The sequence below is a fragment of the Pyrus communis genome, chromosome 17 (genome assembly GCF_041283825.1).
Source record: "Pyrus communis isolate YQ-2024b chromosome 17, ASM4128382v1, whole genome shotgun sequence".
Classification (NCBI taxonomy): domain Eukaryota; kingdom Viridiplantae; phylum Streptophyta; class Magnoliopsida; order Rosales; family Rosaceae; genus Pyrus; species Pyrus communis.
The window spans coordinates 17,766,811-17,838,899 of record NC_142581.1 but is presented as its reverse complement, the minus strand read 5'-3'; the positions used below and the strand labels follow the sequence as shown (position 1 = coordinate 17,838,899).

The window sequence follows — 72,089 nt, the reverse complement described above, 5'->3', positions numbered from 1 at the left end:
GGTTGCTTATAAACAATCGCGTTAAACGAATTCTTGGCATAAGTTTCATGCAATCATAGTAACGAATGCCCCGTCAACACTTATAATTTTCATAGAGCGTAATGATTCTTGCTTGTATCTCTATTATGCAATCATGTAGGGGACTTGTGGGGAATGTTTTGGGTTGTCGTATGCAATCATCCAATTCAATAACGTTAGGAAGATTTGAAGGTTAATTAGTGCATCACGGTTAACTTGGGGTGTTGAGAATTAATGATTTATTGAAATGCAATTGGAAATCATTTTATTATGCAAGTATAACATATGTGGAGATGAACCCCTTAGCTATTCTATCATCCATTCCTTCCATTTCATCAATTTCATAGTTACATTCTGTTTTAAGTTTAATTTGTTCATTTAATTTAATTTCGTATAAACCTCAATCCCCCTTTACTTTAATGTCCAATTTAGTTAGAAAGTGTCTTAGTTTGTGTTTATAAGAGTTTTGAGTCATTTTGTTACACAAATTCGTCCAAATTTGTGTTTGTGCTCAAATCTGCCCAGAAAGTGGTTTTTAGGCAGATTTGAGTGTGTTTGTGTTGTTTTGAGTCTTTTGGTTTGTTTTAGTGTTTTAAAGTTTAGTTTTGCATTCTTTGAGTCTAGTATAGTGTTTTATATTGTTATTTTACGTTTGAATCAAGCCATAATCTTAAATTCGTCCAACATTGGGTTTAAGGTCAGAAACTGCCTAGTTAGTGTTTTTAGGCAGTTTTGAGTCTTTTGAACTTGTTTTGAGTCCTTTGAGTCTTTGTGAACGTTTTTAACTTTGTTTTTATGTTTTTGAGTCAAATCCAAGTGATTAACAATCCCTCCTAATCCCCGGTCCAGAACGATCCCTACTTATACTTATACTACAATTGTCAAAAAGAGGGTTTAATTTGTGCGCGTATAAATCTCGCATCAAACACCCCTCTCCTTATGGCTTTGGGGCAGCGAAGTCGACATCAGCTTAGTCAAAACACGCGACAACCACTTGACAATGCATTTTGATGGCTTAAGCACCTCAACCTTGGCTGGGGTAGATATCGCCATTCAATCCCCCGACCACTACCGCTGGTACTTCTCTCTCAAGTTAGATTTCGACTGTACGAATAATCAGGTCGAGTATGAAGCTCTCATCATCGGCCTTCACGAACTGCATGATTTAAGAGCAACCAGTGTCCTCATCCCGGTGATTCTGAACTGGTGATTAACCAACTCAATGGCGTTTTTCGTTGCATGAGTTGTACTTTGGCACCCTATCACATGGTCGCCACCTATTTGGCCGAGTCGTTTGAAAGAATTACATTTGAGCACATTTCGCTTGTTTGAAACATTGACACTGATGAACTTGCCCAAATTGCCTCCAGAACACAACTCACCGGGGGGGGGGGGGGTAAGCTAGGCCAGGTAACACCCACAGTCCTGTGATCTTACCCAGCCTTGGTCAATCAGCATGTTCTCCAGCGCAATTAAATGATACGTACGAGAGTGATGTCTTTACCATCGTTACCAGAGCGAGGAGACCTCGTAGAAGTATGTGCTGTCGAGACACTACCAGACGATTGAAGAAGGGCGATTTTACGATATCTCGATAACCTCAACAATAAACATGACCGGAGAACGAGGGTCTATGCCACGAATTACGTGTCATACCAGAACAAATTATATCGAAAGGGTGAGGATGGGTTATTGTTACTGTGCCTCGGCCCACATGAGGCTGTCCAAGCAATGGCCGAAGTACATGAAGGAATTTGTGGAGCTCACCAATCAGGATGTAAACTGCGTTGATTGCTTCGATGACACGGTTACTTCTGGCCGAGTATATTAAAGGATTGCATCGAATACGCACAGGGATGCATACAGTGTCAGATTCACGGACCTATACAGAAAGCCCCGGTCGAATTACTCTACTCAGTTACCAAACCATGGCTGTTCAAAGGATGGGCAATGGACGTAATCGGAAAAATCACGCCATCTTTTGGAACGGCAAAACATGCATGGATATTAGTGGTAATCGAGGCAAAATCAAACGTTGAATTAACAACCAAAGAAGTTTGCAATTTTGTAAAAGCAAATATTGTGACCAGATTCGGTGTGCCAGAAACGATCATAACAGACAATGACACAAGCTTCACAGCCGACAGGTTTAAGGAATACACGGTGAATCTGAATATCCAATTTGAGCAGTCAACGCTGTATTACCCACAAGCGAATGGGTAGGCTGCAGCAAGCAATAAGGTATTAATCGGCATTCTTGAAAAAAAGGTAAGAAAAAGGCCTGGGATGTGGCATTTAAAGCTAAATGAAGCATTAAGGGCCTACCGAACTTCACCCCGGTCCGCCACCGGAATAACTCCTTACGCGTTAACTTACGGACATGACGTTATATTACCAGTCGAGCTAAGTATAAACTTATTATGAGGGATCAAGCAAAGTAGTTTGTTCAATGTCGAATACAGTCAAGCCATGAGACAAGAGTTAGAAGACTTGGAAGAAATGCGGCTCGACGCGTGTAATTTATTAGTAGCACAAAAGAAAACTGCCGAGCGATCTTATAATCAACGCGTCAGACAAAAAACTTTCGGTGAGGGAGAGTTGGTTTGGCAAACTGTGTTGCCCGTAGGGATTAAAGACACCAGGTTCGGCAAACTGTGTCGCCGAATTGGGAAAAATTGTTCATCGTCTACAAAGTTCTCGGCAAGGAGGCATACCACCTTAAAGACCAAACTGGTTTAGTTCATAAACTACCAATCAACGGAAAATTCTTAAAAAAGTACTATCCAGTCACGTGGGAGATGTGAGAATGAATATCATTGTAATGCATTCATAAAAGGACGTACATATACATTTAAAAGGCTCCTAAAAATTCTAAGGGGTCGATGGGAGAAAGGTTTCAAGAGCGGCCTTCAACTCCAGCCACCTCACTTCGCTCAGTATGATCTCGGCCTGCCTCATCTTTTTATTGAGTTGAAGTTGCTAGATCTGCTTTATGCCAGCTGCGAAATTCGTCAATTGAGCCTTGTTCGCCTCAAAATCCCTCTCGAGCTATTAAGCAACAACTGACCTTTGTTGTTGAAGCTCGGCAATTTGACACTGAAGCTTAGAATTTTGGCGATCAAAACCGGTCAGCTGTGCCTTCTTTGTTTTTATTGCCTCGACCTCTAACCGGTTGGCTTCATACACAGTCTTCACCGTCTTCAGGTCGGCCTCGGTCCGGAGCCCTCATTCAAAAATGGTGAAGTGTTGCTGAGTCCGCTCCAGAAGATCAGACAAATAAACGATATTCTCTGTGCTCAAGAAACCGTCGTTTGCAAGGTCGTTCAGGCACTCCCCTATGGAGTCAAGACCCTTGCATTGGAGGACCTGTGAGGCAGAGAGGGACAGAAGCTCCTGCAGCCTGACAAAAGCTTGGGACTCGGCCAGGGTCTCCGCTGGTTTGGCGGAGGTAGCAGAAGAACCAGCCACACCAGTGGCGCTCTGAAGAAGAGCGTCGAGCTCGACCTCCCATGAAGATTGCACAAAAAGAGAAAATTTGTAAGCAAAAGGAAAATTATATGGGATGCATAACAAAGGGAATTTGCTTCTAAACCTACTAAGATGACACTTCGGCCATGTCCTCTGGTTCATTGCTTGAACCTAGAGAGTTTAATGGCCAAGCCTAATGTCCAAGACTGCTTCTCAATTCACGCGGCCGATGGAGTTTATCCACGTTTGATGGCCACTGAGGTAGCCAGGAAATGTAGATAACACCCTTCGGCACATAGAATTGTCAGTGAAATGAACGATCGGGCACCTGACATTTAATATTTTCCCGGGTTCAGATGCATATAATAAAATTAATAAAGAAAGGGGAGTGAACTTTACAAAAGTTGAGGTAACTTCTTGTGGAGGAATGTTGACGTTTTCATCTTATGGATGGAGCGGCGTTTCTGCCGTTGCCTCAGGCTCAACTAGGGGTCGTTTCCTATGATCGGCCGTTGGAAGATCCGGTCGAGCAGCTACCTTGACCACGGGGGGAAGATTGGCGAAAGTATGTTTTGTTGGTCGAGGGCGACTCGCCAGCAGAATCTCGTCACCCTCGTCGTTCTCATCGTCCTAAAATAGAAAGCTGTTAAGATTTGTAAATTTGATGAAATGAAGAAGGGTCACCAGTGACATAATCATACCTCGTCCAAGATTATTGTCGACTGTTTCTTCAGGAAATTTATCCCGACAGATGGGGTTATTTTCTCCAGGGCAGGCGTAGCCGTTGGCCCTAAGACTACAGGTCCCTAGACCAGTGGAGCAGTCTCTAGATCAGCAACGACCCCAAGGACAGCCCGGGTTGCTTGGTAAGATGCCGTTGTCTAATCTTAAATTGGGGCCGGGACGACCGGGGTGGAAGAGAGTTGCTTGTTACGGTTGTCCCAGTAGTGTGGCTGCAAATCACGTGGATCTCCCGTTCCCTCTTCTTTGCCAAATTCTTGACGTTTTTTAAGGGTATGAAGCTTCGCCTACCAGTTCAGTTTCTGAACGATGCCGTTTGCCTTGTGAAGGTTGCACGGCGATTTTGCTCATCTTAGAGAGAGCAGATTTCTTCTTGGCCACAGCCGCAGCAATCACGTCTGTTTTCTTCGACGACCGACCATCTGAGAAAACGAGATCACATTAGCAAGGATCAGTGACAATAAAAAAGAGAGATAGAAGAAAGGGTAGCCGTCTACCTCAGGTCGGCTCTTTAGATTGGGGGGCAGAGATTTTCTTTGGCCGATCGTTGAAAATTTTGTCGGTGATGTTTTCGACAGCAACCCCAAAGAAGCCTCCAGTGTACTCATACCACAAGTCACCGAAGGTGTCTGTGCTGAGAGATTTAGGAAGAGTTGGTCGGAGGTGAACTGTTTTGCACCGATCCTGAAACTCTTTCTCGGAGTCTCTACACTCTCTTTCCGATGAGCCAGAAAGGCGTTCTCGGCTGAGGAGGGAACGGGAAGTGAGTAGAGGTAACAGACAACCTTGAAGGTATCCGAGTTGTCGGGCAGTGAAGTGAGGGTGGTAGATTTCCTAACTCGCTCGGCGAGAATCACAACCAAGAGGAAGGTCGCGTGCTAGCACGATCGACCCCTAATTCTGGTGAAAGGAAGCATCTTCACTTTCACTCCAGGCTGATGTTGGAAGCCTAATGGAGCAAGGGTGCTCTTGACGACGACACACTAAAAATTCGTCATCAGAGAGGACTTCTAGGCCAAAGAGGTACTTGAAGACTTCTTTGGCCTGGTGAGGAGGCGGCGGCCGAGATGCCAACTGAAGGCCGAGCGAGGTAGTAGGTTGGAAGACAGAGATGTCTGGCCGAAGTGTGGTGAAACAAACTTGTAGCTAGAGTTGAAAAACCCAGAGGGGACCATTTCTGTTTGGGTCAATTTTTCCAATTGTCGCCTCGGCTAGGCAGCGGAGAAGATGACCACTGGCCAGGGCTTCGGCCATTGGCATGTTCTCGACCAAGCACTTGTTTAACTGGGTGCAACAAATAAATTTGTTGTACTAGTAGAATATGAAGGCTTCGTGTTCTTCATTCCGAAGACTTGCCTCGCCTCGGCCAGCGAAGTGGAGGATGAGGGTGTTGTAGTTGAAGAAGTTCTTGTGTAACTTCTATACCTCTTCTTTCGAAGGTTCTTGACCATCTCGACTTAGTGTTTCGACGGCTCGATCATCGAAGAGCGCCTTAAGGTCGAGATTCGACGGGTGTCCAAAGAGAGCGGTATCTATCAAAATGCCAGAGGGAGAAGTCCCAAGAATAGCCGAGACATCAAGTATGGGAGGGCAGAGAGGGCCAAAGGGAAGGAACATGGTGTTGGTGGCAGAGCACCAGAGACTCAGCGCTGCCATAAGGAGTTCTTTATCCATGGCTAGTTCCATGGTCGAGAGTTTGATGGCATCGTAGATACCAAGAGCCTTCTACTATTGGCCGAAGAAATTTTCCATTCGGATGACCCAAGCCGCCCAGTTGGCATTGGTCGTAGGGCAGGCTCCTTGAGGCTTCGAAAGGTCATACTTTGACTAGTCGAACCTTTGTAGTAAGGGTGTCAGGCAGTGAGCCTTTAAGAGGGTGGTGATAGACGAAGGTACTGCATCCTTGGAGAGTGGCCCCAGGATTTGATGGGTAGTGCTCAGGTCACTCTCAAAGCGTAGGGTTTTGATGGCGCTCCAATCGATGAAGCTTTTGCATTTACTGCATTCGTCGTTGAGCTAGGAAATAAAGGTGTTGGAAGTCATTTTGGAAAACCTGGAAGAGTTTGGAAGATTGGCTGAAGTATGTCTGGTTGGTCGTGGGTGACTCGCCAGGGGAATCTTACCACCCTTATCGCTCTCATCGTCCTAAAATAGAAAGCTGTTAAGATTTGTAAATTTGATAAAATAAAGAAGGGTCACTAGCGCCATAGTCATACCTCTTCCAAGATTATCGTCGACTGTTTCATCGGGAAATTTGTCTCGACGGGTGGGGTTATTTTCTCCAGGGCAGGGGCAGCCGTTAGTCCCAGGACTACAGGTCCCTTAACCAGCGGAGCAATCCCTAAATCAGCCACCACCCCAGAGATGGCCCGGGTTGCTTGGTAAGATGCCGTTGGTCATTCTTTCGTTGGGGCCGGGATGACCAGGGCAGGGGAAGAGTTGCTTGTTGTGGTTGTCCTAGTAGTGTGGCTGGAAATCACGTTGATCTCCTGTTCCCTATTCTTCGCCAAGTTCTTGACGCATTTTGAGGGTCGGGGAGCTTCGCCAGCTAGTTCAGTTTCCGAACAAGGCCATTTGCCTTGTGAAGGTTGCATGGCAGTTTTGCTCCTCTTAGAGAGAGCATATTTCTTCTTGGCCACAGCAGCGGCGATCACGTCCACTTTCTTCGACGACCGACCATCTGAGAAAACGAGATCACATTAGCAAGGATCAGTGACAATCGAAAAGAGAAATAGAAGAAATAGTAGCCGTCTACCTCGAGTCAGTTCTTTGGATTGGGGGGCAGAGATTTTCTTTGGCCGATCGCCAAAAATTTTACTGGTGATTTTTCGACCGCAACCCCAAAGAAGGCTCCAGTGTACTCTTTCCACCAGTCGCCGAAGGTGTCTGTGCCGAGAGATTCAGGAAGAGTTGGTCGGAGGTGAAATGTTTTCCACCGATCCTGAAACTCTTTCTCGGAGTCTCTGCACTCCCTCTCCGATGAGCCAGAAAGACGTTCTCAACTGAAGAGGGAACGGGAAGTGAGTAGAGGTATCAGACAACCTTGAAGGTATCTGAGTTGTCGGGCCGTGAAGTGGGGGTGGTAGACTTCCCAACTCGCTCGGCGAGAATCACAACCAAGGGGAAGGCCGCGTGCTAGCACAATCGACCCCCAATTCTGGCGAAGGGCAACATATTCACTTTCACTCCAGGCTGATGTTGGAAGCCTAATGGAGCAAGGGTGCTCTTGACGACGACACACTAAAAATTCGTCGTGAGATGACTTCTAGGCCAAAGAGGTACTTGAAGACTTCTTCGGCCTAGTGAGGAGGCGACAGCCGAGATACCAACTGAAGGCTGAGCGAGGTAGTAGGTTGGAAGGCAAAGATGTCTGGCCAAAGTGTGGCGAAATAAACTTGTAGCTAGAGTTGGAAAACCCAGAGAGGACCGTTCTGGTTTGGGTCAATTTTTCCAATTGTCGCCTGGGCCAAGCAGTAGAGAAGATTTGGGAGAATAGCCAAGCTAAGCGCTAGAGTATGACCATTGGCCAGGGCTTCGGCCATGGGCATGTTCTCGACCAAATATTTGTTTGACCGGGTGCAAAAAATAAATTTGTTGTACCAGTAGAATAGGAAGGCTTCGTGTTTTCCCTTCCGAATACTTGCCTCGCCTCGGCCAGCGAAGTGGAGTATGAAGGTGTTGTAGTTGAAGAAGTTCTTGTGTAGCTTCTGAACCTCTTCTTTAGAAGGTTCTTGACTATCTTGACTCAATGTTTCTACGGCTCGATCATCGAAGAACGCCTTAAGGTTGAGATTCGACGGGCGTCCAAAGAGAGCGGCATCTATCGGAATGCCAGAGGGAGGAGTCCCAAGAATAGTCGAGACATCGACGATAGTAGGGTCGTGATAGGAGCATATTTAGGTGACTTAGCTAGCTTATTCTTGTGCATTTGTGCTAGTATTTCCTAGTTAATGTCGTATTTCAACTCATTTTCGTGTGTTTGTAGGTCCAAAGGGTTAAAATACCAAGGAAGTGCATTTTGATGCATTTTGGAGCAGTTTTGGACACTATGTGGATAGCTTGCATATGGGCCAACATGGATGGACGAATTTGGACTTCAAGAGGCTAGAAATGTGATGAGAAGAGGAAGGAACTAAGCTCAAGACAAAGTGGATAAGGAAGTAGCTCAAAAGAGGAAACCCTATTCAAAACCTTATCCAACATTATCCAAAACATTATCCAAACCTTATCTCATCTTATCCTATCCTAACCTTATCATGTCTTAATCCTAGTTGCAAGGGGACCTAAATAGATATTTCTAGAAGCATCATCTTCTAGAAGGCCCAAATCAGCCACCAAACTCATTCTTTCTAAAATCCCTACAAAGGTGGCGCCAAATCCCTTCTAGAAGGCTTTGCCTTGCCTTGCAAGCCATTCCACCATTTCCTCCATGTGTGCCGCACCTTTCTAGGCCCTATCCCTTTTGCATTCTGATTTCTAGGGCCTAATTCCTTTTGGATTTGGGTTAAACAAGCCTTGTATGAAACTATGTGGGCCAAACCCCCTCCTAAGTGGAATTGATCACCTATAGCCGAACCCTAGGGCCTTAATCCACTAAATCTGTTAAGTGTAACCCTAATCTAGTTAACCCTAGGACTATATAAACATAAAATCAGCCACAAATTCGCACCCCCTTATGCCATTCAGAAAATCCTTGTCGCAAGCCCTAGCCTCCATTCTCCATCATTCATTCACTCCATACACTTCCATATACAACCTGCCGCACTCTACCACCCTAATCAGCCATCCTTCATCCCTTTAAACAAGAACACACCATTCAAAACCCCCAATTCCACCACCCTAATCAGCCATCCTTCATCCCTCGAAACAAGCACTCTACCACTAGTAAAGCTTAGCATGGCGTATTCATCTGGCTGGAAGACGTTAAAGCAAGCGCTTCTTGGGAGGCAACCCATGTATTCGACAAGGAGAAGATGGAACTTCCACTCCAAACCCAGATTTGCGTTTCTAAACCCTTCTCCTTGCTGTTTATTTTATCATGCTTAGTTGTTTATTATTTGTTTGCTTTTATGTGAGTCTTTGTGTGAAACATTGAGGACAATGTTTGATTTAAGTGTGGGGGGGGGGGGGGGTAAACAAGTGTTTTTATGCAAAATTCGTGGGATTCTATCACCTATCACTTCTAATGTTGTTTCTCACTGTTTTTAAGTGTTTTTAATGCATTTTGAGCTGTTTTGGTGTGTGTTGAAGTAAAAATCCGAAAATTTGAAAAAAATTGAAAAAAGTGTTTTGAAAAAGCCAAAAAGAGTTGTTTTTGTGTGTTTGTTTGTGTCTTAGGGTACCTTCCAACACAATGATGAGGATTTGGTTTTTAATGCATGACTGTTAAAGAGAGTTACAAACAATGATGGAAGTTTGATTTGCTCTTTGGTTTATACTTGGTTGTAGTTATAGTTTACGAATTCATATGTAATCACAAAGGATAAAATCAGTTTTTGTAACATGCTTGAAGGAAGGAACTCAAACAAACGCTACATCCCTGAGAGACTTGAGCCTAAATGTTTATTTGGAGAGTTATTAATCTGTGCATTCTTGTTTTCTAAAGTCGTTGCATGATCTCATTATTCTTTGCTTGGTTGCTACTTAGAATGCGTTTGATCATTATAGTTCCAAATACTAGAACTCATACCTGTTTCATTCAAAGCATGAAATTGATTAGCATAACAAATAACAAGATGAAGTTCTGTAGTAGTCACCACCATAGCCAAATAGCCGAACCCACCCTTGTCATATGCATTGTAGGATTAGCCCATTTGAGCCTTGTTTAGCCTATTTTCTCTGTTAACCACATCACCCTTACCTAGCCTAGAATAGGACTTTCCATACCCTTGTTCTTGAAATATAGTGGAGCATGACTTAGAAGGAATTCCTTTTGAGTGACATTCTTGCAGAAAACAAGTGTGGGGGAAGGGATTTTTGTGTGTATGTGTGTGCCAAGGTCTTAAAGGAGGCACAAGAAAAAGAAGAAAAAAAAAAACAGAAAGAAAAAAAAAATGTGAAAAAGAAGAAAAAGAAGAAGAAAAGAAAGAAAAGGAGTTGAAAATAAGTGAGAATGAACTCACGTGTATTGATTGTTGAAGAAAGGGTCCAAAAAGTTGAATTTGACCCTAAGCATTGCATGAATCTCCCCTTGTGTTTAAAAGGTAGTTTTTTGCATTCTAAAGGGAATTCTTAGTGCCTAATTCAATACTTTGCTCACTATTGCTTTAAGAATGTTTGTTTCCTCTTACCTTTCGTTGTTAGCCAATACCCTAGCCCCGTTACAACCCTTTGACTTCTATCTTGATTGTTATGTGTTTCAATATGTGGAGTTTAAAATGGGTTTGAGCATATGGTATCCCTGGTTCTCGCGTCTAAGTAGTGGCATTCCATTCATGATATCATATATATACATGTTAATAATTCTAGAAAATGCTTCCCTTGTTATAACATATGTGAGTGTTCGTCTACATGTTTACATCAATATCCTCACATATACCTAGTGTAGGGAGTGTAGTCAGAAAATCTGTGTGAAAATTGAGAGTACATCTAGTAAGGAATTGAGGGAATTCTCTAAGGCATGTTACTACATTCAAAATGTTGTTTTAATTGATTAAATGCGAGCTAGTGAATGGTGGCTATGATTAAGTATGCTCGAGGGTAAGGATTGCTTAAATCTATGTGAGTGGTGATCTTTGACATGTTATGTTTCATTGGAAATCCCTGAGGCGAATGTTGGAAGGTTTAGATTGTTAGTTTTGTTACTTTTTGTTGTTTGTTTTGCTCGAGGACTAGCAAAAGATAAGTGTGGGTGAATTTGATAGGAGCATATTTAGGCGACTTATCTAGCTCATTCTTGTGCATTTGTTCTAGTATTTCCTAGTTAATGTCGTATTTCAACTCATTTTCGTGTGTTTGTAGGTCCAAAGGGTTAAAATACCAAGGAAGTGCATTTTGATGCATTTTGGAGCAGTTTTGGACACCATGTGGATAGTTTGCATATGGGCCAACATGGATGGACGAATTTGGATTTCAAGAGGCTAGAAATGTGATGAGAAGAGGAAGGAACTAAGCTCAAGACAAAGTGGATAGGGAAGTAGCTCAAAAGAGGAAACCTTATCCAAAACCTTATCCAACATTATCCAAACCTTATCTCATCTTATCTTATCCTAACCTTATCATGTCTTAATCCTAGTTGCAAGGGGACCTAAATAGATATTTCTAGAACCTATTTCTAGAAGCATCCTCTTCTAGAAGGCCCAAATCAGCCACAAAACTCATTCTTTCTAGAAACCCTACAAAGGTGGCGCCAAATCCCTTCTAGAAGGCTTTGCCTTGCCTTGCAAGCCATTCCACCCTTTCCTCCATGTGTGCTGCACCTTTCTAGGCCCTATCCCTTTTGGATTCTGATTTGTAAGGCCTAATTCCTTTTGGATTTGGGTTACACAAGCCTTGTATGAAACTATATGGGCCAAACCCCCTCCTAAGTGGAATTGATCACCTATAACCGAACCCTAGGGCCCTAATCCACTAAATCTGTTAAGTGTAACCTTAATCTAGTTAACCCTAGGACTATATAAACATAAAATCAGCCACAAATTCGCACCCCCCTTATGCCATTCAGAAAATCCTTGCCGCAAGCCCTAGCCTCCATTCTCCATCATTCATTCACTCCATACACTTCCATATACAACCTGCCGCACTCTACCACCCTAATCAGCCATCCTTCATCCCTCTAAACAAGAACACACCATTCAAAACCCCCAATTCCACCACCAACACCTTGTGCCGTAGCAAGGAGGAGGAAGAGGAGCCTTAACCGTGCATCAAATTCATCCTGGAATTGCTGAAACGTTTAGGTGTAATCTTTCTTATGATTTCAATGTTTAAATTCAATAATCTTTGTTTTGCGAGTATGAGGAACTAATCCTCTTTTTGGCTAGGGGGAATTTCGAAACCATGGCTACATTTGCATGACGATTTGATTACTTTCAGTTGTGATTTCATGAATGGTGAATTTAATTTACTTATCTGTTTGAATTAAAACTTGTTTATGTATATGAATTGAGAGTGCACACTTAATTTACATGCATAAATCTGATGCTAGGGTATAAGGAAACTTCACCTAATCGTTGGGAACTTATATTCATAAGTAGTTAAGATTGTTGGTCACAATTATGTTAAGTAAATTCTTGGCACAAGTATCATGCGCTTTCATAGTTACGAATGCCTCGTCAACACCTATGATTTCCATAGAACCTAATGATCTTTGATTGTTTTTCTATTATGTGCTTTCATATAGAGAACTTTTAAGGAATAATTTGATTGCAATGCGCTAATTCCATTCAATTTAGTGACCTAAGGGAAATCTGAGAGTTAATTTAAGCATACCTAATTAACTTGGGGTGTTGAGGTTCATAATTCATTGAATAAGCAACTGGAGATTGTGTTGTATGCAAGTATGCCATGTGTGGAGAAAAACCTCCTAGCTATCTCACCATCCACTTAATTCCATCAAATTCGTCCAAATCCGCCTATTTTAATTTCTTGTTTTGTTTGTTTGATTTTCGTCCAAAACCAAATCCCCATGTGTTTTAGAGTGTCTAATTAGTTCAAATATGTTTTAGATTGTGTTTTTAAGAGTTTTGAGTCAAGTTAGAACCAAATTTCGTCCAAGTTTGTGTTTAGAGTCAAAACTGCCCAGTTTGTGTTTTTAGGCAGTTTTGAGTGTTTTTAGCTTATTTTGAGTCTTGTGAACTTGTTTTGAGTCTTTTTAAGTTGAGTTAAGTGTTTTAAAGGTTAGTTTTATTTATTTGAGTTAGTTTAAAGTGTTTAGTAATCCCTCCTAATCCCCGGTGTAAGAACGATCCCTACTTATTTATATGCTACAATTGCCAAAAGAGGGTTAATTTGTGTGTTAAGTTAATTTTCACATCAGGCCGAGAGGGCCAAAAGGAAGGACCATGGTGTTGGTGGCCGAGCACCAGAGACTCAGCGCTGCCATAAGGAGTTATTTATCCAAGGCTAGTTCCATGGTCGAGAGTTTGATGGCATCGTAGATACCAAGAGCCTTCCACTCTTGGCCAAAGAAATTTTCCATTCGGACGACCCAAGCTGCCCAGGTGGCATTGGTCGTAGGCCAGGCTCCTTGCGGCTTCGAAAGGTCCCACTTTGATCAGTCGAACCCTTGTAGTAAGGGTGTTAGGTAGTGAGCCTTGAAGAGGGTGGTGATAGACGAAGGTACTGAATCCTTGAAGAGTGGCCCTAGGATTTGATGGGTAGTGCCCAGGTCACTCTTGAAGCGTAGGGTTTTGATGGCGCTCCGATCGATGAAGCTTTTGCATTTGCTGCATTCGTCATTGAGCTTGGAAATAAAGGTGTTAGAAGTTATTTTGGAAAACCTGGAAGAGTTTGGAAGATTGGCAGAAGTATGTCTGGTTGGTCGAGGGCGACTCGCCAACAGAATCTCGTCACCCTTGTCGCTCTCATCGTCCTAAAATAGAAAGCTGTTAAGATTTGTAAATTTGATAAAATGAAGAAGGGTCTCTAGCGACATAGACATACCTTTTCCAAGATTATCGTCTACTGTTTCTTCGAGAAATTTGTTCCGACGGGTTGGGTTATTTTCTCCAGGGCAGGCGCAGCCGTTGGCCCTAGGACTACAAGTCCTTCGACCAACGGAGTAGTCCCTAGATCAGCCACAACCCTAGGGATGGCCCGGGTTGCTTGGCAAGATGCCGTTGGCCGTTCTTCCATTGGGGCTGGGACGACCGGGGCAGGAGGAGAGTTTCTTGTTGCGGTTGTCCCAGTAGTGTGGCTGGAAATCATGTGGATCTTCCATTCCCCCTTCTTCGTCAAGTTCTTGATGCGTTTTGAGGGTCGAGGAGCTTCGCCGGCCAGTTCAGTTTCCAGACGAAGTCGTTTGCCTTTTGAAGGTTGCACGGCGGTTTTGCTCCTCTTAGAAGGAACAAATTTTTTCTTGGCCACAGCCGCGGCGATCACATCCGCTTTCTTCGACGACCGACCATCTGAGAAAACAAGATCACATTAGCAAGGATCAGTGACAATAGAAAAGAGAAATAGAAGAAAGGGTAGCCGTCTACCTCAGGTCGGCTCTTTGGATTGGGGGCAGAGATTTTCTTTGGTCGATCGTTGAAAATTTTGTCGGTGATGTTTTCGACCGCAACCCCAAAGAAGGCTCCAGTGTACTCATCCCACTAGTCGTCGAAAGTGTCTGTGCCGAGAGATTCAAGACGAGTTGGTCGGAGGCGAACTGCTTTGCATTGATCCTGAAACTCTTTCTCGAAGTCTTTGCACTCCCTTTCCGATGAGCCAGAAAGGCGTTCTTGGCAGAGGAGGGAACGGGTAGTGAGTAGTGGTACCGGACAACCTTGAAGGTATCCGAGTTGTTGGGCTATGAAGTGGGGGTGGTAGATTTCCCAACTCGCTCGGCGAGAATCACAACTAAGGGGAAGGTCACGTGCTAGCACGATCGACCCCTAATTTTGGCGAAAGGCAACATCTTCACTTTCACTCCAGGCTGATGTTGGAAGCCTAATAGAGCAAGGGTGCTCTTGACGATGACACACTAAAAATTCTTCGTCAGAGAGGACTTCTAGGCCAAAGAGGTACTTGAAGACTTCTTCGGCCTGGTGAAGAGGCGACGGCCGAGATGCCAACTGAAGGCCGAGCGAGGTAGTAGGTTGGAAGGCAGAGATGTCTGGCCGAAGTGTGGCGAAATAGACTTGTAGCTAGAGTTGGAAAACCCAGAGGGGACCGTTCCGGTTTGGGTCAATTTTTCCAATTGTCGCCTCCGCCAAGTAGCCGAGAAGATTGGCAAGAACGGCCGAGCTAAGCGCCAGAGTATGACCACTGGCCAGGGCTTCGGCCTTTGGTATGTTCTCGACCAAACATTTGTTTGACCGGGTATGACAAATAAATTTGTTGTACCAGTAGAATAGGAAGGCTTTGTGCTCTCCCTTCCGAAGACTTGCCTAGCCTCGACCAGCGAAGTGAAGGATGAAGGTGTTGTAGTTGAAGAAGTTCTTGTGTAGCTTCTGAACCTCTTCTTTCGAAGGCTCTTGACTATCTTGACTTAGTGTTTCGATAGCTCGATCATCGAAGAGTGCCTTAAGGTCGAGATTCGACGGGCGTCGAAAGAAAGCGGCATCTATCGGAATGCCAGAGGGAGGAGTCCCAAGAATAGCCGAGACGTCGAGGATGGTAGGGCCGAGAAGGCCAAAGGTAAGGACCATGGTGTTGGTGGCCGAGCACCAAAGACTTAGCGCTGCCATAAGGAGTTCTTTATCTATGGCTAGTTCCATGGTCGAGAGTTTGATGGCATCATAGATACCAAGACCCTTCCACTTTTGGCCGAAGAAATTTTCCATTCGGACTATCTAAGCCGCCCAGTTGGCATTGGTCGTAGGCCAGGCTCCTTGGGGCTTCGATAGGTCCCTCTTATAGTAAGGGTATCAGGCAGTGAGCCTTGAAGAGGGTGGTGATAAACGAAGGTACTGCATCCTTGAAGAGTGGCCCTAAGATATGATGGGTAGTGCTCAGGTCACTCTCGAAGCGCAGGGTTTTGATGGCGCTCCGATTGATGAAGCTTTTGCATTTGCTACATTTGTCGTTAAGCTTAGAAATAAAGGTGTTGGAAGTTAGTTTGGAAAACCTGTAAGGGTTTGGAAGAATGCTTGAGAGGATTTCTGGGATAAGAGGTTGTTTTTCTAGGATTTTGAAAGGAAAATGGCGCAAAATGGCGGGGATTTCTGGGAAGGTTAAACGTTTGATAATTTGAGGCGTTTTGATTTTCAAATTTGATGGAAAAATCGACCAGGAAATGGCCAATCATTTCGGATATCTCGGGAATCTCTAAGGATAGGATCAAGGTTCTCGAAGACACACGATTGCGTGCTGTGGCGAAATCAATGTATTAATGTGGAAGAAATGTTTCGGTTGTCGTATGTTTTCGTAGATCATGATTGAAGGCTGCTAGGTTAATCAAGGGAGTGACACGTGGCAGGACGTGCAGGAGAATTCCGGTCGTGTGATCGCACTTCATAAATGCGCTCGATGGATAAGATATGTGAGGCTTTTCGTTATCCCATGGGTATCTCGTAGAGTTCCCTTCTTCAAGGTCGAAATCGGCTAAGGATTCTTGGCCAAGGACCTCAAAAGCGAGGAGGCAATGTTTGGGCCCAAAATAATATTATTGGGCCGAGTGTAGGTTTATGTTTGGCCCAAAGCTGTTTCAAACATACTATGGGCTACCTGGTGATCCCGGGCCATTCAGCAAGGATGGTCGAGTCCTATCGCAAGAATGAGTAGTTTGGATAAGCAAAGGGGTTGAAGAAGTCCTAGTGCAATTTGGATTCTCGACCAACAATGAATATGGCCTCAAAAGGGGGTGAGTTCAAAGTCCTAATAGAAGTGAGATTGGTCGAGATAAGATGGATTAGGGTAAGGAGTCCTAGTTCGAGTATGGTTAGGATTGGGTTTTGCTGCTATAAATAAAGAAAGGAAGGTGCAATTTAAGGACCTCCAATTCAACACACAACTGCCCTGCACAAAACCTCTCAAGCATCTTGAAATTTTTTATTTTCTTTTTTCTATCGACACATCTATAGTTTGGATAAACATCATTATGAAGGCAACTGGCGAAGATCTTCAGTTTGGATAAACAACACTGTTGACGTAGAATTAGCCGACCGAGGAGCACCTTCAGTTTGGATAAATAGCACTACGTCGAGGTCGATTGGTTACCTATCCAAGTCTCGGTCGAGAAGGGTTTCCGAATCCTTATTGGCAGATGTCATCTTATTAGCCTTCTCGGCGAAGTAAGGTGTTACGGGTTACGACATTCGGCGTATTGAACGCCGAGTGATTTTATGATTGGATACTCACAAGTGAGTTTCAGAGTTCGGTATTCGGACGGCCGAACCGCATTCACCATCAAGATATACATCACCTTTGAATACTTGTGTCCGTACAGTCTGGTGTCGATTCGACGTGCTTATACTCTCACGAATATAATCACTGTGACCAAATCCAGCGTCGATGATTTGTGAACTTCGCAGAACTAGCAGCCTTGTCTTCAGGCTTGAGAATCTAAAGGCCGGGATTTGTTCCTTCCTCGGCCGCAGTCGCAAGATAAAGAAGTCAGCAACGAGCTCAACGTAACATCAGCAAATTTTACTCCTCGGCCGAGCACGGTGGACAAGTTGGCACGCCCCGCATTCAACCGAATGACGTAGTTAGCTTATTAGTTACTCGGCCTGTGCGCCACGTAGGCTTTGTAATTTTTAGGGTCAACAATACCTTTGATATTTTGATGACTACTTCAACAGAGGTCAAGCGCATTTTGACATCTTTAGAACTGGCGTGGGCTAGTGCCTTGCATACATAAGGTTTGTCAATCACTATCTCAACCACGTATATACATCATATTGGGATTCATCACCCTCGGCTGATGCATAACTTACTGTTGAATTCTTATAAATCGTCCCACAGGTTGGAGTTTTCAAGATTTTTTCTTCTTTGAGCAAATAATCATATTGCTCAACGTGTTGAGTTAACTCATACATATCTCGAAAGTTTACCCTTAAGAATTTCTTCTTGTATTCCACATCTAGGTCATTCTGGGTGAGCCTAAGAAATTCGACTTTGGGGAGGGGTACTTAGCACCAATTCTTGTTTGATTTGAGCCCAGTAAGAAATTCCATTGGTGACTCATCAGATGACTGGGCCATTTTAGCCAAAGAAGATACTGACATTTCCATGCCGGGTTGATAGAATTGCTTATGAAATTTCTCAACCAGTTACTCCCAATTTTGTGTAGAATTTGGTGGAAGGTTGATGTACCATGCGAAGCCGTACTTGTCAACGAGAAATTAAATAGTTGTATTATGGAAATCATTGTTGACATCTCCACATTGGGCGGTGAATCTAGCCACGTGTTCTAATGAGGACAAAGATGATTCCCCAGTGAAGAGATTGAAATCTGGGAACTTAATCCTCGGGGATATTCAAACCTTTCGACAAACACCAAATATGGATGGATAAGCTTTGGAAATTTCAGCTATTTTTCAAGGCCGAATCGATCATTCTCAGAACTTCAACCATATCCACGGATGTCGTTTTCATTCTTCAGCCAAATTCGGCCGAACTAGTGCTTGGCTCACCATATGTTTTTTCAAGATCAATCATCCCGGGCCGAGTGAGTTCTACCTCGGCCTGTACCAGTGGCAACCTTTCCCCTCCAAATGGAGCATTCTTTAAAAAGGCATTATGACTGGGCTGATTGATGGGCCCCTTCTTGTGAGCTTTGTTAACTAGAATTTCAAGTAATATATTAGTCACCAAGCTGTTCTGACGCACTGTGTCATGTAGGTTTTTCACCTTTGTCCAAAAACTTCCTTAAATTGCCTAGATTATTTTTTCAACCGCCTTCGAAAGAAAGATTTAGATGGTGCACCAAAAATTTCATCATCACAATCCTCTACCAAGCCTTCAATAACACCATCTTTTGCCACCTTGGTAGTTTGGGTGAATACCATGGCATTATGGTTTTTATCGCCGAGATTAATTTTTGTTCCTCGACGAGTCGTGCTTGCGGCTTCAAGTGTTAGGGGAATCTTTTGTGTACGATGCATTATCTTGTACTGGACTTTGAACTATAGGTGCTAAACTGCTAGTCAATTTACCCATAGCTGTTTTCTTTTTTATTGACCATATTACAATGGTCATGAACTTTGTAGCTTTAGCACTAAGTCCAATTGGGCATGCCAAAATGTTGACCCTAAAAACTACTTGGCCTACATGGCACACATGTCAAGTAATTAATAAGCTAACTACGTCTTTCAATTGAATGAGGGCGCGCCTACTCATCGGCAGAGCTCGGTCGGGGAGTAAATGAATGTTGATGTGGCGTTGGGCACGCTGCTGACTTCTTGATCTTGCGACTGTGGCCAAGGAAGGAACACGTCTCGGCCTTTGGGTTCAAGAGCCTGAAGACAAGGCTACTAGTTCTGCAAAGTTCAATATCAAATTCGGCTTTTAGTGTGGCGAATGTAGTAACTTGGTAACACATCACTTTGCCGAGATGGCTAATGAGATAACTTTTCCAACAAGGATAATCCTTGTTGATTGAGATTTGGATAGGTAACTAGTCAGTCTTGAAGTAGTGCTATTTATCCAAACTGAAGGTGCTCCTCAGTTAACTGATTTTACGGCCCTACTGCTGTTTATCCAAACTAAAGATGTGTTGGCGGAAAAAAGGAAAATAAAAATCTCAAGGTGTTTGAGAGGTTGTTTGTGCAGGGCAGTTGTGTGTTAATTTGGAGGGGCTTTGAATGATGCACTCCCATCTTTATTTATAGTAGTACATTCTTTAATGGTTGAGGTAAAATTTCACTCGGACTAGAATTCCTCAACCTAATTTGATTAGGTTTTGACCAATCCTAACCCTATAGGATTCTGAACCAAGCTCCGTATCACTCAGATTCAATCCCTTGATTCTCGACATTTTTCTGATTTGAAGCATCCTTAACTTCTGAAGAATCCTTATTACACTAGGATTCAACCACTTCACCCGTATCCAGGCAAAACCATCTTCTGATAGGATTCGGCCAAACTCAACTAGACTTGGCCCATGGTAAACAATATTCCCGATGTTCCTTATTGGACTGAGAACAATTATAGGCTCGTCCCAAAGTGTTATTTTGGGCCCAAACACAATCGATTCCAAACCTTATCATCAACTTGATATGAAACTGTCATCAATTTGATTCTGTAAAAGTAAAAGGATGCTCATGGAAATATGAATACACCCAAGAAAGGAAAGGAGTAAAACATATGTTTCACTAATGAGTGTTATTCCAACATGAAGAATTAAAGGTATATTATTCTATTTTATAATTTATACTAACCTCAAGCTTCTCATTACACAAATAATTTTAACTGCAAAATTTCCAAGGACATAATACCTTTATGAGTTACAAATGATAATTAAATCTGTGTTTAATTTTTCTTTCCCATAGTTTAAGCATTGTGTTTCATCGACTATTTCACCATGAATAATCATTTTCTAGGATAAGGGAATTCATATTGCAAACTGGATGATTTGTGGTTGTTGACATTTTGGTGGCATCAGTTTTTCTTGCAGCTTGACCAACATTCAGCAACAAGCTGGGAGCAAATTAGTTGGGCAACACCCCATTGCCCCCCCCCCCCCCCCCAAAAAAAAAAAAAAAAACCCACTTCACCCCATCCAATCAGCTGAGCTTTGGTGGAGGCCAGCAATATGCCTAGCAAAAAATTGACTAATTCAATACCCGGCCTACTTGACGCCAAGCTGATGTCAGCATGACATTAGCCATGTGAATTACATTTTTTTTTTCCAGCTAGCGCACTAAGTGACGCGGGATGATGAGCCACGTGGTGTGGCGATGGCCGTTGGATTTCCATCGGCTAGTTTTCTGGATTGTTGGATTTCCAACGGTAAAAAAAATTTGAAACTCAAACCCATGGCTAGTGACATGGCAAAATTTGGACCATTTGATTTCCAGATCAACATTCCAAGTTTTTCTGCTTTAAAAAAAAAAAGGAAAATAGAAAATGTCAGAAATCTTACCGTTGGTCATGTGTCCAACTGTTGGATTTCAATCTTATTGAAATCCAACATTCCAGATTAATTAACTTAATAAAATTATAAAAAAAAATTTAAAAACACAAAAAAAAATAAAACGAAATTTTTTTCTATAAATATTTTCTGAAATTTAAAATAAATTTATTATTTTATAAAAGAAATTAATAATATTTTAGTACAAATTGACTAGGCTATTCAGTTTAGTCAACTTTTATTTATTTGGATGGATTGAATTGACTCTTGACTAGGGGGTTTTTAGGGGTGGAGTTGCTCTAAGGTTCTTGACTTCTCTCTAGCAAAAGGAAATTAGTTACGAACAGCCATAAAACAGAAGGAATTTTATTGAAATAGAAAAAAGATAAAAACACCTTGAAAGAAGAATACAAATCGTCAAAGCCTAGCCAGATTCTCCCAATTGATGCGTTTTTTTAATCCTAATGGCTAATAAGCTTATTTATACTACTATAAAATAAAATCCTTCCTAGAAAATGTCTTAGAATAAAACTAGGAAACATAATAAAATAATAAACTAGCAAATAAAAGGTTTCTTATTTAAATTGAAATTCAGACTACAAAGAAAATCAAAATTTTGACCAACCAAATCAACTCTGATTTTGTTCTAAAAGGTCATTTTTGGAGGTTGAAGACGTCCCCAACAAATCCTCAAAAGGAATCTTGACCTCCAAATACCCAAAATGTCTAAAAACGTCAATCTGATAAAATTGTGCGTTTGGTCTTTTTTTCTTTGCCATGGTCAAATGGCTTAGATTAAAAATCTAGAATTTTAATACAATCATCTTGAAAGACTAATGAACATTCTCCAATTGAAATCACTCCAAAATTCATCATTTTGATCACCTTTTGCTCAAGAGGAAATCGAATGTCCTACATTGAAAATATAATTCAAAGTATCAAAATTCTCACAAAATAACCAATAAATTAATATTAAGAATAGGGTAAAATATATAGTATAGTATCAAATCATCAATTGTGATATATAAATTGGGGATTTGGGGTTTTTTTTGCGGGGGGGCATCTAAATTTAGATCTATGTATTGGAGAATAGAATTTCACGTTAAAGAAATAATAAAATTATAATATCACCAAAAGTGTGATAAAATTCAACACTTAGTTGTATATGATTAAGTTGAAACAAAATCAATAATGTTAGTGGTCAACCATACTAGACATCAAACCATCTATATGATGACAACTTTTAACTTCTAAGAGAAACCCACATTTCATTTAAGTCCGAGTCTACGACAGAAAAAATGTCCATGAGTTTTAATTTATGTACAAATTATGCATGATGAAAGGTGTGGTTTGCACTTTTAATAAAACCTCCTGCACCCTTTACATGTGAGTGCATGAAAAATTGTACAAGGTTTGCATTTTGATTTGAAATTTGATTTAAAACCAATAATTGTCTTGATTCTCACCGTAGTGTATGCACTCTCTCCAATAAGTTCATGTAATTTTTCAAAAGAAGATCAATTAGAAAACAATTTTCTATTTAAACAGACAAAATTGACACGTTTTATTATTTTCTATTCAAACACACAAAATTGACACGTTTTAATATTGTGGTGTACCATCAATCTCTATTACACATTATGTTAACAAATATTGTAGTTAATTTTGTATGCGTAGATCATTAAACATTTAGATATTTTACCCAACGATATATTTACATATTAAGCGAGGTGGGAGAATAAATTGGTTACGAACATATTTTTCGCGAGATTTTAACTTAAGACATTTTACTCATAAATAGAGAATAAACACTATAATTAAGAGTAATACTAGGGTGACTAAATTTATAAGTGAATTGTTATTGGCACTCCAAATTTCTCATGTTACATTTCAAACTTTCTATATTTAGAAAGAAAAATACACTTGTGAGGAGTGTAGAATGAGATTTTTGGAGTGCCAATAACACTTTCCATTTATAAACTAAAACACTCCAAACTTTCTATATTTAGAAAGAAAACTACACTTGTGAGGAGTGTAGAATAAGATTTTTGGAGTACCAATAACACTTCCTATTTATAAACTAAATTTGCAAACTAAATGATGTTACTAATAAAAATAAGCACGTTAATCAACACTTAAGTAATAATTTAAAGGGGGTGCAGTCAAATTATGATTTGATAGAATTTCTGTGACAACCCGTTCCAAATTTTACGTTTTTATTTTATTTTAAAAGCGTGAATTTACTAAATTGCCCTAGAGGCAAGGACTTTGACTTCCGTTGACCATCGACTTGAGAGATGTGGGACTTATTCTTTAAGCATATCCTCGTAGTACTCTTTGGTACGAACGTATAGGCGAAAGCCGTTTGCGCGTCCGGATTATAACGGTATAGTTACGGACGTTCGAAATTGGTTATTCAAGGTTTAATGTGTATTTAAATTAAACCCCCCACTTTGTGGGGGAAACCCAAAATCAGAAAAAAAAAAAAAAAAAAAAAAAAAAAAAAAAGGGAAGAGAGCTTCCCGTGCACCCATACCCGCGCCACCACGAGACCATCTTCCAAGGCCGATTCCGGCCAACTCCGGTAGAGTTTTTCGATGCCACCACCACCATCTTGAAGCTCTCATTCCCCTCTACAAAACCCACCAAGAAACACCTTGATTAACCATGGTATGGAGCGGTTTGAGGCCACGAAAGTTGACGAAAATCAATGGTGCTCCGGCCACCCTTTTCGATTTTCCGGCAAATCGGCAAAGCGATGGCCAATGCCACCACTTGGGCTTTGTAGCCCATCATCCCAGGAGCAAAAGCCAACCAACCTTGACCCCGTTGGACCACCGTGGACGACGAATCGACGTCGGGAAGTTTTAGGCACCCGCCGGCTTCGTGGGCAAAATTGACCATCTTCCATCCACTTTTGGACTTCGTGGCAGGTATGAAAGTTGCTCCAATCACTGAGATCTTCATTTCTGTGAAGTTTGAGAATTTTTGGAAATAGTTGGATTTTCCGGCGAGTCGGGGCGGCCGACCGCCACCCGCGGCGGCGCGTGCGGCGGCGCGTGGCCAGTGGGCCGCCAATGCTATTTTTAGGCTATGTCAAATGTCTTGAATTCAGTTTTGTCATTTGAATGACGTAGGTTGATAGTTGGAACCTAAATTCGTTACGATACGTTACTTGATAAAAATATGAATCGATGATCCGACCGTTGGATCGTCACCAAAATGGGATGTATTATAATACGTAATATTTAAAGATTATAGGAATTTACAGATCGGGAATCCGACTTACGGATCTTCCTGAATTGGATTTGTAAGTTAGTAAAATAAATGTTCATGGCCACTTGTTTTAGGCAATTGGCGGAGATCTGACCGTTGGATCGTAATGAAATTTTAGTATGTTATTCTAAAAATATATTGTGGATCGTTGGGAGTTGCAGATTGGAAATCTGATATGTGGATCTTCCGGGTCAAGTTATACAGGGTTGTAAACCCTACCGTCGATCTTTGATCGACGGTTGACTTGTGGTCAATGGGTATCAAACTATTTTAGAATTTCGTTGAGGTTGTGTTTTATGTGAATTACGTACTCTTCGGATAAGAGCTCTGAGATGTGATTTGATAATTGGTCACAGGGACCAATCATTCAGGACGCCTCGATGTGTGCGCTAGAGAATCATATCGTGGACTCCAGGTAAGTGGATCTTTTCCTTTTTATCGTACATATTATTGAGAGTTCTATCGACACTTTTAAATTGATTAGGTATATTACTTTCATATATAATTATTGTGAATACTTGAAGTACGATATGAACTACGAATGGCTTGATCCCTATTTAGGGTACGTAGGCAGTCTAACGAGACATTAGATGCAGCCATAAAATATTTGAGACCAAAGCCTTGCTTGGGAAATTGAGTAAGTCGAAGGAAATTGGTAAAGGCAAGTTTTAGTTTTATGAATTAGTTAGCTAAATTAGTGTTAATTGGGTCGTCATGGATAATTATCCCTGAAAATAAGTAGTTTGGGAGTAATGCGTTATTGATTGTACACTTCTCACTGTATTGTTTATAATTGAACATGCTACGACATGGTTGAGTATTAGATTGCATCATAGTATATCAATATGTATATTACTTGCATATAATTATTGGGAATGCTTTCAAGTGCAAAGGTGAACTCAGGACACCCAGGTAAGTTCAGGTGAGTTTATGGTACTAGTTGAATCGATTGCGTTATAGCATGACTACAATTATGTGTTAGGCAACTTCGATACTGTCGTACTGGTTGCCATGAGTTGCACATGTTATATTGAGATGCATTGAGAGCTCATAAACCTGCACCCCGGTGTTAGTGCTCCCGCCCGTGGCCAGGGCACAGTCCTTCACGTGATGTTCACCTCCCGCACCTTATGCTCACCTTGGATTCAAGGTAGGTGCACAGTCCTGTCGTACAAACCACTTTAGGTGGTTTCGACTCGTAGGTGACCCGCGATTATTCGCCCAGTCTTCACGTGATCGTAGCACTTGAGCTTATTTATTTACACCCAGTCCTGTCGTACAGACCACTTTAGGTGGTTCCGACTCGTGTGCAGGTATACTTATTGAGCTATATGCTAGCCAGGATTGATGAGATATGGATAAGTCGTACAGGTCACTATAGGTGACTCCGACTTTTATGCTAGCCAGGATTGATAAGATATGGATAAGTCGTACAGGTCACTATAGGTGACTCCGACTTATATGCTAGCCAGGATTGATAAGATATGAATAAGTCGTACAGGTCACTAGAGGTGACTCCGACTTATATGCTAGCCATGATTGATGAGATACGGATAAGTTGTACATGTCATTTTAGATGACTCTGACTGATATATCACTTTGTATTGATTTAGTTCATTTGGCCTACTTATTAATGTATGGTGGAGTTAATGGCAAACCGTGGTTTTGGTCATTTCTGAGTATGGTTTGGATATATGTATATATGTTGTACTGTCTTATGGAAAACGATACGGGTTTTACATTAGGGCATTACTTTTAGAGAGGTAATAACTTTGGGAAGCTTGGTTTTATTGTTTACTCACACCTTCTGTTTGGTGCCCTCCAGGTTTTAGCTGCTGAGTTTGTATCGACAACAATCTGTGGTGAATCTTAGTATTAATGAATATTTTTGAGGGTATGATTCTTACCCATACTACTGTACCTTACTTATGCTCTGACATCGCGTGTGAAATGGGTTCGCTCCCACTCGTAGCGCACTCTGGTACTTAGACACTTTTAGATTCAAATTTATTCACTTTTTGTACACTATCACATTTTATGGCTTCGTCACCTTCCAGGTGTCGGCCAGCACAGCTCAATTCAGGGTCCAAGTGGACTTTCTGGGTCGGGGTGTGTCAATTTCAATAGATTTTAAAATTTGGGTGTAGTCGATTAGAGTTTAAAAAGAGGATTTTAAAAGATTCTGAAATTGGTGTAGTCAAATTAGGATTTAAGAGGATTTTGAAGACTACACCAAAATCAAGGGGTAGTCGATTAAGAGTTTAAAGAATACATTCAAATCTAGGCATAGTGAGAATGTCAAAGATTTATTAAGATTTTAATAGCTGAGGGAATTGAGAGGGGGTGGTAAGTACCATCAAGAATCAAACCCTACCCCATATGATTTCTTTTCACGTTCATCACATAAGTGAAACAGTCTTCCTCTATCCCTTCAAGGTATTGCTTTTCTCTTCCCAACTTGTATAATTCTTGTATGGCTTATTTGTTTCACAGATTACTGCTACATTTGTAATTATCAATTACTCCCTCACTTCCTTCTCATATATATATATAGATATATATACGTATAATACCACATATCCCTAGCTTCTCCGAATTCATGCTTTTTGTGTTGATTATTTTTCAGTTGTATTGTTTTTTTGTTTGATAGCTGAAAAACCATACATTTGATGCAATGAAAAGAGAAAACCTAATATACATGCAATAGATTAGCTAATATGCATGCTTTTTTAACCAACCGAGAGGAACTTTTGATATTTTACTCCAAATAATTGAAAGGAGATTGGATAAATTTGTTGAGATTTTATTATTTCTTAAATATATGTGGTCTGTGAGAGTTCAAGAATTGTTCTTGTTTATTGGAAGTATATTTGGGTTTAGTTCTTAATCTGTGTTTAGTTCTCCGTTGTCATTGTTTGGTTAATTAAGGTACTTTGTTGCTTTATTAACGCATTGCATATTATATTATTCGAATGGTTTTTGTTAAGTATGTCGTGAATTGATTTCGTTACTGTTACTTCTTCCATCGTACTAATGATTAGAAATGGGAGACGAACAACAAGAAATTGGAAAAGTGAAAGCCAAGAGTGATTATAGCCCTTGGACTTTGGAAGAGAGCAAAGTGTTGTTACAATTGCTTGTTGAAGCTACATTGCGTGGATGGTGTGATCCTAATGCTTGCTAACCAAAGATATTGTGATGACAATAATACTTCCGGCACTTAATGAAAGACTAAAGTGTAATAAAACTTATAAGCATTACACAAGTCAAATGAGATATTTTAAGAAAGAATATGGAAAGTATAGTCAGCTTATGAGAAGCAACTCTGGCTTTGGGTGGGATCCAAACACAAAGAGATTTGTTGCTGATGACGAAGTTTGGGAAGAATACTTTAGGGTGAGCTTCTTGGCTTTTATTTAAAATATTATATGTAACTTGAGTGTATACTTATAGTTTATTGAACAATTGTGATTTTCTTGTTTATTTTGTAGGCCACCTAGACCAAAGAAGCATTTGTAAAAAATCTTGTGATGATTTTGAAGATTTGAAAATCGTACCTGGGGATGCAACTGCTACTGAAAAACACTCATTGGGATTGGGTGAGGAAATTGATGCAAGAACTTTTGTAGTGAAAGATAGACAAGGTGGAATAGAGGAAGATAACAAGTTGGAATAGAGAACTTGTTTTACAATGAGGAAAATGGGGGTTTTGTATTAAATCAAAACCAAGCATCACACCAAACTTCATCATTTGATCAATCATCCCCATTCTTACCCACTCAAGCCACTAGCTCAAAGATTTCCCCACCAATCACCAACCGCAGGAAACCTGAACCGAATACCAAGGGAATATTGGATCATCTAAGACCACTAATAAAGCTAGAATTATGGAAAATATTTCACTTATTCTCGGTTCAATTGCCACCGACTTTCGAGAAGTCCATAGTCTGTTGGAGAAAAGGGATAATAATGAGAGAAACAAAATTCTATATGGGATGCCATCAAGGAAACCCCGAATTTGGATGAACCTGCTTGCTATCAAGCGGTCGCTTTGCTCGATACTAAAACAAAAAAGGAAGCATTTTTGAAGATATCATCAAAAAAGCAGTCAAATTGGATATGCTATAATTTGATACGATATGTGATTTGACTCATGATACATTAGTTTTTATTTGTTCGTTTTATTTTGGATTATGTTTAATTAGCTTATTCATACTTTTTGTTAATTGGATTATGTTGGATTATGTTTAATGAATAATGTGTTTAATTTAATTAATGATATTATGTGACTAAATTGTGGTTCTTTCTGATTTGCTTATGTGTGACTAAATTGAATTATACCTGAATGAGTCTGCTATGCTTTAAAGTGTTGGGTCTGCTAAAGTTATTTTAGATTCTTAGTGGTGTATGATGCGAACTAAATAAGCACACAAATTAAAACCCTCTTGTGACAATTGTAGTATATGAATAAGTAGGGATCGTTCTAAACCGGGGATTAGGAGGGATTACTAAATCACTTGGAAACTGACTCAAAAACTTAAAACAAAGGTTAAAACACTAAATTAGACTCAAAGAATGCAAAACTAAACACTAAAAACACTAAAACAAATCAAAAGACTCAAAACAGCACCAAAACACTCAAAACTGCCTTAAAAACACTTTCTGGGCAGTTTTGAGCACTTTGACTACTTTGGACGAATTTGGGAAATAAATTGATTCAAAACACTTAGAAACACAAACTAAGACACTTTCTAGCTAAATTGGACACTAAAGTAAAGGGGGATTGAGTTTTTGACGAAATTAAACTAAATGCACAGATTGTAATTAAGGGCAGAATGTAAATATGATTGTGATAAAATTATGGATGGAATGCTAGCTAGAAGGTTCTTCTCCACACATGTCACACTTGCATACAAGATGATTTTCGGTTGGTCTTTCGATGAATTATGAAACTCAACACTCCAGGTTAATTAGGTCCGCTTAAATTAACCTTCAGATTTCCCTAGAATCATTGAATTGGATGAATATGCATCGCAAACAAATTATTCCTAACAAGTTCTCTATATGAACAGCATGATAAAGATACAAGTTAGAATCATTACGTTCTTTGGAAATCATAAGTGTTGACGAGGCATTCGTTACTATGATAAGCATGAAACTAGTGCCAAGAATTCATTTAACGCGATTGTTTATAAGCAACCTCCACTACTTGTGAATATAAGTTCATAACTATTAGGTGAAATTCACTTATATTCTAGCGTCATATTCATGCATGAAAATTAAGCGTGCACTCTCAATAAACATACACAAATAAGTTATCAATCAAACAGTTAAACAAATTGAATCCACAATACATGAAATTCCAACCAAAGGTAATCAAATCATATTGCAAGCATAAACATGGTTTCGAATCACCCCCTAGCTAAATAGGGGTTTAGCCTCTCATGTTCACAGAAAAAGAAATAAAATTGAATTTAAACATAAAGAACAAAGGATTGATTACACCTAAAACGCCCAAGGAATCCACTTGAATTTCTGCGCGTTTCAAGCCCTCTTTCTCCTTTCTTCTTGCTGCGGCAGAGAGGTTGTTTGGATGATTTGGATGTTATTTTGGGTTGGGAATGGATTTAGGGAGGTTTGGTGGTGCGGCAATGTGATGGGCAGGTGTATGGAGGTGTGGAAGGTGGCTGGAATGGTGGAGATGGTTGCGGCAATGGTGGGAAAGGTGTGGAAGATGGCTGGAATGGAGGGGGAATGCACGGGTTGGATGGTTTTTGGGTAATGGTGGCTGCGGTTTATGGGAGAATATTAGGGTTAATGAATGAATGATAGATTGAAAAGTCAATGGAGTTGCGGCTTAGGAATTAGGTTTTTGATGATGAGTGAATGGCTGAATGAATAAGGCTCTAAGGTTAGAAAATAGGTGCGGCTGAGATGGTTTTGTGAATGAATCCAAAGTTTTAAACCTAGGGTGCAGCTAAAAAGGATTTGGTGGCTGTAACACCTAGGGTTTTCTGAAATTTAAAACCTAATTTATTTTTTGTTAATTAAAATTAAGTTAAAGGCTGCTAGAATTAGGGAATAATCATAAATTCAAAAGGCAAGGTGTGGCTAGGGTTAGGTTAGGAGAGGGAAATAGGGTTTAAGTGAGTAAAATGGGCCAAAAATGCCCTCCCTTGCACAGCAAGGGAAGGGGAGAAGGGAAAAGCCCACGACAAGGTTATGTAATTGGACTAGGGCCTTGTTTTTGTGTCCTAAAGTGCATACAAGGCCTTCAAAGTGGCTAGAAAATACGGACGTTTAGATTAGGAAAAGTTACCAAAACGGGAAACCTAGGGTTAACTTTCCTATTTCAAGTAGGAATCCTTGTTTGAGTAGGAATCCTCGTTTTGGTAGGAATTCATCGTTGGAGTAAGAATTCATCGTTTCTTCAAGTCTTCAACTCATTCATTCCTCTTTTGCTCCAAAAAGCTCCAATTTGCATCTTCTTGCACACTTTGGCCTTATAATCTGAAAATGCACAAAAGTGACTTTAAACACTAAAATAGCTAAAGAAACACAACATAAATGCACGAGAACAAGCTAATTAAGTCGCATGAATATGCTCCTATCAAATTCCCCCACACTTAACTTTTGCTAGTCCTCGAGCAAAACAAAACAACTAAAGTAAACAAGATGAAACAAAACAAACAAAACATAACCTAAACCTTCCAACGTTTGCCTCAGGGATTTCCAATGAAACATGACATGTCAAAGATCATTACTCACATAGCTTTTAGTCTTCCTTCCTCTCGAGCACATACTTAATTATAGTCACCATTCACTAGTTCGCATTTAATCAATTAAAACACATTTTGAATGTAGTAACATGCCTTAGAGAATTCCCTCAATTCCTCACTAGTTATGCACTCAATTTTCACTCAGATTTTCTGACTACACACCCTACACTAGTTATATGTGAGAAGATTGATGTAAACATGAAAAACTAGTACTCACATATGTTATAACAAAGAACGCAATTTTCTGGAGTAATTAAACATGTTTAGATATGATCTCATGAATGGGATGCTACTACTTAGATGCGAGAACCAGTGACACCATATGCTCATACCAAATTCAAACTCCACAATTGAAATGCACAACACTCAAGATAGAAGTCAAGGGTTGTAACGGGGCTTGGGGTATTGGCTAACAAGGAAAGATAGGGATAAACAAAAGTTCCTTAAGCAATAGCAAGCAAAGTAATGAAATTGAGACTTAGAATTCACTTAGAATGCAGAAATCAACATGTAGACAAATAGGGGAGATTCAAACAACTCTTAGGGCCTAATTCATTGTTTTGGGCCCTTACTTCAACAAACCATACTTTGGAACTCTTTTTCACCTCTTTTTTTTTTTTTTTTTTTTTCTTCTTCTAACCGTGCCTATGGCACATAAACTCAGATAAATACTCCTTCCCCCACACTTATTTTCTGCAACACATTAATCAAAAGGAATTCATTTTCAGTCATGCTTACTATGCTTCAAGAACAAGGGTACGGATGGTCCTAATCTAGGCTAGGTGAGGATGATATGGGTTAACAAAGAACATGGCTAACACGGCTCAATGGGGTTAAACTTAAACACAAAATGAGTGAAGGGCACACGGCTATTTGGTTTTTATGGTGGTCACTACACAACTTCATCTTGAATATGTGTTATGCAATTCAATAACATGCTTTGAATGAAATGGGCATGAGTTCTAGCATTTGGAACTAAGTGATGAAATGCCTTCTAAGTAGTAACCAAGCAAAGAATAATGAGATCATGCAACGACTTTAGAAAACAATAATGCACAGATTTTAACTCTCCAAATAACGTTTAGGCTCAAGTCTCACAGGGATGTAGCGTTTGTTTAAGTTCCTTCCTTCAAGCATGTTACAAAAACTAATTTTTTTTTTCTTTGTGATTACATGTGAATTCGTAAACTATAACTACAAACAAGCATAAACCAAAGAGTATATCAAACGTCCAACCATGTTTGTAACTTTCTTTAACCATCATGCAATTAAAAACCAAATCCTCATCATTGTGTTGGAAGGTAACCTACGACACAAACAAACACACAAAAACAACTCTTTTTGGGTTTTTCAAAACAATTTTTCAAATTTTTAGGGGATTTTCGGATTTTTAAGTCAACACACACTAAAACACTCTAAAATAGTTTTAAAACACTTAAAAACAGCAAGGAACAACATTGGAAGTTATGGGTGATAAAATCCCACGAATTTGCATCAACAACATTAGTTACCCCCCCACACTTAAATCAAACATTGTCCTCAATGTTTTAAGCTTAAAATCACACCTAACAAAAACAAACACACAAACAACAACTAAACACACTAAACATGGCAGAATGTAAATAACAAAGAGAAGAGGTTAGGGACGCAAATCTGGGTATGGAGTGTAAATGCCATTCTCTCCTTGGTGATTGCATGGGTTGCCTCCCACGAAGCGCTTTCTTTAACGTCTTGCAGCCAGACGATGGTATGCTCATTCCTCACTTAGGGCCCACGGCATAGTGGGTGATGTCCTCCACAACCTGCCCTTCAACACTTTGATGATATGGCTCAATGAATGGAAGGGGATAGTGATCCTCCCGGATGATGGTGTTGTGGTTCCGAAAGTCCATGTAACTGCTCCCACCACCTTGAAATCGGTTGGGCACCTGCACCAAAGAAGGTAACAACCTATTAATTGAAATGGGAATTGAAAGTGGGATTGAAGACTTACAAACATATTGTGGTGACGGCTCAAAAGTGGCAGTTCTATCAACAATATCACTAGGACTACTTTCGGCCATATTGGGTGGCTGTAGGGCAATCACTCCAAGTTCATCTCCAATGGTGGTTCTTGACACATCCTTCTTGATAGGTGTGGATCCTTTCGGCCCTATGTCCTTATGCACATCTATGACAAAACAAGAATGACTATCGTTAGGATTCTTAATAGAGTCATAAACATTGAATTTAATTATATCACCACCAAACTCCATTGTTAGTGCTCCCTTGGCCACATCAATCTTTGTTTGGGCTGTTTTCATGAACGGACGGCCTAGCAAGAGTGGCAATGATGGAGCATCGCTCGAATCCTCCATTTCTAAGACATAAAAATCTGCAGGAAAGATGAGATGATTGACCTGCACTAAAACATCCTCAAAGACTCCCTTGGGATATACATTAGAACGATCGGCCAATTGAATTATAACACCATCTTGTTTTAACTCACCCAGATTCATAGATGCATAAATGGAATATGGCATGACATTAATAGAAGCACCTAAATCTAACATGCATTGTTCAAATCTAGTGTTTCCAATTATGCATGGGATAGTAAAGCTCCCTGGATCCTTACATTTTGGAGGTAACTTTCGTTGCAAAACCGCAGATACATTTTCACTTACTTTCACAACTTCTTTGCTTGAAATTCTTTTCCTAGTTGTGCATAACTCTTTTAAAATTTTTGCATACCTGGGCACTTGCTTAATGGCCTCAAGTAAAGGAATGTTTACTTGGACCTTCCTAAACATCTCAAGAATGTCTTTCTCCTGCTCCTCCTTCTTTGTTTGCATGAACCTACTAGGAAAAGGCACATTCAAAGGAAAAACATTAGTAGGAACCGAATTTGACACATTCTTACCCTTTTTGGACAAATTGGACAAGTTGGGATCTTTAGAAGCTTGCGGCAAAGGTATGTCCACCTTTGCCGTGGGTTGTCTTGCTTCCTCCTCTTCAATTCTCCGTTTTTCATCCTCTTCGGGGCTTGATGGTGATGGTTTGGATGTAATGCCAACTTCTTTTCCACTTCTCAAGGTGATTGCGTTGGCCGTTTCGAACCCTCCCTTTGGGTTTGGAATGGTTGAGCTTGGGAGCTTGCCTTGGTCTCGGAATTGCCTTACAAACTCCGCAATCTGCCCAATTTGTTTCTCCAATTGATCCACCCTTTTTTCTTGATTTTGCATTGCCTTGGCTTGATTCTCTTGCCCCTGAGACAAATTAGTTAGTAACTTAAGAAGTGTATCATTGTCTAGGGTGTTACCTGAACTTGTTTGGGCAGATTGTTATGGAGCATGTGTGGGTGCGAATGGCTTAGTGAAGAAACCCGGGGGTTGTTGTCTAAAGCCTCCTTGTTGTGGTGGTTGTTGGTGCTCCCTCCATTTGAAGTTTGGGTGATCTCTCCAACCGGGATTGTAGGTGTTGGAATATGGATCATTCCTCGGGTTGTTTTGGCCTTGAAACCCAATTGCATTTGCGCTCTCCCATCCACCATTTTAAATGAGTTGTGGGCACTTCTCAGAAGCATGTCCTTGGATAGAACACACCCCGCACACAATTGGTCCTTGCATCCTCATTCCTTCGGCCATCTGAGACACAATGGAAGCAAGATTAGCTAATTGTGAATGAATGTCGGGTGTGGAACTTACCTCATGTACTTGCTGCCGTGGGGGTCCTCTTTGGCCTACTCCTTCGTATTGTTGAGCGTTCAACGCTCGGTTAGCAATCAAGACCTTGGCATCCCTGGGTGTCTTGTCCACCAATGCTCCACCCGCTAAGGCATCAAGCATTTGACGTTCGATTGGTAGGAGCCCCTCGTAGAAGTATTGTAGAAGCAACTTCTCCTTCATCTGATGATGTGGACAAGAAGCAACAAGTGATTTAAAACGTTCATAATACGTAGGAAATGACTCACCTTCTTCTTGTTGGATTCCACTTATCCTTTTTCGTAAAAGGATGATTCGAGAAGTTGGGAAAAACTTCTCCAGATATGCCCTCTTCATGCTCTCCCATGATGTGACGGTTCCGGGAGCTAAGTCGTACAACCAATCTTTGGCTTTGTCCATTAAAGGGAATGGAAAAGCCTTCATCTTCAGAATACTTCCATCGACGTTGATGGGAGTCATGCTTGAACACACCACCTCAAATTCCTTCAGGTGCTTGTTCGGATCCTCCATGGACAACCCATGGTACTTCGGAATATGGTGAAGCAAGCTTGACTTCAACTCGAACTCATCGGTCTTCCCTTGGGCAGGTAGGGGATATTGGATACACAAGGGTGCGGCATTATCCAATCCCGAGGCCGAAAGCTCCTTGAGTGTCCGGGTGTCCACGGCCATGACTTGTGGTTCTTCAAAGATCCTTGCCGTGGGTTCCTCCTCTTCCTCTAGGACTTGTTCTTCGAGGTCAGGTTCTGGGCTTTGTGGATTTGGTTCGTGTGGCTTCCTCTTCCGTCTCAAAGTCCTCTCAAAATCGCTGTCAAAGTCCAAGATATGCTCACGAATCGGTTGAGAACTCCGAGTCATACACTAGTACCTAAACAAAAAAAAAGAACACAAGGTCAGAATCTTTAACAAAATAACTAAATAAAAAGAAAGTAAACAATCCAAGGGATTAGCAAAGTTGCTAATCCCCGGCAACGGCGCCAAAAATTTGATGCGAACTAAATAAGCACACAAATTAAAACCCTCTTGTGACAATTGTAGTATATGAATAAGTAGGGATCGTTCTAAACCGGGGATTAGGAAGGATTACTAAATCACTTGGAAACTGACTCAAAAACTTAAAACAAAGGTTAAAACACTAAATTAGACTCAAAGAATGCAAAACTAAACACTAAAAACACTAAAACAAATCAAAAGACTCAAAACAGCACCAAAACACTCAAAACTGCCTTAAAAACACTTTTTGGGCAGTTTTGAGCACTTTGACTACTTTGGACGAATTTGGGAAATAATAAGTGTTGACGAGGCATTCGTTACTATGATAAGCATGAAACTAGTGCCAAGAATTCATTTAACGCGATTGTTTATAAGCAACCTCCACTACTTGTGAATATAAGTTCATAACTATTAGGTGAAATTCACTTATATTCTAGCGTCATATTCATGCATGAAAATTAAGCGTGCACTCTCAATAAACATACACAAATAAGTTATCAATCAAACAGTTAAACAAATTGAATCCACAATACATGAAATTCCAACCAAAGGTAATGAAATCATATTGTATGCATAAACATGGTTTCGAATCACCCCCTAGCTAAATAGGGGTTTAGCCTCTCATGTTCACAGAAAAAGAAATAAAATTGAATTTAAACATAAAGAACAAAGGATTGATTACACCTAAAACGCCCAAGGAATCCACTTGAATTTCTGCGCGTTTCAAGCCCTCTTTCTCCTTTCTTCTTGCTGCGGCAGAGAGGTTGTTTGGATGATTTGGATGTTATTTTGGGTTGGGAATGGATTTAGGGAGGTTTGGTGGTGCGGCAATGTGATGGGCAGGTGTATGGAGGTGTGGAAGGTGGCTGGAATGGTGGAGATGGCTGCGGCAATGGTGGGAAAGGTGTGGAAGATGGCTGGAATGGAGGGGGAATGCACGGGTTGGATGGTTTTTGGGTAATGGTGGCTGCGGCTTATGGGAGAATATTAGGGTTAATGAATGAATGATAGATTGAAAAGTCAATGGAGTTGCGGCTTAGGAATTAGGTTTTTGATGATGAGTGAATGGCTGAATGAATAAGGCTCTAAGGTTAGAAAATAGGTGCGGCTGAGATGGTTTTGTGAATGAATCCAAAATTTTAAACCTAGGGTGCGGCTAAAAAGGATTTGGTGGCTGTAACACCTGGGGTTTTCTGAAATTTAAAACCTAATTTATTTTTTGTTAATTAAAATTAAGTTAAAGGCTGCTAGAATTAGGGAATAATCAGAAATTCAAAAGGCAAGGTGCGGCTAGGGTTAGGTTAGGAGAGGGAAATAGGGTTTAAGTGAGTAAAATGGGCCAAAAATGCCCTCCCTTGCACGGCAAGGGAAGGGGAGAAGGGAAAAGCCCACGGCAAGGTTATGTAATTGGACTAGGGCCTTGTTTTTGTGTCCTAAAGTGCATACAAGGCCTTCAAAGTGGCTAGAAAATACGGACGTTTAGATTAGGAAAAGTTACCAAAACGGGAAACCTAGGGTTAACTTTCCTATTTCAAGTAGGAACCTTGTTTGAGTAGGAATCCTCGTTTTGGTAGGAATTCATCGTTGGAGTAAGAATTCATCGTTTCTTCAAGTCTTCAACTCATTCATTCCTCTTTTGCTCCAAAAAGCTCCAATTTGCATCTTCTTGCACACTTTGGCCTTATAATCTGAAAATGCACAAAAGTGACTTTAAACACTAAAATAGCTAAAGAAACACAACATAAATGCACGAGAACAAGCTAATTAAGTCGCATGAATATGCTCCTATCAGTGTATATAGGTTTCAGGAGTAAGATGGCACTGTGAAGCTTTTGGTTGGTGATTAAAGGTTGGAGAATTAGGTCTCTTTTTTGAAATGCAATTTCTAGCATATTGATATTTGGTGAGAAACCCCCAACAAAAATTCTCTTACGTTAGAAATTACAATTTCTACACTAAGGTTCTCTTTGCTAAGTTTTTATGTTTCTTTCAGATTGTGTACTAGGATAGAAATTCATTTTATATATTGTAAGAGTAAAATCCTAAAAAATCTATGAAAGAAGTCAATACAAATCTAAGGAAATCTATAATGGAAATTCATATAAATTATCAAAATAAATTCTATTAAAATCCTTTAAAATCTGCCACTTAAAAAAAGTCTATTAACATTATTTGAAATCCAAAATGACTACATCTCTAATTTTAGTTAACCAACACTTGTAATAATCTAATCATTATATTAAGTTTAATATTTTGGTTGCTGTTATTCATCATCTGCTCCAATGGCAGATGGTTTAATATATACACATTACACACACGCATGCAATAAACAAATGCATGCAATAAACAAATGTTAATCAGGTGGCGTGCAAGCTGCCCATGCTGCAACACATCTGAGCTTGGACCATGTGGTAGCTGACAAGGAATATTGTACTGCATGTGCAGTATTCCTTCTGTCCAGGTTAGTGGAATCAAGCTGCACTCTCAACACTCCCCCTCAAGTTTGGAATGAATGTTGATTATTCCTAACTTGCAAAGCAAAGTCGTAAACTGGTGTAAGCTCAGTGGCTTTGTGAAGATGTCGGCTGGTTGTTTCATGGTTGAGATGTGAGATGTCTCGATCATTCCACTTTGAACCCTTTCTCGTACAAGATGGCAGTCAATTTCTATGTGTTTGGTTCTTTCGTGAAAGACCGGATTCGAAGCGATGTGAAGTGCTGCTTGATTATCACAATATAACTTGACTGGACGTTTATGTTTGATACCCAAGTCTTGTAGAACAGATTTCAACCAAGTGACTTCACAACAAGTTGCTGCCATTGAACGATACTCCGCCTCTGCACTAGAGCGTGACACAGTATTTTGTTTCTTGCTTTTCCAGGAGATTAAGGATTCTCCAAGAAATACACAGTATCCGGTGGTAGAACGTCGTGTGTCTCGACATCTGGCCCAATCTGCATCACAAAAAGCATTCAATTGAATTGGACTTCTTGCAGAAAGAAAAATACCTTGCCCTGGTGTGTGCTTAACGTATCGTAAGACTCGCTGGGCTGCCTCCAAGTGTGGAGTTCGAGGCTTCTCCATAAATTGACTAAGAATATGGACAACATACACCAAATCAGGGCGCGTGATTGTCAGGTAGATTAGTCTCCCAACAAGTCGTCGATAAGAGGAAGGATCAGTAACCCATTGTCCTTCGTCATTTCTGAGTGATAAGTTTTGCTCCATAGGAGAGGTGGCTGGTTTTGCGCCAAGATGACCTGCATCCTCAATTATTTCAAGGGCGAGCAATTTCAATGCCCAAGAAATATCTTAATTGGCCAAGGTCTTTCAACTTGAATTGCTTCATAAGAAAAGACTTGGTATCTTCAATTGCTTGTATGTTATTTCCTGCCAAGATAATATCATCAACATAGACAAGGAGGGCAGTGAATTTACCATCATGGTTTCGGACGAATAATGAATAATCTGCCTTGGATTGTTGGTAACCGGCCTTTCTAAGAGCACAAGAGAGTTTGATAAACCATTGACGAGAGGCTTGCTTAAGCCCATACAAAGATTTATGAAGTTTACAAACTCGTGTCTCCCCCTTTTGTCCGAAACCAGGAGGCAAGGACATGTAGACATCTTCTTCAAGATCACCATGGAGGAAAGCGTTATTAACATCAAGCTGGTGGAGATGCCATTGTTGGACCGAGGCAACAGCAAGGAGTAGACGAACTGTAGTCAATTTTGCAACCGGAGCAAAGGTCTCTCGATAGTCTAAGCCTTCAATTTGGCTATAACCTTTGGCAACCAAGCGTGCTTTATATCTCTCAATGGATCCATCGGATCGAAATTTGATTTTGTAAACCCATTTACATCCAACCGGCTTCTTGCCAGGGGGCAATGGTTGCAGAGACCATGTCCTATTCGCAGTAAGGGCTGCCAGTTCTTCTTCCATAGCGAAACGCCAGTGAGGGTCGCGTATAGCCTGTGAGAATGAGCTGGGTTCTATGGCAGCTGAAATGGAAGTGGTAAAAACACGATGTCGAGCAGATAAACGATCGTATGTGAGGACATCAGACAAAGGGTAAGGAGTACCTGGTACTTTGGTCAACGCCGAGTGAGATGAAGGGACGGACCAAGAAGGGAGGTTGATGTCGATGTGATATTGTTGAAGATAACCAGGTGCATGAGTGGGTCGTTTAAGACGAGGTGGTGAGGTGGAAAGAAAAGGAGATGGAACCGAAACAGGACTCACCGGCGAAGAAGAGGATGGATCGACGGAATCCTGCTCCAGTAGAATGGACGGATGAATGATGGGATCATCATAGGCAGTATCTTGAGTATGTGGAAACACAAGTGGTGAAACTGCAGCAGAAGATGAAAAAGGGAACACATGTTCATGGAAAATAACATCACGGGAGATAAAGATTTTACCCGTGTGAAGGTCGTAAACTCGATATCCCTTTGTGCCATATGGATACCCAAGAAAAAGACACCGTGTGGCTCTTGCATCAAATTTTGTGGGACGATGGTGGTGGGTGGAAGAAAAACATAAGCAACCAAACACTCGCAAATGTGCATACGCTGGCTGTTTGTGGTGAAGTATTTCATAGGGTGATTTGCCTTGAAGAAGAGGAGTGGGAGTCCGATTTATGAGATAAGTGGCAGTGAGGATTGCATCACCCCAAAATTTCTTAGGAAGATGAGATTGAAAAAGTAAGGCTTTAGCAACATTGAGTAAGTGGCGGTGTTTGCGCTCTGCTACCCCGTTTTGTTGGGGAGTAGAGACACAACTTGTTTGATGGAGAATCCCCTTATCTGAAAAAAAATGGGTCATAGAAAATTCTGGACCGTTATCACTACGAAGAACCTTGACTCGTCTGGAAAATTGTGTTTCAACAAGGTGGATGAAACTGATGAGATAAGATCGTGCATCTGATTTGTGATTCATTAAATAAACCCATGTGCATCTTGAGAAATCATCCACAATAGTTAAGAAATATTGTGCCCCTGTGATAGTGGGAACATGGTAACCTCCCCAAATGTCAACATGAATTAACTCAAAAGGAGCCTTTGTGGTGATAGAACTCAAAGGAAAAGGAGCACGTGTTTGTTTGGCTAATGGACAGATCAAACAATCATCAATGCTACAAAAATTCAAATTTTTAATGCAAGTAGAGAGATGCCGTAAGGTCTTGTTGGAAAGATGGCCAAGGCGTTGATGCCAAAGCTGAGAAGAAGAAGATGCAACAATTGACGTTGAATTGCACCTGGTTTTCATCACATTATCAAGGTAGTAGAGTCCTTCTTGTTCAGTTCCCGTCCCAATCATCTTCCCCGATCGTTGGCCCTGAAGTAGACACATTTTATCAGTGAAGATGACAAAGCAAGATGAGGTATTAGTGAGTTTGCTGACAAAAATTAAATTCAGTTTAAATGATGGAACACAAAGCACGTTGTGAAGGGTGAGATCATTCGAGAGATGAACTGTGCCAATATGTGTGACATCGGCAAGTGCATGATTGGGTAAGTGCACTTGTCGATTGTATACCAGAACACTTGTGGTCATTAAGCTTGGCGAGCAGACCATGTGGTCTGTGGCGCCTGTATCGAAAATCCAATCCCTTCCCTTATTGAGAGCAGAAGCACAAAAAACTCTACTTGACAAGTTATTCATAGTAGAGGTGGTACCGACATGATTAGGTGTGGAGTTGAATTGACTCTTATCAAGGAGTGCAAGCAGATTGTGATATTGCTCGGAAGAGTCAGTTGCCATGTCGGCAGGCAGTGTGCAGTGACTTTTCATGGCTTCACATAGGACTTGTCGGTCTTCAGGCAGCAGTTATGGAGCCACAGTTATGCAAGGGCATAATGCTTTTGAATATTTCTCTTCGTATGCTGCATATTACAAAGCAGCCTTGGTACGGGAAATACTTTCACAACTGTTGCAAGGGCATAATGCTTTTGAGAAATACTGCTGTGGGCAAATACTTCTTCAAAACTGTTGCCACACCACAATCTATCAGGAATATCCTTAGCCAGTGCTACCACGACACCTCCCAAGTGACAGAGGAACTAGTTCAAAAAAAATCCTTCTTCCAGGACTTGAGCCTGGTGCTGAAGATGTGTTGCAGTGACTGTGCTTGGCTGTGCTCTGCGGCTGTGCTTAATGGCTGTGACAGGTAGAGCAGCGACGATGGCTGTGTAGCAGCTTTGCGACGGCAAGGCAGCGAGTGTGCAGCTTGCAGTGCACTGGTTGCTGCTCACAGTATAGCAGCGGAAGAGTGAAGGCAGAGTAGAGCAAAAGATTGCCTGTGCTCTGATACCATATTAAGTTTAATATTTTGGTTGCTGTTATTCATCATCTGCTCCAATGGCAAATGGTTTAATATATACACATTACACACACGCATGCAATAAACAAATGCATGCAATAAACAAATGTTAATCAGGTGGCGTGCAAGTTGCCCATGCTGCAACACATCTGAGCTTGGACCATGTGGTAGCTGACAAGGAATATTGTACTGCATGTGCAGTATTCCTTCTGTCCAAGTTAGTGGAATCAAGCTGCACTCTCAACACATTATTTAGTTTACAAAATTTAGTTTCGTTAACATTAGCGCTATAGTTAATAAAGATTTTGATTAAAATATAGAACCCAAACCGACACGGTTCCTCCAAATGTAGAGGTGGAGTGTGACGCAGCACTTAGCAGCCACAAAAAAAAGGTAAAATAGGATGACCGACTGAAGCATGCTCAGAATATTCCCCATTGTTAGTGGTAAGTGCGTTCCAAAGTTGGGCAGCCACCAGAATGAACTCAATTCACTTCGAATATTCCTCATATTCCCGCGTTTTACTCATCTTATCCCCAGACTCTCCACCATCCGATCTTCCAACCATCCGAAAGTTCTTGAATCCAACGGCCACAACCCCATCACGCACCCAACAAATATTAGCCAAGAGGGTATTCGATTCCAGATAAATCTTTATTCACGTAATATTCCGTAAGAATTTTAATCCGTATTAGCTACTAATTACACACTTGGATTGCTATAAATACCCTTCTCTTCTTTGTTTTTGTTCAGAAGGAATTATAACAACCAAGAAACACTCTTTAAGCTTGTTCTTCTACTTCCGTGTGTGTTTTTTTCTCTTGGTGCAAAAATTTTCAGAAAAAATGGCAGGAATTGTGGTGGTTTTCGACTTTGACAAGACAATCATTGAGTGTGATAGTGACAATTGGGTGGTAGATGAATTATGTGCCACTGATTTGTTCAATCAACTTCTCCCCACCATGCCTTGGAACTCTCTCATGGTATGTGTCGTTTCTAATTTCGTCATATGTTTATGTTGCATATATATATATATATATATATATATATGTTGTTTTTATGAATTTTTTGGTTTAGTTTCATGTTGTTTTTAATTAATATGTGTTAATATTTTTGACAAAAAAATGCAGGATAGGATGATGAAGGAGCTTCGTTCGCAAGGAAAAACCATTGAAGACACTGTGGAGGTTCTGAAAAGGACTCCAATTCATCCAAGAGTTGTGCCAGCCATTAAAGCAGCTCACGCTTTAGGGTATGTCAACCCCCTCCAAACTTTTCTTTCTTTACACTGCTCTGTTTTTTTTTTTTTTATGAATAAGAAAATTAATTTGTGGTGATTTTATTGTTTTTGTGGGGTTTGCAGGTGTGATTTGAGGATTTTGAGTGATGCAAATCTGTTTTTTATTGAGACAATTTTGAAGCATCTTGGATTAGAGGAATATTTCTCAGAGATCAACACCAACCCAAGTTATGTTGATGAAGAAGGAAGTCTTAGGATTTCACCTTACTGTGATTTCACCAATTCCCCTCATGGCTGCAGCCTCTGCCCTCCCAACATGTGCAAGGTATATTCATATTTTAGAATAATTTTACAATTTTCAGAACTTATATATATATATATATATTCAAGGGATGCACCAACAGAATTAGAACAATTGGGTCCAAAAGGCTTGGAAAGTATTACTCTATTTTTGCTTTATTTTCTGGACATCCTATGACCACTGTGTTCTATTTGTCAGCCCCCAATCTTTAATATGTCATAATCAATAAGGATTTTTACATGAGGTCACTATTTTTCTCATGCATACTAATGACTTCATATAAATAACATACAATACATTAATCGCATCCAAATTTGAATGCCCTTTCTCTATTTAGATGACTTTAGTGTATAATATTTTTTTTTTAATGTAAAAACACAATGTTTAATAGACTCTATTGTTAAAAATTAACCAACCATGAAGTTATTAATTTAACTGTACTTTTAATTATTTACAGAGTGTGATCATTGAAAGAATCCAGACTTCTGTATCAACTGAGGGGAAGAAAAGGTTAATCTATCTTGGTGATGGCAGTGGAGATTACTGCCCGAGTTTGAAGCTCAAAGAAGGAGATTTTGTGATGCCAAGGAAGAACTTCCCACTTTTTGACCTAATCTACAAAAACCCATTACTCATCAAGGCTGGCATCCATGAATGGACTGATGGGGAGGAGCTTGAGCAGATTCTGCTAAACCTAATCAACTCAATTTCCATTGAAGAAAATGCTCAGTTTCTTTCAGCTGATTGCAAGTTACAGACTATTTCTGTTGAGGCACTACCTCAAGCTCTCCCTGTCCAGCAATAGTAAAAATTAGTTAAATAATTACTCTCATTGTGTAATGTACAACTGTGTGTGGTTGGTTGACCTAATTGATGTGATAGCGCCAAGCAAATTCATGGAAACCCTTAATTTTACCCTGACTTTGTTTTCTTAGGTTGGAAACCAAGTTTTGTAAGTTTTGAGTTTTCTTATTGATCAAGAAATTGGATCAACATAATCCTTGAGAAAAGAAACAAAGTCGGAAATTGCTTTTTTCTTTTCCTTCTGAAAAGTGAAGGGAATTATAGCGGATTCTAATACTATGAAAGGTCAAATTAACCTAATTATAACAGTTACCACATTAGGAAATTCACAAAACCAAACACATAGAACTAATTGTCATATTCACGTCGCAGATATATATGGTAGACTATCACCTACCACATTTGTTAGGAGAAAAACATGCTAAACAGAAATTACGAGATTCAACTCCAACTACATTTCCATGTTTCACTTTTCATGCAAAAATCCATTAGATTTCTATACATGAGATCTAACTGTTGACTTTTCAAACCATTTAGACCTGGTTTGGTATTGAGGTGATTCTGAAAAAAGCTGCTATCAAAAAAAGCTGGGAGCTGTTTTTGTGTTTGGTAAACACTCAGCTTCAGCTTTTTTTCACAGTTTTGGATGAAAAAAAGCCAAAAACAAGAAGCTGCAAAACCTAGCTTTGAAAAACCGGCTTTTTTTCACATCTGTTTTACATAAAAGTTTACCAAACACTCTAATGATGTTTTTTTTTTTTCAAAAGCACTTTTACAAAAAAGTTTACCAAACACTCTGCTGCTTTATTTCACAGCTGCTTATTCTCACATCACAGCAGAAGCAGCTTTTTTTCAAAGCACATCAATACCAAACCAGCCCTTAGTAGCACATATCATATAAAAACTAATATTAAAGATTGAAAATGTTGGTTTTCCTCATTTATGTGCTTTCCAATTGTACTTTTTATATGGGCTGTGACATTCTCACAAAGTTTATAGCCTGCCGCGGGGGATCACCTTCATTTTGTTTCTCTCTGAAGAAACAAGTCACCTCTTTCTTTCTTTCTTTTTTTTTTTTTTTTTTTTTTGTCAAACAATAGATTTTGTTAGATTAAATGTTAGATTAGCCACCAGGTTCAATTCTACGCCGTCATGCAAAAGTTGAACATCTATTTACTAATAAAACATTAAGTAAGGATTGTCACTTAATACTAGGTTCTAGTGTTATTCCTTCACTTGTAAGTCAGATGTCTAAGGTTAGATTTTTGCCGAAGGTAAATTTGAACCACATTATTGCTAACACATTGTAAGGCTAAACTCACCCTCTTTCCCTAGTATAAATAACATTGTTTATTCAGGAAAAAAAAGTAAGGATTGTGCAGCTTTAAAAAAAAAAAAGAATTGTTATTAACATTCCAAAAATCTCATTTGGCACTCCAAACTTTCTATAATTAGAAAGAAAAATACAATTGTGAGAAGTGTAGAATGAAATTTTTGAATTGCTAATAACAGTTCTCTAAAAAAAATTAAAGAAATAGAAAAAAACAAAAGGCCATTGAAACTATTTAACTGGCAGGCTTTAAGGTCTGGTGACATATTTATATATGTTTTAACTTTTAACTGCGGTGCATGCATATGCCAAATGGGATTTTGATCCTCGCCTTCTTAGTCATGAAAGGCAACTTTCCTAGGCTGAAACGTGGGCCGAGTCCACAGAGACTGTTGTCATAGTCTTATAAAAGAAACCGCTCAAACGAGGAAAAGATGATGGTTCATGTACCCTGTATTAGTTGGATAGCGAAATCAACTTAAATTAATAGTTTAGATTTATTGTCCGTCAAAATATAAGATGCATATATTTTAGCAAAACCGTTAAAAAAACTATGGTATCCATATCATCATCACAAATTAACAACGTACAATCTCATAAGCTATGAACAAGAACATAAACATATCAACATGATGTATTTGAGTGATTTTTTTTTTTTTTTTTTGAACAAATGATGTTATGTACACAAGGAGGAAGGGGTGAGCTTGGCCTCACAATGAGCTAGCAATAATGTAGTTCAAATTCGCCTTTGTTGATAATCGAACCTAAAACATCTCACACATTATATCTAGAGGGTTTTAGAGCAGTTTAATCTGCAAAATGTGATAACAGTTTTGTACAACGGACATGGTCGGTCTAATGTTTTAGAAGGTCCTGTGCAAGATTAAAATGAGGCCCTAGTCTAAAGTACAATTTTGTATGTAAAAAAATGGCAAAGGCAATGTGTCTGCCTCCTTATGTTCGATTATGAATCAACGTATGCTAAATTTGAGTAATTTAGAGTAAATTGTCATTTTACCCTCACTCCTCTACAACCCAACCCCACTCCTCATTCATATTTAATATGACATTATTTCTCCTTATAAAAATATCATAATCGAAACCATTCATGTTTTTTTATCATCATCTAATATTCATCTTAGAAAACTTTGTTCGATTTAGAGACCTATATGTGCCAAACAAATCATTGTTATGAAAATGGTAGCATCCTTATAATTTACTGTTTATTTTTTAATAATATTTGGATGACTATTCTAAATCAGATGTAATTAGATAATCTTTAAAAGATGACCAAAAGCATAAACGATTCTAATTAAGATGTGTATTCGATGAATTTGAATTGTCATAAATGATAAACTAGCTCTTGCATTATATATTGCAGTAAGGTTGTCAAGTGCCAAATCATATATTTTGTTGCCTGCCTACACTTTTGTCTCCAAGGATAAAGAACGTACCTGAAGATAATAAAAAGTGGTGAAAAGTGCTTCTCTTAGAAGTAGTAGGGTACGTCAAAATATGCATGATAATATGCCAAGTGGGCTTTAGGAGAAGCACCTTGACCTTCTTTTTTCTTGCGTGACATCTAAATTTGGGGGCTCTTTTAAAAACAATTTCGTTTTCCATTCTCTGAAAGAGTTCATTTTGTAGATCATTTTTACTTTATTTCCCTGCAATGTGAAATTGTGGAAGGAAGTCAAATGAAATGATCAAGTAATTAAGGGCATATTAACTAAATAATTGGTTATCGCTTGAATGCTACTGCTTTTGTCAAAATTATATTCAATTTTATTCATATATGTCTACAAGTATATGAGACCTATAAATGTTAGACATCAAGAAACTTGTAGTGCCAATCTAATTACCAATCCATTCCAAACCTTATCATCAACTTCACTATGAAACCATCATTAATTTGATTCCGTAGAAGTAAAGGGATGCTCTTGGAAATATGAATATACCCCAAAAGGAAAAAGGAAGAAAGGAAAGGAGTAAAACATATGTCTCTACAATTAGTGTTGTTCCAATATGAAAAGTTGAAGGTCCATTATTCCATTTCATAATTTACAGTGACCTCAAGCTTCTCATTACACAAAAATAATTTTAACAGCAAAATTTCCAAGGACATAATTCTTAATATTAATTTGTAAGTTACAAATGATAATTTGATTAGTGTTTCTCTCTCCCACAATTTAAGCATTGCGTTCCATCGACGATTTCAGCCATGAATCATGATTTTCTTGGAGCAGGGAATTCATATTGCAAACTAGATGATTTGTGGTTGCTGACATTTTGGTGGCATCAGTTTTTCTCAGCTTGACCAATATTCAGCAACAAGTTTGGAGAAGTAGGAGGTGGTATCCAACAGCCTTGAAGGTAGTTCATACTCCACCAGCTTCCCTATATTTTTAAACAAAATCACATTACATATTAGCTTTAGGATTTAATATCCAATTACCAAAACAGCACATGCCCTGCTGTTCGGATTAAGCACATAGGCTTGTTGCGCATCAGCTTATTCGTATTTTTTTCCTTTTTTTTTTTTAAATTTTTTTGATGTATTAAGTTTGATTAAAATATGATCAAAAGTTAAGAGAATACCATAGGAGAGGGTTTAGGATGGCATCTGTTGAAGAATCAATGGATGCAGAATGGCATCTGTTGAAGAATCAATGGAGGCAGTAACCCGTTTCGAGAACTAAAATTCTGCTCCTCTTGAGAAGGACTCTTCCAAGGCAAAAGAGCTGGCGTTGCCCGACACTCCAATTTTCCCCTTCATCACTCACTGTTGAAGTCATTATAGTTATAATTACAGAACAATATGTCTATAGTTGGAACCGGGGATTAAGTAAGATGTTCATGATTATGTTTCTCATTCTTTCATAGGAAAGATTATAAACTCACCAGAGGAGTCGAGTAGATTAGGTAGGTTGCTGACTTTCGCCTTAAGTTGGCACTTCTATAGAGCCTGCAAATGAAAATGTCCTTAAAATCATACTAGTACGAAACAGTGTTAGAGTAAAATCCGGTTCTCATAAGATTTTGTGGTCTCACAATCATTGTACGTTACTTGAGTGTCAAGTTAGGATTAGGGAATTAACTTGGACTTTACCTGTTGCAAAAAGGAATGTAATATTAAATTGTTATTCTTGCTAAAGGGGTTCCTAATCCTGATTGGTTAAGGAGATATAGACATATTAAGTTGCCTATTAGGTCTCAATGATGGGCTAAGCCTATTAGGTTAACATGCCTATATAAGTGAAGGTCCCTGCGTTTGCTAAGTTAATGCAATATTCACAAACTCCCCATACGGTTTGATTGCTAAGGATCAATACAACGTAGAAGACTCTTTGCGCACCAAGTTTTCGTCCATGGCATCTTCAGGTTAGTTACTTACTTGTGTTTTAATCTATAGAGGCTAATAAAGTTTACATGTGGTATCAGAGCGTAGCTTGTATGATTAAGACCTTAAAAGAAAATTAAATTAGAAAACTTGGTAAAGTTCTTTCTCTGTCGTTCATCATGTTATAATTTATAGTTTTCTAGTTCAGTTTGTGCCTTCAAATAATTACGCATGATGGCTGCTATGTTTTTCAATTGTCTGGCATGCAAATTGGATGACGGGCTTACATTCTTATATTGATGTGCATGGATGCCATGTTAATTAACGTATTGCCAATATAAGGACTAATTGAAAGACATTGAAACTGGACATATATTTGCATGATGGATTGTTTCCAAGTTCTAGTAAGACATGTCTGATATAAAGATTAATAATCCGACATGCATAAAGTAATATCTGATCAAGTTTTTAGGTATCGCTTGTTTGATATCGATTAAGCAAGCCGTAGCGGCTTAATTGATTTGAGTGGTCTCTAAATCCAAAGTCCTATTGATCAAATTGTATTGTTTTAATTATAACAATTACAATAATCTTCTTGCTCGTAAGTGTGGAAAATTTTTCATGAAAGTAATTCTTATAACTATGTATTTTAGTGCCACATACATATTAATTTTCTTGCCCGCAGGTGTAAGTTAATTATGTTTTGAAGTTTATGGGGATTAAGTATGTATTGTTTGTTTAATCTTCAGTTGTCAATGCTTATTTGAATTTTAATTCAATTCAAGCTCTAACTGGGACCAACTATAAAAAGTGGAAACAAGACATAGAGATTGTTCTAGGTCTCATGGACTTAGATGTTGCTTTGAGAGAGGAAGAACCAAATGTTCCTGAAGAGGACGACTCGACCAAGATTAAAAACAAGTATGAGAAGTGGCATAAGGCAAATAGGATGTCAATTCTCATTATGAAAAGGGCAATGTCTGACACTGTGAGAGGTGGTATTGCTGACACGGATAGTGCTAAGGAATTTTTGGCATCAATTGAAGCTAAGTTCAAGGAATCCGACAAGGCTGAAAATGGAAACCTTATGAACTCATTGATGACAACCAAGTTTGTCGATGGAAGTGTGAGGGAGCACATATTGCGGCTGATTGATATTGCTACTAAGTTGAATGCTCTAGATGTTGCAATTAGTGATCCATTCTTGGTTCATGTGGCTCTCAACTCTTTGCCTTCGAAGTACTCTCAATTGAAAAGTACCTACAATGCTCAAAAGGAAAAGTGGGATCTTAATGAGCTTATAGCTATTTGTGTTCACGAAGAGCAGAACATAAGACATGAGAAAAGCAAGGTTGCTAATTTAGTCCACACCCATGCTAAGAATTCAATCAAAGAAAATTACAAAACCTCCTCCTACAAAACTAAAGGGTCTAACAACTTTAAGGCAGCAAGCAAACCAAATGGTTTGAAGTGTTTTTTCTATAAGAAATTTGCTGGGCATTTGAAGAAGGATTGCCAAAAGTATAGACGTTGGTTGGAGAAACAAAAGGCTAAAGGTAAGAACATTGTGTTTGTTTGCTTTGAAACTAGTTTGGTTGATGTTCCTTCTGATACGTGGTGGCTTGATAGTGGTGCTTTTGTGCATATTACAAATACCTTGCAGGGGTTCATAATAAAGAGGGTGCCAAACAAAGATGAAGTAAGCGTGTTTGTAGGCAATGGAGAAAGAGTACTGGTGGAGTTCATTGGAGTAGTTCGACTTGTTTTGGATTCTGGTTTTATTTTAGATTTAGAAGATGTTATTTATGTACCTTCCATGAGAAGGAATTTGGTTTCCGTTGGCAAACTCATCAGGAATAAAATTTTTCCGAGTTTTAATGAAGATGGTTTCGATATTAATCATAAGTTGAATTTTGTTGGAAGTGGTCTATTTGTAGATGGTTTATTTAAGATAAATTGCAAGGTTCCATTTGTCTCCATAAACACCGTAGGAATTAAGAGAAGGATTTCAACCAATGAAACTTCATCCAAGTTATGGCATAAACGGTTAGGACATATATCAAAGGAACAAATGCAAACTTTAACAAAAACTGAAATTTTGCCACCACTTGATTATCAAGACATGGATGTTTGTGTTGAATGTATAAAAGGAAAAATGGTTAATACCAAAAAGAAGGGTGCAATTAGAAGCCAAAATCCGCTAGAACTTATTCACACCGACATTTGCGGTCTGTTTCCTACACCAACACATGATGGTTTTAAATATTTCATCACCTTCATTGATGACTATTCAAGGTATGGCTACATATATCTTTTGGCTGAAAAATCTGCTGCGTTTGAAGCTTTTAAAATATATAAAGCTGAAGTGGAAAACAAATTGGACTTAAAGATCAAAGTTGTTAGATCCGATAGAGGCGGGGAATACTATGGCAAGTATGATGAAACTACCCGTTGTCCTGGACCTTTTGCACAGTTTTTGGAAAAGAATGACATTGTAGCACAGTACACTAATCCTGGAACACTTGAACAGAACGGAGTTTCGGAAAGACGAAATAGAACTCTTAAAGATATGGTGAGGAGTATGATGTGTTGCACTAAGTTGCCAATGTTTTTGTTGGGTGAGGCTATAAAGACGGCGAACTACATCTTAAATAGAGCTCCTAGCAAATCTATTCCAAGCACTCCATATGAATTATGGTACAAGAAGAAACCGAGTGTATTTCATCTAAAAGTTTGGGGTTGCAAGGCAGAAGCAAGAGCTTATAATCCATTGGAGAAAAAGTTAGACCCAAGAACCATTAGTTGTTTCTTCATTGGATATCCTGAAAGGAGCAAGGGTTATCGATTTTACTGTCCAAATCATACCACAAGAATTATTGAAACTGGGAGAGCTAAGTTTATAGAAGAGTCGGTTGGTGATTTAGAGGTTGAAAGCTTCAGTTTTGAAGAGGAAAATGAAGTAAATAATGAACAAGGAACTGTTATACAAGAAGATATCATCGTTAATCCCACCATGGCAGTATGTGTAGAAAGTCCACCTCCTAATGCTCACGTGGAAAGTGAGCAGCAAGAAATTGCACATGATCACCATGATATGCCAATCCAAGTGAGTGATCCCATAGTCCCTGCTAATAATGTCGATGACCAAAACCAAGTCCTTTTGAGAAAATCCCAAAGAATTAGAAGGCATGCAATATCGGATGATTTTATTTGTTATCTTCAAGAATCTGAATTTAATCTGGGATAGGTTGATGATCCAATTACATTCAAGGAGGCCAGGACTAATTCTCAAAATGAAGAGTGGTTGAAAGCCATGAAATTTGAGCTTGAATTAATGAGTAAGAATGGAGTTTGGAAGTTAGTACAATTACCAAAGGGGTGCAAAGCTATAGGATGTAAGTGGGTATTCAAAACCAAAAGAGATTCTAAGGGAGACATAGAGCGATATAAGGCTAGATTAGTAGCAAAGGGGTTCGCTCAAAAGGAAGGAATTGACTACAATGAGACATTTTCTCCGGTTTCTACCAAAGATTCATTTAGGGTCATAATGGCACTTGTAGCTCACTTCGACTTGTTCCTACACCAAATGGATGTAAAAACCGCATTCTTGAATGGTGATTTGGATGAAGAAATTTTCATGAAGCAACCGGAAGGATTCATTCAAGAAGGGAGAGAGAATTTGGTGTCTAAGCTCAAGAAATCCATTTATGGTTTGAAACAAGCCTTAAGACAATGGTACTTGAAAGGTTTCATTGAGAACCCGTCCGATGAGTGAATATATCTAAATTTCAGTGGGAGGCATTTTGTAATCTTGGTCCTTTATGTAGATGACATTTTGCTAGCTAGCACAAATCTTACCCTACTCTATGAGACAAAGCTTTTCTTGTCTAATAGATTTGAGATGAAGGACATGGAAGAGGCATCTTACATCTTGGGGATAGAAATTACCAGAGATAGGAAGAATAAAATACTTGGCTTATCTCAAAAGGCTTACGTTGAACGAGTTTTGAAAAGGTTCGAGATGCAGGATTGCAATGGTTGTGACATTCCCATGGCAAAGGCAGATAAGCTAAGTAAATCCCAATGCCCTAAAACTGAAACTGAAAGGGCAGAGATGGCTGGAAGACCTTATGCTTCTCTTATTGGCAGCCTCATGTACACATAAGTGTGCACTAGACCCGACATCGCTCAAGCAATTGGTGTTTTGTCTAGATATCAATCTAATCCAGGTTTTACTCATTGGATGGCTGCAAAGAGAGTCATGAGGTATTTGAAAAGGACTAAGACTTATAAACTTTGTTATAGAAGGACAAATAATCTCGAGTTGATTAGCTACTCGAATTCAGATTTTACGGGGTGTGTAGATTCTCTCAAGTCTACTTCCAGCTACGTTTTCATGCTCGCTGAAAGAGCAGTGTCTTGAAAAAGTGCAAAACAAGGGGAAGTTGCAACGTCTACAATGCGGGCTGAATATGTAGCTTGCTATGAAGCCACTTCACAAGCCGTGTGGTTGAAGAACTTCATATCTAGCATGAATGTTGTCGAATCGATAGCTAGGCCAATTTAGTTATGGTGCGATAACAAAGCTGTTGTTTTCCATGCTCGGAACAACAAAAGGTCTAATGGAACTAGACATTTGGATCTCAAGTATAAGATGATTCGCAAGGAAGTTAAGAAGCAGCAAGTTAAAATTGATTACATTAATACTAAGTCAGTGTTCCATGTGCATGTGAAAAACATGGGCTTAGTTTTCGATTTTGATGCACTGAATTAGTGGGAGGTTCATGTTTTAGTTAGTTCCTTTGCGTTGATTGTGGAGTTAAGTCACTAAGACTATTAGCTTTTGGTTGGTTCGTGAGTTTGGATTATAAAGTTTGAAGTATTTTCAGTTATTTTTATTATGATATTGTTGATTGTTTTATATATCTGTGTGGCTGTTTGAATGCAGTTATCAAGTAAAAAGTAATGTTAATGCTTTAAAGTCACAAGCATTTACAAGATGATATGAAGAATGTTTTCAGATATTGTTTTCATTAAGGGAAGAAAACTAAGGTGTTCTGATATAGTTACACCAGTCATCATGCTAGCACTGACTGGGTTTTTGACATAAGGTTTCAGTCATTATTCTTCATTCATTTAACAGTTTTTGGAGGGCTTCATTTGAAGCATTAAGCAGACTTACATGGTCTGATCAAGGAGGACCTTAGAAATTAAAATATCAATATATTACATCAAGTCTGATATTTATATTTCGATTTTCTCACTTACTGATGTTTCATGATATTAACCATACTCACATATGTGATTATGAAGACTATGGACGTTACCCTTGTCCAATAGACTTGTTAGTTCTATGTGATTGTGCTAGTTGACAGAAGCTATAAGGAACTTTGAGTTTAAGTGATTTCCATGGCCACTAAAGTAATCCTGATTTGGTTTCTCTTAAGTTAAGTTTCATACAATGCTTGTTTCGACCAAGTGGGAGAATGTTGGCGTAAAATCCGGTTCTCATAAGATTTTGTGGTCTCATAATCATTGTATGTTACTTGAGGATCAAGTTAGGATTAGGGAATTAACTTGGACTTTACCTGTAGCAAAAAGGAATGTAATATTAAATTGTTATTCTTGCTAAAGGGGTTCCTAATCCTGATTGGTTAAGGAGATATAGACATATTCAGTTACCTATTAGGTCTCAATGATGGGCTAAGCCTATTAGGTTAACATGCCTATATAAGTGAAGGTCGCTGCGTTTGCTGAGTTAATGCAATATTCACAAACTCCCCATACGGTTTGATTGCTAAGGATCAGTACAATGTAGAAGACTCTTTGCGCACCAAGTTTTCGTCCATGGCATCTTCAGGTTAGTTACTTGGGTTTTAATCTATATAGGCTAATAAAGTTTTACAAACAGAACTCATTGTATGTAATGCCTAAAAACATGGTTTCATTAGTAAATTTATGCAAGGAAATACTTTTTCATCATTTAACCAAAGTCAATTAGCTCACCCTCCATATCTCATCATCAGAGGAAAGGCCTAGAGGATCCAAGTTGGTTCGAATGCTACTTCTGAAAAGAGTTGGCTTTTGAGGGATGATGCTGAGCTTCATTCTCAAATCTTTTAGACCCATTGGTCATAAGAATTTTACCACTGGCCGGCTCTACACAAAGCACTTATAAGGGTAGTTTTTTCTGCTTCCTGTCCTTCCCATAACTCCTACTCTAATGCCTTCTTTGAATGTGCATGTAATTCCCTTTTGAACTAGCAGAGCATTTGAACGATATTTTATCTTTAAACCAACAAAAAAGAAATAATCAATGGTTAGAATTTTAACTCGATCAAATGATAAGGTCGTTAAAGAACAACAATAATATATTGTTAGAACCAATCAAATGTCAAGTATATAATATATAACTATTGCACAGTTTATTTCGAATAAAAAAATTTAACATCAGATACAATATATATAAATATAATCACTTAATGAAATTACATATAAAATCACAAATCACTGACTTGTTCTTTGAAGATAGAGACTTGTAGAAGCAATTACCTAAGACAGAAATTCGCCCCTACACTCGTCCTTCATAGCCCTATGGCCCATCTTTGACATTTAATATATACACTCAAACCCTCCAAATCTAAGGCCCAAGGTCCATGACTTTGACTCAATTCTTTTCAAACTATAAGTGAGTGCACTCACTTATAAAGGTGACTTTCAATAAAAGTTTGGGCGATGTGGGACTGGGAGTCCCTCATAAACACAAGTTCCAACATATATTACCTTCAGAGAATAGAGCACTATCCTACCCTTGGTAGGCCATGAATACGGTGGCCTCTTATCCTCCACAATTGCTGGAGGCTCTGGCGGCATCATCATGAATTGTTTTATCCTTTCAATTGAGATAATGTAGTTCGATAAGTTGTAATACCATCGAGTACCAAAAATCTTTGTCCCCGTTATTGATAAAGCATATGACAGTGAAAGCTTTATAAGCCTTGCAGATATTGAGAAAATTTGTTCAAGATAAACACCTATAAGCACCATGAAATTTAAACAAGGATTGCTCTAATAAGTACCTGGAGCAACATAACCCTTGGGGAGTAAGATAAGTAAGAAAGCAACCATGAAAAGGGTCAAATTCTGAAGTGCTTCTGTCCTTAAAATTAACCACTACATGGTTGCGTTAGAATGAAATAACAGTCGAGCACCTGTGTCAACTAGTTTCAAGTAGTTGTGGAAGAATCTGTCAGCCATTTTAGAAGCTCTTATGGTAACCACTCCAAGTGATGTCTCCGATGCATAGTTCATAACCGGATCTTTTTTAGTTCCCTTGCAGTGGCTAGGTAATACCCCTGAACATAATTTGCGGCGACCATGGTGAGAATGCCTACAATGAGAACTTACCATGTCACAGAAGCCATAATTCCAATCGTTGTTAGCAGTTCAATGCCAGTAGACACAATGAAGATCATGGAGAAAGGTACATCAAAATCCAAAATACTTAAATCAGATGAGGCTTGAAAAAGTAGAAACATCGAATGGTTTTGATAACAAGTGATTGAAATACAGTTAGAAGAGTGCATAAAGTAGCATTTTGACTACTCACTCGTATCAAAATCCAACCAGCAGGGGTTGAGTCAAAGAAGAGCATAGGAGCCTTAAATATAGCATCGTTGAAACCAGAGAAGAAGGCTTTGGAAGCTTTCAATCCCATATGAGCTGTTGAAAATGACCTTAGATATACAAACACAGCACTAAATGTTGAAATAGCTGTATAAACGCTGATGAGCATGCCATTGGTTATGTTAGGCATTTGAATGCCTAGAGTTAGCTAATAAGTTGAAACAACCTGAAATCCAATAAAACCAGATTGTGCCATTATGCATAAGATTAGAAGAAGAGTTCCTCTAGACACAAGAAAATAATCCTGAATGGGTTTCAATCCAACATCACCAATCCCTTTCTCTTCTTCTTCTATTAGTTGCACGCCAGGCACACCCTTCACTGAAATATCCCCTTCACTGTTATTTGTAGTGAGGTAAGCCGCCTAAAGTTCCTTTGGCCGAACTATATCTCCCTTTTCAGATTATCCTTGACTTTGATTATTGGAAGGACCCAATGTTGTTACCGTATCTCTATGAGCATGTACAAGCTGCTCAAATGCTGTTCCTGCTGTCAAAAGACTCTCATAGCTTCCGGATTGAGTAACATGTCCAACCTCCATTACCTGCAAATGAAACAAGGTTTCATGAGAAAAATAATTTGAATCTTTATTGCACATAAACTTCGAAAATGAGTTAATAACAACGTACTAGAATTTTATCAACTTCTGAGAGGAATTCAACTTGATGAGTCACCAGAAGTACAATTTTCTTTGCTAGAGTGGCCATGACGCATTCCTGCATAAGTCATTCAAATTGAGTAAACTCTTTCCACAACGAGATTACTAAGCTAAATGTGGTTTTCACACTTCTAAAAACGCTTGAACTTTGTCTTTATTACATGCAATAGAGTTGCACTAGTATGGGCATCCACTGCACTGAAAGAATCATCAAAAAGATAGATATTAGTGTCACTATAGACAGCTCGGGCCAGCTGAATCCGCTGCTTTTGTCCCCCACTCATGTTAAGCCCCCTCTTCTATTTCAGTAAGATAACCATGGTCAAAACTATCAATGTCCTTATCCAAAGCACAAGCTTTTATGGCATTCTCATATTTGTTCTTATCCATTGGCCTGCCGTAGAGTATGTTATCACGAACTGTCCCACTTTGTATCCAAGCAGTTTGAGAAACATGGGCTATGGTTCCAAGTACATCAACCTACTTGCAAGCATTAATAAAGTTAGTGTCAAGACTAAAAAACATAGTGCATCCAGTATATTGAAGTTTTCATCTGTTTTAAACACACAGTTCCTAAAATTTTCGGCATTTCTCCAAGTATAGCATATAGTAGTGATGATTTTCCAGCTCCAACTAGTCCATAAACTGCAACTTTCTGCTCCCTTTGCACTTCTAAATTCACATCTCTAAGAGTTGGATCGGTTGATTGATCAAGATACCAGCTGAAATTACCCTTTTTCTATTCTTAAGCTCTTATGGGAATTTTGTGAGGGCAACTTCCTTACTTCGTCATCTTTCAGCTCGTCATCAAGCAAAAACACATTGAGCCTGTCAAATGAAACCTTGACTTGGATCATTATTGAAAGAGCCTCTGGTATCATTCTTACAGGTTCCCCCATGCTTCTTAATGAAGCTAGAACCGTGAATATGGTACTTGCATTTAGAGGGACACTTTTGAAAAGGATACATCTGAGAAAGACAACTGAACAGATAACGTTGGGTGACATCCAATACATCAAAGTGCCATAAATCTTTTTAAATTGCGAGTCAAACAACCATTTGAATTCACGCTCACGAAGGTAATCAACAACGTTTTTAAATTTCTCTTCCCAGGAGTGTAACTTGATGATTTTCATACTGTTAAGGATCTTAAAAGTGGCTCTAAGTTGCTAGTCTTAAGCGATCATGAATTGGGACTGACACTTTTGAAGTGCCTTTGCAAATGGCACGTGCAGGGTACCACAAATCAAGAAAGGAATCAAACCAGGAAGAGCACCAAGACCCACCACCCAAAAAAGAACTCCAATGGCAAGGAATAGTTTCAACGCATAGCTCCATGTGGAATGTAGCCACCACGGGAACTCGCCCATTCGATAGGCATCAACTGCTATATAATTTACAATCTCACCAGTTGAGTGTCTTCTCCTTCTCAAGCTAGAAAGCTTTAGCTGCTTTTGATAAACTGCCACCATCAAGGCTAACCTCATCCTCATTCCAGACCTCCTCGCGTCGAAAAACCAATGTCTCTAGGTCAAAGATTCAACCACTTTGGAATAATTAGAGACCCCACAATAATGAGGCCTTCAAAGAAAGAGGCATTTTCATTATTCGAGTAATTTACAAAAGCATATAGTATAAGAGGAGAAACTACAATTGCAATCGTCCTGATAAATGCAAATAATGCTATCCACATATTTTCTTTCATGTAAACTTTCACTATCATTTGCAGAACCAAGTTCCCGGTGCTAATTGAGCCCTTCTCCCTTGAAAGTGAATCTCATTCATGAGCAAACTTTTGGTATGCTAAATCTGCTTCGTCTTCAAAAACAAGAGAAGGGATGTCTTCAAGAGCTAATGTTTTCGAGGAATCCAAGTTGAGTAAACAATTAATCCAAGCAAATGTCAATTTGCTCAGGAAACTAGCATTATCCAGTTCTGATTTCTGGCTATTTCTTATCGATTTGTTAGCCAATAGAGGTTCAGATAGGCTGTTATCTTGGGCATGCTGATGAACAAAGTGACTGAGGTTTCTAACAGCACATAAGAGAAGTAACAAGCTCACTGGCCATGTCATTGCATCAAACATTTCAATGCTATGAGTTCTTACAAGTATTTCGATGTTTAAAGCTGAGGCCAATGAAAAGGAGGAAAGCCACCAAAGGGAGTTTAGGATTTTGATCCACTTAAACCTTTGAACAAGCAAGGAAAATGTGAAAAAAAAAATCCAAAATAGTCCTCAAACAAAGTAATCCAATCGGACAAAAGGTTCTGATTGATCATCATTGGCTACTAGATCCCATAAACCAGCAACAAAATATGCAATGCTAGTAAGAGCATAGTAGATTGAAACAACTAGAAAGCATTGGTCCCTTCTGGATGGAACAGTAATATAATGCTTCCTTATAGTACTTATAAGGCTAAATAAGAGAAAACCAACGAGGAAGAGTAGATTTACGCCATTGATGATAGTTCTTTGAGTGCAGTAAGAACCCAATTCAAGTTCTCCACGACAAATCCATGAAAAGCAACTTCCTGCATATCCGAAAAAGCTTCACAAATCATCATAAAACTGCATGTTAAGCATAGGGTAAAGTAAGAAAACATTAGTAAAATGAAAAACTGCATGGAGTGAAATTATATATAGATTCATAGAAAGAAATGATATATTTTCACTAATATAGTTAAGGATGCTGATCTTCGCGAATTTGAACCAAATCTTAATAGTGATTTGCACAACCTTGTCTTTAGGTTTTCTTTGGGCTTGAAATAACAATTTCAGCCGAGAAAGATCAACCCGAGAACCATGATCCTCGACCCAATAAGTGTCCTTCAAGCCAGTGCACTTTTAGCCCACATGTAGGATCAATTTGATCCAGTACTTATGAAGGTGGGACAGTAAAGAGATTAAGTATGGAATGGCTCGGTCTAGTCCTATACGAATTGAAATTGTCAAAGATTGATAAGGAATTTTACCACCTGCAAAATTAGGGATAACAACACTTAAAAATACTTGTAAGAATGACCTAGAATATTAAAAACGAATTTTAAATTAAAACAATTGAAGAAACCAAATTTGAAAGGGAACAATCTTAGAAAATAATGATAAAATGACACTAGGGTTCCGCCATCACCTTAACAATCTCACATAGTTTTACCAATTACTTATGAATTACACATGCAACTTTGAAGGTTAGGTTTTCCTTATGCATATTCTACTTGTGGCATTCAAGCTAGAATGTTTATCAAACACGCAATCCGTCTGTGGCATTCAGATCAAATAGAAACATGCGTGACTCATTACGCTTTGTGAAAGCCCTTTGAAAAACCATACAACCCTTAAGACGTGGAATTCGTCCTAGGTGAACTTACAACTATCAATCACAAGAAGCAATACTCAATCCTCAAAGGCATTCCGACCGAATTGCATCCGATTACTTATCTAATTATCCTAATGGTAGCTAAGCATTAAGATATAGAGACAGTTTAAACACAGTGATTCATAATTCAAAGTATGCATGCATAATATCATAAGAAATTAAATAAAAACTACATATTCATGCTAAGGCTCAAGGCATCGCCTTAGCAAACGAAAATTAGTTACGAACAATCATAAAACAAAAGGAATTTTATTGAAACAGAAAAATAATAGAAAACACCTTGAAATACAAAACGTCAAAGCCTAGCTAAGTTCTCCAAATTGATGCGTCCCTTCTCTAATGGCTAAATAGCCTTATTTATACTACTAGAAAATAAAATCCTTCCTAGAAAAAGGTCTTCTAAAAAATAACTAGGAAATAAAAGGTTTCTTATTTAAACTGAAATTTGGACTTCTCAGAAAATCAAACCTTTGACCAACCAAATCAACTCCAATATGATCTCAAAATATCTCTTTTCAAAGCTTGAAACGTCCCTAACAAATCCTCAGAAGGAATCTTCCTTAAAATATGCCATCTTGACCTCCAAAATACCCAAAACGTTTTAAAACGTCAATCTGGAAAGCTGCGCGCTGAACCTTTATTTCATTGCCACGGTCAAATAGCTTGGTAGAAAAATCTAAAACTTTGATACAATCATCTTAAATTGGAATCACTCTAAAATTCATCGGTTTGATCACTTTTTGCTCCAAAGGAAGTCGAATGTCTTACATTGAAAATATAATCCAAAGTATCAAAATATCACTAAATTAAATTAATATTAAAATTAGGGTAAAATATATAGTATAATATGGACTCATCAGAGATCATGATGTTTCTTGGATAAATATGAATTATCCCAAGGATCAGAATGCCTACATGATCAAATAAAGATGAATGAATCTCGTAATAGGACTAGATTCAAAGTCTTAGTGAGAATCAAAGAGGTCAAGATTGGATGACGATGAAGTTTCAGCCAAGAGGGGATAAAGGAATATTCAAGCAAATGCCGATCAAACATAGTCCGATAGGACTCTACCTCGGCATACTTGTTTATCATGGAAGCCTCGGTATAAATAGAAGAGGATTTGCAACATTAAAAGACCTTCCAACTCAACAAACAACTCAAATGCTCTATGCAAAACCCTTCTCACAACCCTGAGAATGACATCAATTATCCTAACTTTCCCACCAACTTATCTTTAATTCAGATAAGTGAACAACAATGTGTTGGCTACCGGCGACACCTTCAGCTCGGATAAGTGAACAACACTGGAGCTGTAGAACTAAGGGATTTAGGAGCACCTTCAGTTTAGACAAGTGAACAACACTACTTCAAGTTAGTTGGTCATCTGTCAAAGTCTAACTTTTTCACCGAAAGAGGTCACTTCATTAGCCTCCCAGCGAAGTGAAGTGTTCTATGATTGGTTACTTTCAATTGCACTTTATAGTTTGGCATTCAGACGACCAAACCACGTTCATTGTAAAAATGCTCTTCCTTGAGTACATGTGTTCCTACAACCTGATACTGATTTGGCACACCTATATTTTCACAGATATAGTCGAGGTAGCTGAACCTGGTGCAGGAGATCTTGAACTTCGCAGTGATTTAGTAAGCTTCTATTCAGGTTCTAGAATCCAAGGCCGAGACATGTTCTTCCCTCGGCCATCATCGCTTTGATACAGAAGTCAACAACGCATTCAAGACCACCACTACCATGTCTATTCTACTCAACCGATCGAGCTCAGTTGTGAGTTAGCACACCCACATTCACAAAAAAAAGACGCAATTAACTTATAATTACTTGGTATGCACACCACATAAATTTTGTAACTTTTAGAGTTACATCTAATATACGGCTGAATATAAGTATATCATGCATGCTGTAGAAATCCATTAAGAAGTGCTCAGCTCAGCTCAGAACAACAATCATCAATCTATGCAAACCATCTTGCTGTCATACTAAGAAAACAAGCTCCTATTTTTCTGCTGAAGCTTCCATTTTAAGGCCGTGACCCCAATCATCATTAAACTTTTTTTGAATGAAATTATTGAGCTCTGCAGGCTCAAAAAGCTGCAAAATAGTTCAAGATGCATATATATTGAAACGATTGTGCTGTGTAGTTAGAAGACCCTGGAGAGTGGAGATCCCAACCCCTGCTCATATATATCACCAGACAAGAAATTTTACTTTCCATTTGCCTACCAAAATTGGGTATAATGTCATATAAAAGAACACAAAAATGTTGAATGAGTGAATGGCCTACCCATTGAGAACCTTGTGCAATTATTGTATCTTTGAGTTGTCCTGTGCTAAAATTTTCTTGTGAACCTTTTTTTTTATTATTATTTATCATCATGTGTTTGGTGGATTAGCAGGAAAATTGATTGAACAATGCATGAAAAATCAACTTTTGCATGTTAGTGATGTACATATATCATGTGCCCAACAAGATGAGGAGGACCTGAATGAGAACATGATTGAGATAAGAAAAACATGAATAGGGCATGTAGGGCATAGCCTTCTTTAATTTATGGAAGGGAATTAACCCCACGGTTAACTTGCGTCTTCTGCCACTATATATTACTTTAACTTCACCTTGCAACCAGTTCCACATCGGTAATCTCCTTTTGTTTTCTCAACCCGTAGAAGATTCGTTGTCGTATTAAGGGCATAGAGTTCTGAAGGATTCATAGTGAGATTGGGTGACCTTACTAATCGACTGGTTGGTCTTTTGCAATAAAGAATTTAAAGTTTTAGGTATTCTTCTAAGACAATCTCTAACCCTTGACTTAAAACTTAAAATTTTTAAACCAAAAAATTTAGGTTTTAACTCAAAAACAATTTTTCTCCTCCAATCCTTCTGGGTTAAATTTTAAGTCTGAGATTATTAAAGAACGAATTTAGGATAAATTTTTTTCTTAAATTAACTTTAAAAAAAAAATTATGTTGACTATTCTAATTTAATTTTATGAACATTTAAACTTAAAAATATTTAAATTTTGATAAATATTGAAAAATCACTAAACCGACCCCATAAAACTCGTGGAACATTATGAAAGAATATGAAACACATAAAATAAAAATTTTAAATTATTTTAGCCATTAGATTTAAATTTGGACCATTTTTTACTGTTGGACTTGATCATATTAAATCTTAGCCGTTAAATTCTATGAATTTATAAATATAAAACTAAAAAAAATACAAATATATGGTGGGCTAGCCCATACTAACCCGGGGGAAACATGGGCTAAATTTTCCCTAGAAATGAGTTTTAACACTCATATTTGCCTCAAGGGTTAGAACAAGTTGGGATTAGTTTAAAACCTAAAATTTGAGTTTTATTCCACGGGTTGGAGTAGGTCTAAGGGCTTTATGTTTTCTTTTCAATTCTAATTGTAAACTAAAGCCGCCACTCAGTAGTGGTATTCCTCTTCACTTGGAAGTGAGAGGTTTTAGGTTCGAATATTGTAAATGGCGAATTCGATATCAAATTCGGCTATCCATGTGTGGCTTAGTCGAACTCTCCCTTCCCTTAATGTAAAAATATCGATGTACTCAAAATTGTAAACTAAAGCCTATACATATAAATAGGACTCTACAGGGTTGTAAAACTTAACGAGAATTACAAGTGAAAGTTTGGGTGTTGTGAGCGGAGTGTGCGAGATATTAAGTTTATACTCTAAATGGTTTTCTTGTAAATTAAAGGTGTTCTTGATTTTTAGTGACGTTACTTCGGGAGATCACAAGAGTGGACGTAGACACAATTGACTAACCCATTATAAAAAAATAAAAAAAAGTAATATAAACAAAGCATCTTGTGTTCTTATGCGTGATTTTCGTTTCAGGAGTTTGTTCTGGGGACTTCTTTGCAATAGTTCATTGATAACAAAACTATAATTTTTTAAGTGAAAATGGTTTGTGTAAGTTGTGGTGGAAAGTGAAAATATGAGTTTTTTGCAATAGTTCATTGATATTGACTAGTCCTTTGTGTCGTGTTTTTCGTATTCGTGTCATACTTAATATCTTAACTGGTCGTATCGTGTAACATCCGTTAGAATGCACAAATAATCTGACATGAACAAATTTAATATGACTCAACTCATTACCCGTTAAAGAAAATATATTTTAAATCAATAAATAATAAAATGAAAGATGTAATACTAGAAACGTAAGTGAGATAAAAAAAATCCAACAGTAAGGATTTAATGTCACATAAGTGATATTAAAGCCTATGGCTATTGTTCTAGTATGGTTTTTTTATTAGTTTTTAATTACCATAGAAGTGTGAAAATATTTTTAAAAGCATACAAATGCTCGTAATGACAAGCTCTACAATAGTTGTGAAGAGGTCAACTCCGAACTTCTCCACCATAATCCCATAAAACCATAGGTTTAAATTTAATCGTTGATTGTCGTTCACATTTACGCTCCATTCTTCTCACCGATTTCATTTTTCAATTTTTTTTTTTTTTAAAAAAAAAGCATGATCTTTTAGCCATACAGAAAGATAAAAGATCATGTTTAAAAAATTAAAAAAAGATTGAAAAAACGAAATTCGGTGAGAAGAATAAAGTGTAAACAAAAATCAACAGTTACATATAAATCTTGGGTTTAGGGATTATGGTGTCGATTATGGTTTCGGGGTGAAACGGGTTACCCGCATATAAGCCTGTTAAGAATCCGTTTTAACTTGTGATCTGAAAACAACCAAATTAGTTAACGTGTTGATTCGAAATATGTTATTTTTGCGTCATTTCAAATCGAGTTAACAAGTCGTATAATAAGATTTTTAAATATTCTCTCTTTCCACCAAAAAATTGTGGTGGAAAATGAAAATATTTAAAAGCCTTGTACTATGAGGGACTATTTGTGGTTCTCAACTTGTGCCCTAGAATCTTATGCATGTGAATTTGTTCTCATCGAAATTAAAATACGAAATTGAAAAAAAATAAAATAAAAAATAAAGAAAAAGGTGGAAAGTGATATGCAAAAGCGTTGTACTATGAGGGCCCGTTTGTCATTCTAATTTTGAGCCCTAGAATTTTAGACATGTGAATTCGTTCTTATCGAAATTAAAATAAGAAATTGAATTTTGATTACTCTCACTCTCACACATGTACTCACTAAACATTGGAGAATCAAAAACTAGGCCAGTGACAAGAATTTAGAAGTAATTCAATAGTTGTGCCTGTTAAATCTTTAGTTGTACATCTCATGCTTTATTCATAAAGTTCATATAATAATACATCGTATCCTGATAATGTTTTTGAAATTTAAAAAACTTCATGATGAGTCGATATTATATTATATATTTTACTTTATTCTTAGTTATAATTTAGTGGTTATTTTGTGAGAATTTTGATACTTTGATTTATATTTTTAATGTAGGATATTTGACTTCCTCTGAAAGAAAACGTGATCAAACAGACGAATTTTAGAGTGATTCAAATTGGAGAACGTTCATGTGTCTCTCAACTTGTTCGTGTCAAAGTTTTATAATTTTATACCGAGCGGTTTGTTTATAACGATGAAATAAAGAAGCAGCATGTAATGCTGTCAAAGTGATGTTTTGAACTTATTTGGGCTTTTTGGCATTCAAGATGGTGTCTTTTGGGTTCGAGACCTTCTGCAATTATGCTCGGGACATCTCTAGCTTTAATTTAAGTCATTTTGGACCTGTTATGGAGCCCTGGAAGTCCAAAAACGTGGCTGATTTGTGGCTGGACAGATCTCCCAAAGTTAGAATAGGAATGTATTTCCTAATTATCTTATTCTATTATGTTTTCTAGTTTTTAGAAGACCTTTTCTAGTAAGGATTTTAATTATGTAGTAGTATAAATAAGGTTTTTTAGCCATTAGGTTTTAAAGGACAGAAGGAGAGGAAAGGAACGCATTTGGAGAACTTTGCTAGGCTTTGACGATTTGTATTTCAAGGTGTTTTCTATCATTGTTTTTAATAATATTTTGTTTTACTGAAAATGTGACTTTACCCCTTCAAACTCAATTTTTTTTTTACATAAAACCGTAATATATTTTTCTAACAAAAACCCGATGACTAAGCTCTATCTAAGCAAATTACCTAATCGAGATTGTGCGTCATATTTAGTATTATTCGGATTCCCCAAATTACCCTCAATTAAATCATTATAGGATTTTATGTTGATATCAAAATTAAAATGGAAAGCTTTTTTATTTTATTGTAACGTGTGTATAGGCATTGAAATTTTAATTGATGTAAGAATAAAAATTCAAAACGTTTTGAATTCAACAATAAGTTTTCAAATTAATGTACCCTATTGATTTAGGGAATTGTTATTAGCACTCCAAAAATCTCATTCTACACTCCAAATGTTCTATATTAGGAAAGAAAAATACACTTGTGAGAAGTGTAGAATGAAATTTTTGGAGTGTCAGTAACACTTTATTCGATTCAATAAAAACCATGCTTTATTTTTCTTTAAAACAAAAAGGGTAAAAAAATGACTTGACTAGCATGTATTGTTTTATTTTCGAATATCAATGTACCTTTTTTTTTTTTTTGAAAAGATTAGTGTACTTAATTAGTACTAATAATTTTGGTTATTTTGGAAAATAATGCACCTGGTATCAAATTTTTGAATCTGGAAAATATAGGTAAATTAATTTATGTAGGTAAATTAGTATAAGATTTCATACATATTTATCATGGATCCTGAGCCTCTATTAGGTGGCATGTTGTTAATATTTATCATATAAATATATTTATCATTTAAATTAGTGAATCTACAAAATATAGGTAAATTAATTTGTATAGGTAAATTAGTATAATATTTCATCCCGAGCCTCTATTAGTAGGCATATTATTGATATTTCTCATATAAGTATACTTATTAGGCATCCTATTGATGTTTCTCATATAAAATATATTTTATTATTTACACATCTGATTATGAGCATGGCATCGTTTAAGATATGGTATAAATAATTATGCGCAGTATGTGTGTGACAACCCGTCCCTAAAATTTCGTGTTTATTTATTTTAATCGAGGGAATTGACGAAAATGCCCTAGAGGCAAGAATTTTGACTCCTGCTGACCATCGTCTAGAGGAATGTATGACTTATTCTTTTGGCGTATTTGTGTATTACTCGTTGGTATGAACGCATAGACGAAAGTCGTTCGCAAGTCCGGATTGCAACGATATAGTTATGGACATTTGAAGTTGTTTCACTAAATTATAGATTTAAAGGAAAATAAACTCCCACTTGTGGGAAAGAGGCCCAATTAGATTTAAGTAGGTTTAAGGGGACCAATCAGATTAAAGGAACTAAGGACCAATCATAAATTGAGAAAAAAAGGGGGCAGCAGCCAATCAAAAAAGGAAAACCTAGCCTTCTCGTCACCTGTGCACTCGTGCACCAACCCAACTCCATTCTGGCAATTTACACCATTCTTCCTGTCGAACCACCATCATCCACCACCTGTAACCTCTTCCACAACTATTCCTTTACCATTTCCACCCAAGATTGAAGGGTTTTAGGTCCCATTTCATGTAGGACTCCACCGGAGCACCAGAGGTGCTCAACGGCAATTCCTCCATTCCGGCGAGTCCCACCACCTAAAACTACCCTTAATCAACTTCCCTTGGACCCAGGAACAAGACCCAACTAGTGGTAGAGATGTTGGAACACCGAGGAAGGAGAATCGAAGTTCACCCATTTTAGGGTTCCAGTGCGTTTGAGTGAAATTGGAGCCTTTCCAGGCCAAATTAGACTTGGTCACAGGTATAAAATTCGCTCTACTCCTTGAGATCTTCATTTTTGTAAAATTTGAGAATTTTTGGAGATAGTTGAATTTTCTGACAAATCGAGGCAGCCGACCGCCGTGTGCGGCGACGCGTGAGCCGAGTCACCCCCTGACCTTTCTAAGCTAAGTTTGACATCCCAATTCCATAGGTGAAGTCCGATTGATAAAATCTCATCGTTTGAGCATAGTTTTGATAAAGACCGCTACTTGAACATTATGTGAATGACGATCCGACTGTTGGATCGTCACCAAATTATAGTATGTAATATTTGAGGATATTAGAAACTTACATATTGGGAATCTGACGTATGGATCTTCCCGAATTGGATTTGTAAGTGAGTAAAATAAAACGTTGACCGCCACTTGAATTGGCATTTGGCGAAGATCCAACCGTTGGATCGTAATGAAACTTTAGTATGAGGTTTTAGAAGCAAAATGTGGATCTTTGGTAGTTACGGATCGGATATCTGAGATGCGGATCTTTCGGATTGAGTTGGACCCTACCATTGATCTTTGACCGATGGTTGACTTTTGGTCAATGAGTCTCAAATCATTCTAGAACGTCATTGGGATGTGTTTTTATGTAAGTTATGTGTTCTATTGATAAGAGTTCTGAGACATGACTAAATAATTATTCTAGGTGAGGATCGTTCGTGGTGTCTCGATATTCGTGCTAAGGAGTCGTAGCGTGGACCTCAAGTGAATGGGCATTTTCCTTTTATCGTATGTATGTCATTGATAGTTCCATAAAACGCTTTTAAATTGATTTATGCATTTTATGTCATGTCATATATATATTTGTATATTCTAAAATACTATGATATGGTTGAGTTTTAGATTGCATTATGGCATAACCATATGCATATTACCTACATATAATTGTTGTGAATACCTTGAAGTGCTAAGGTGAACACGGGACGTACAGTTAAGTTCAGGTGAGTTTATAGTATTGTTAGAAAGGATTAAGTTAGGGCATGACTATATTTGTGTTTTGTGCAACTCTGACACTGTCATATAGGTTGCAATGATAGGCAACTCTGACATTATCGTACAGGTTGCAATAATAGGTAGCTTCAACACTGTCGTACAGGTTGCCTATGTGTCGTACAAGTTGCATTAGGCAACTTCGACTCAGGTGTTATCATGGATTGATTTATGAGTCGTACAGGTTACCTTAGGCAACTCCAACTCAGGTGTTATCTTGGATTGATTTATGAGTTGTACAGGTTGCGTTAGGCAACTCCGACTCGTGGGTTACCACAGATTGATGAACACTTGATTTATATTGTTGTTGCCGATACGTGGTGATTTGGAATATTATTGGATTTACTATTGATTTACATTTGATTTCATACTTATATGTAGTATGATTTCCTGGAACCTATACATGTATTACAGCGAGGGGTTATATTGTTTAAAAGATCTTTATTAAAGCTTTATATTCAGGCCCACTAACTCTTGTTTTTATCCCTCCATGTTCTAGTAGCAGAATTTTCGTATCAACGAGGATTCGTGGCAAGTCTTGGTATTGAAGATTACCTTCGACGGTATGATTTTCAATCCACTCTATTGTACTTTACTTATGCTCTGATGTCACATGTGAAATGGGGTTATTCCCGCTCATAGCGCACTCTCATGTTTAGGCATTTTTAGGTTTAAATTTATTCACATATTCCACATCACCACACTTTATGACTTCGTCACCTTCCAGATGTCAGCCAACACATCTCAATTCGAAGTCCTAGTGGACAATCCAGGTCGGGATGTGTCAATGTGATTTACAGAAGAGTATTGCGAACATTTGTTTGAATGATCGAGATTATGGCATAGAAATATAATGATATTGACGATGTTGCCTGAGAATGTAATATGTGAGCACGATCGAGGCTTTGTTCAAGCAATGTGTGTGTATTTCCCAATAAGGGGCAAGATGGTAATATTGCACCCTCGGGAATCTCTTGCTTACTCGTCGTGACAACAGTGAGTTACTGGTATTGCAGGTTGCAGACTGTAATATTAATAACTTATTGTTGGGTTTGTTAAGCAAGTGGGCAACTAGGTCCATTAATGAGAGCATAAGTGGAATCTTTCTATGTTCGGTCTTTGATTTCATTACAAGTACTTTAACTTTACATTATTATTTATATATGCTTATTTGATGTGATGTTTTTTTTACATATCTATTTTTGACTTGATGTTTTCGTAAAGGATTTTATATTGAAGTATTATATTGAAGGAGAAGGAAAGTATGAGCTTGGAGGCATGAAAGAGGAATAATTGCAATCCGATCGTGACGGAATAACATTCTCTTTTATGCAGCCGTTCTAACTTGATACCTTCTTCACGTATTTATTTTTCTACTATCTTTTCACTATTTTGGTCTAGCAAATGGTTTTAAATTTCGGGGACGAAATTTTTTTTAAGGTGGGTAGATTGTAACAACCCATTCCCAATTTTACGGTTTTTTTTATTATTTTAATAAGTGAATTTACAAAAATGCCCTTCGAGGCAAATGCGTTGACTTTTGTTGACTGCTGTGTCGTGTCCTGTAAGACTTGTTTTCTTGGCGTATCCTCGTAGTACTCATCATCACAGATGCATGAGCACAAGTGGAATGTAATTTGGAGTTATAACGAAGATTCTACGAACCTTTAAACATTGAGAGCATTTTGGTAATTTGTCATTTGAAACACAAGTGGTATCATTGGATGAGTGCCACATGGGGCCACCCCCACTTTTCTGGAACACTCTCTCTCTTTCTTTTTCTTCTTCTTCCATAGCTCTTCTCTCTAACTCTTTAACTCTCTCTCAGCTCTCCCTTTCTCCCGTGAAACAAACCACCATCATCACCAAAAATTTCGGCTTGTTGAACATCAAAACCACCATTATCTGCATGTCTTCACCACCATAAACCCAGTTTTGAGTTTTGTTTCATTGAAAACGAATCCTAACCTCGAGTTCGAAGAACAAGGGTTTGGGCCGAGACTTCTAGGCGTGATTTAGACCATTTCCAGCCATCTTTTGAACTCAAAAGGTATAAATCTATTCCTCATGTTGTGTAGATGAATTTTCATGTTTGGATCGTGTGATTTGGTGGAGAAATGAGAAAGTTATAACGATTTAAAGTTTGCCAGTTTCCGGCTACCTCCGCCACTTTTGAGGCATTTTACAGCCAAATCACAGCGAGATAGCCATCATATAAGTGCCAATCTCTACGTCTCGTCGAGAACTATGATTTCCGTTTTTGAATCACTTGATTTCGTTGAGTATTGACAAAGTTATGGATGTTGAAAGGTTACCCAGAAATTCTAGCGAATTGCCCTGTTTTCCCGCGGACAGCCATCTTTCAGGCCATTTTCTGGCCATCTCTGGCGACCATTTGGACTCCAAACAGATATAATCTTGTTCTGCACTTCTTTAGCTTCGTTTTCATATATTATGGGTCGAATTTGGTTGACAAACAAGTGAGATATGGAGTTCCAAAGATTGCCCAGAAAATCTGCAAAATCTGCAGAATCCGGCGAAATTTCGTTAAGGTCCACCACTTGAACATTATAGCAATTGACGA

The 72,089-nt window shown here is 38.6% G+C and overlaps 2 protein-coding genes and 1 pseudogene across 2 annotated transcripts; 2 read left to right on the top strand and 1 right to left on the bottom strand.

The window, feature by feature from the left end:
* The first annotated feature begins 42,690 nt into the window (after positions 1–42,690).
* LOC137708810 (inorganic pyrophosphatase 1) lies at positions 42,691–44,434 on the top strand. The gene is made up of 4 exons (XM_068447962.2): positions 42,691–42,942; positions 43,090–43,211; positions 43,323–43,524; positions 43,958–44,434. The coding sequence occupies exons 1-4, from the start codon at positions 42,805–42,807 to the stop codon at positions 44,303–44,305; spliced, it is 810 nt and encodes a 269-aa protein (XP_068304063.2). The 5' UTR covers positions 42,691–42,804; the 3' UTR covers positions 44,306–44,434.
* Positions 44,435–47,942: 3,508 nt separating this feature from the next.
* On the bottom strand, positions 47,943–71,887 carry LOC137709001 (ABC transporter C family member 8-like; annotated as a pseudogene).
* On the top strand, positions 49,759–50,672 carry LOC148689554 (uncharacterized). Its single transcript, XM_088689390.1, has 2 exons — positions 49,759–50,530; positions 50,638–50,672. The coding sequence occupies exons 1-2, from the start codon at positions 49,819–49,821 to the stop codon at positions 50,670–50,672; spliced, it is 747 nt and encodes a 248-aa protein (XP_088545516.1). The 5' UTR covers positions 49,759–49,818.
* Positions 71,888–72,089: the final 202 nt, after the last annotated feature.

Coding starts and splice junctions, on each gene's coding strand:
- LOC137708810 (XM_068447962.2), top strand. CDS start 42,805: ATGGCAGGAATTGTGGTGGTTTTCGACTTTGACAAGACAATCATTGAG. Junction 43,212..43,322: donor AAAGCAGCTCACGCTTTAGG/GTATGTCAACCC, acceptor TGGGGTTTGCAG/GTGTGATTTGAGGATTTTGA. Junction 43,525..43,957: donor GCCCTCCCAACATGTGCAAG/GTATATTCATAT, acceptor AATTATTTACAG/AGTGTGATCATTGAAAGAAT.
- LOC148689554 (XM_088689390.1), top strand. CDS start 49,819: ATGGACTTAGATGTTGCTTTGAGAGAGGAAGAACCAAATGTTCCTGAA. Junction 50,531..50,637: donor GGAGAAACAAAAGGCTAAAG/GTAAGAACATTG, acceptor AATACCTTGCAG/GGGTTCATAATAAAGAGGGT.